This window comes from Cyprinodon tularosa, unplaced genomic scaffold, assembly GCF_016077235.1.
Source record: "Cyprinodon tularosa strain WSP-4 unplaced genomic scaffold, ASM1607723v1 ctg2, whole genome shotgun sequence".
Lineage (NCBI taxonomy): Eukaryota > Metazoa > Chordata > Actinopteri > Cyprinodontiformes > Cyprinodontidae > Cyprinodon > Cyprinodon tularosa.
The window spans coordinates 3,837,001-3,897,948 of NW_024038733.1; the positions used below are offsets into that span (position 1 = coordinate 3,837,001).

A 60,948-nucleotide genomic window follows, 5' to 3' on the forward strand; every position below is an offset into this window, starting at 1 on the left:
AATCCAGCTTCTACAGTGTTTCTTTGTTCAACCCTTGGCTCCCCACCGAGAGGCGCCCTCCTCCCGTCACGTTCCGTGATCTCGCACCCCGCTGTCAGCCGCTAGGATCAGGCAAACGCCTCCAAAGGCCAGGGGTTACATTAACCAACATACAGGTTACAGTTCACACTCCTACTCCTACTAGAAAACACCTCTTTTGAACCGTCTCCCCTTCTCTACGATTACTTGGAGCTTTTTTCTTGTGCAGCGTACTGCCTCTAAGTAGTCCTCCTAGTCAGATCAGGCGTCATGGGTCTGCTGACCTTTGACACCTCACTCACATGAACCACAGGGTCTCACACACTGGTCTGTATCTACTTCTATAAGATTTTAAATGCACAACTAAATTAGTGGCAGAGCACCAGGGAGGCTTCAGGTTCCCATCTCTGTTACGATCTGGAGGAGAATGATGACAGCAGATTTTAGAATTGGCTTTGATGCCTGTTTAAGGACTTTTAAAGACATAAATGGTCTCGCTCCCGTGTGTTTATTAGATCGGCTTTTTATTTTGTAAGCTATTTAGATTGCACAGTCTGTTGAAAAGGAAATGATAAGGAACGCGTACACTGTGGTTTCTGTTTGTTGTAACTGCTTGTTTATTTCTAATCTAAACTGACGTCAAATATGTATTTAATTTTTTGCAATTCATATATTTTACTTCATTTTATGCTGTTTAAATCATTTGTTTAAATGTTGTGTTATTTTTTATTGAATTTTTTTTTATTTCACTCATTCCATCCATCCATCATCCCATCATCCATCCATCCATCCATCCATCCATCCATCCATCCATCCATCCATCCATCCATCCATCCATCCATCCATCCATCCATCCATCCATCCATCCATCCATCCATCCATCCATCCTGGTGACTCTAACCAGGTTGTAAGGTAAGCTAAATCCTGGACATGTAGTATTCATATAGTTGTTCTTATTTTTATTATTGATTTATTCTTATTTTCATAATTTGTGCTCTCCTTCTCATTTTATTTAATCTTATCTTTTTTTTATTGAAGCTTTATAAAAATGTATATTTTTTTTACTTTTTTGCCATGTTGAGTCTTCATTCTTTTTTTGTCCAGTGTCATTGCTGTGGATTTCTAATGCCTTCTGTTTTGTTCTCATTAAAATCTCTCATATGTGAAGCCTCTATGAATCAAATTAATTAATTGACTGATTGATGCTTTTAGCTGTTAAAACTTTCCCCTGTATTGTCGGGGTTACAGTCTTAGATTGTCATTGTCTCATTCATCCTCCTGCGGTTTCAGTTCTAGCATTCTATAAACATCAAACCTCCCTTGCTTCACCAGCAGAGGAAGAAATAACTGACATCCTGAGCTTTTGGTCTGACAGTGGCCTGTTCTAGATAGGGGCCAACAGGGGCCGGTACCTCTGCAGAACTGCTCATGGCCATTGTTATTTAAATCAGTTTTTGCAAAGTAATACTAAATGAAGCCTAGGAAGAAATTCAACTGGATCGCTTACCATCATCCAATCAGAGGCTCATCTGTCTGTGAAGCAGCTAATTAGCATTAAACCACACCTGCTCGCAATCCAATAAGCATCAGTTCAGCTTAAAAGAAGTCAATCAACAGCTCAACCTGCTATAAACATACATTTTAATTTGATCGCATGTAAGACTTTGATTATAATGACCCTTATTCATCCTCCTCCATCTCCTCCTCCACCGTTGCAAGCTCATCTGGCTCCTTCTCCATGCCGCTGCTTGCTCCTAATGAAATAATTCCCTGGACTCATACTGCTTTCACAAGGGATCCTCAGACTCTCCTGCAGCAGACCGCCATGTTGAGCCTGGCTCTGCCAGAGATATCTTCCTCGGGGGAGTTTTTTTCTCTCCACTGTCGCTCCGTGCTGGCTCCTCATGGTTCATCCAAACCTGCTCCTAGTTCCGGATGGCATGCATCTTCATTCTCTATTTTACCACCATATTCTGGGGGCTTCATTCCTGTTCTCATTCAGCAGCTCATGCATGTAACCAAAGTAGAAATTTATTGTTTATGTGTTCATTTAGTTTTTTTTTTTCTGTGCCCCCATTGAAAATGACTAGCCCCTTCGTGATTTGCTGTTTTTTATTTTTCTGAGAATAAACATAAATGAAACCTATCGTTTAGTTTGTACCACGCCACCTTATGATTGTTCCAACATAACCAATTTATGCTGACTGCGGATTCTCTCAAATGACGTTTATTTTCCTTTAAGCAAGTAAAATACATGGACTTTGTCATTTCAAATGACAAATGTTTTACCAAAGTGTTTGGGAATGTGGTTGCCACGTAACCATGCAATGAAAACCACTGAAGTAATTACCTGCCTTTAAAGGGTTGCAAAACATCTACGGCATGTTATGCAACCGGTTATTCCACTTATCTGTCTTTATGCAGACTCAACTTACAGCTTAGGGAGCTGAGTAAGTGACCCAACCCACCAAGTGGTGTCCAAAACAGTGTGGACGTCAACTGGTATTGGCGGTTTTAACAGTTGTTCAAATGAAGCAGATTAATAAACCTGAAAAGTGCTTAATTTGATTGTTATAAAATTGTAATAAAAAATGTGTGCTTTATTTTTAGGGATCTGACTGACAAAAAAAGCTATATAAGAAGCCATTGCTTCGGGGAAAAAAAAAAGATATGTTGTTCTCATGCACATGACAAACTGCTTTCCACAGTCCAGAATGAAAGTAACTATAGCTTGCGTTGTTCGATCATGTCACCCTTCTACACAGCATTAGCACCTTCTAGGAACGCTTGTACATGTCTCTGGACTCCTGGGAAGCCAGCTATCTTAAATCAGTCAGTGTGACCCTGGATAGACTAATAACACCTGCACAGTCTGGACACAGGTATATAAGCTGCAACCTGCAGCTCTGCAGAAAGGGGCGAAATGTTGATAAAAGCAATTTGGCAGTAAAATTAGTTGGACACATTTTTCCATTTATTTCTGTTCTATTTTTAATCTTAAAAAACCCCCAATACTTAAACAGAATCAGGAAACATAATGTGGAAAATTTGTATTTAACATGTTGAAGCAGGCATTAATCTTGTTCAAGAAAAAGGTTTAACCATGCTGTTAAATTAACAAAATTCAAAACCAAATAATAAATCAAATTTATGGCGTTGTGACTACATATTATTCTCAAACAAAATTATTTAATTTATTTTAGCAAATTTACATCAAGTATGAACAATCAATAGTACATGTTTTTAGAGTTTAAGACAAATCTTATATCACAATATAGAAGAAAAATAAATAGTTATGTAGTTTTAGGAATTTAAGGAATAAGCATAGCTGTTAAAATGTGTCTTCATCATAAAACAAGAGTTAAAAGTGATAACTGTTAATGCACTTGGTGTCGAACTTTTAATAAAGTGGTGAAATAATGTAACCTAACAATAGCCAGATGCATGAACTTCGAGAACTTTTAGTTTGTGTTTGGCGCCATCTAGTGGAATTACTTATTAACTACATGGAGCTGACCGGAAGTTTACCGGAGACGGAAACAGTAGCAGAGAGTATCCGCTGCCAGTGAAGCAAGTCGTGCAGAAGTCGAAGGAGATTTGTTTTTTTGCATTGTGCGACTAATTAGGGTTTGACATCACATTAATGTCCTTTTGTGGAACGCAAAATAGTGGGTAGGTGCAAAAGCTTTCAGGTTATATGTATGTGTGTTTAAACAATACATGGGTTTAAAATGCCTTTAGTTAGCTGCGGCTAGCTTGCTATTGTGAGACTTGTAACTTGAGATTTATAATTAAACTAGCATAAGTGTAATTAATTGAAATGTCGTCTCTGAATAGCTTTGCTATCTGTACTGATATCGGTGAGCAGTTTTTAGTTCTCAGAAGTTAAGGCTAGCTTGGAAAAGTAGCAGCTTTTTAAACGGTTTATGTTTTTTCTTTCTCCGTCCCTTTAACTTCTCAGGCGCCGCAGCAAGTGGGACCAGCCCGACCCCGGGCCCAGAGGCTCCGGTGGGATGCTGCAGCGTGATTCGTTTCCCTGCGGGGCTCTGGATGCTGCAGCGGCCGTTGCTGCCAAAATCAACGCTATGTTGGTGGCTAAAGGGAAGCTGAAGCCATCACAGATTAACCCCCCGCTACCATCCGACAGGGTGAGGAAATGATGCCTGTTAGAAGCTAAAAACAACACATGATGCCAGATGAGGATGGGCGCCATATTTTCTGGTACTATGGTGAAGTGAGAATGAAAAGATGATCATGTGTCTTTTCCAGGCTGTATGGCTGTGACTGCGTGCCAAAACAATCATAGCTCCACTAACACTGCAGCTGAAAGCTATGCACATTTACAATGAACACAATTAGATAAAGAACTGTGATTTATAAATATCCTATTTAATCCTATTCTTTGATATTTGTCATTCGCCTCATTGAAAACAGAAGAGAAGGACAAAAGTCCATGAAGTATTTTGACAATCCGTTCATTTCATTTGCGTTTTTAAAACATAATTTATTCTAATTTATCATTTTGAACAGAGGCTCCCAAACATTACAGCTTCTAATCCACAAAATGTTCCCAAAGTCAACTCATGATCCAGATTATTGGGTGAATATACATACTATTCATTGAAATCAATTAATCATGGGTCTAAAGATATTACAAACAGCATCAATAACTGTAGTAACTAGTTTTCTCCACTTCTAAGTGATGCTTTCATATATTTAAGTATTTTAACATTAGGTTATTTTTTTAGTTTAATTTCTCAAGTGGATCTCAAGGACCCCATACTTGTTGATCAAGGACACCAAGACCGTCGGTTGTTCCATCTGTCTACCTGTCATTCCGTCATCTATCCTTACCTCCACCTGTTTGTTCTTTCATTTCTTCATCATTCAAACAATTAACTTTAAACAATGCGTTATCTTCTAGAAGTAAACCCTGATTATTATAGAAATAATCATGCATATCAATCTTTTGTAATGACATGTCAGCCGGTTTGTGTCTGCAAAGATAGGAGGTTTAATGTGAATAAAATGTATAAAACCATTTATGTAAAAGAGAAATGATTAAGACTTCATGTTAGAGAAGATTACATGGCAACTGGCAAGTCTTACATTGAATATATTATTTTGTTTTACCATAGCCCATTCATTCCCTCCCCATAAACCCTTTTACAGGCACATACAGTGAGGAACACCCTGCTAGTTTGCAAGTTCTCCCACTTAGACATCACTGAGGGGCCTAAAATTGTCATAGAAGGTGAATGTTAACTGTGAGAGACATAATCTAAAAAAAAAAAAGTTACCTATTGCTGCAAATAAATATTTGAACATCTGTCTATCGGCTTGAATTCTGACCCGCAAGGACCTGTTAGTCTGCCTTCAAAATGTCCACCTCCACTCCATTTGTCATCCTAAATTAAATGCACCTGTTTGAGGTCGTTAGCTGCATAATTACACCTGTCCACCCCATGCAATCAGTAAGAATCCAACTACCAACATGGCCAAGACCAAAGAGCTGTCCAAAGACATCTGAGATAAAATAACAAGGTTGGAAAGGGCTATGGGGAAATTGCTAAGCAGCTTGGTGAAAAAAGGTCCACTGTCCACTGTGCAATAATTAGAAAATAGAAGGTGCTAAACATGACTGTCAATCTCCCTTGGACTGGGGCTCCATACAAGATCTCACCTTGTGGGGTCTCAATGGTTCTAAGAAAGATGAGAAATCAGCTCAGCACTACACTGGAGGAGCTCATCAATGACCTGAAAAGAGCTGAGACCACCGTTTCCAAGGTTACTGTTGGTAATGCACTAAACCATCATGCATGGCACGGAAGGTTCCCATGCTTAGACCAGCACATGTCAAGACCCATCTTAAGTTTGCCGATGACCATTTGGATGATCCAGAGGAGTCATGGAATAAAGTCATGTGGTCAGATGAGACCAAAATAGAAGTTCTTGGTAAGAATTCCATTAACCGTGTTTGGAGGAAGAAGAATGATGAGGATCATCCCAAAAAGACCATCCCTGCTGTGAAGCATGGGGGTGTTAGCATCATGCTTTGAGGGTGGTTTTCTGCACATGGGACAGGGCGACTGCCCTGTATTAAGGAGACGATGATCAGGGCCATGCATTGTGAGATTTTGGGAAACAACCTCCTTTCCTCAATTAGAGCATTTAAGATGGGTCGAGGCTGGTTCTTTCAACATGACAATGACCTGAAGCAAGCAGCCAGGATAATGAAGGAGTGGTTTTGGAAGAAGCATATCAAGGTTCTGGCGTGGCCTAGTGAGTCTACAGACCTAAACCCAATAGAGAATCTTTAGAGGGAGCTCAAACTCTGTTTCTCAGTGACAGCCCAGAAACCTGACTAGAGAGAAACTGTGTGGAGAAGTGGGCCAAAATCCCTCCAGCAGTGTGTGCAAACCTGGTGGAAAAATACAGGAAACATTTGACTTCTGTAATTGCAAGCAAGGCTACTGTACCAAATATTAGCCTTGATTTTCTCTGGTGCTCAGTACATACTTACTTTCAGCTGTATTATACACATAAATAGTTAAAAGAAAAATCATTTATTATGATTTCTGGATTTTTTTCTTTGTTAATTATGTCTCTCACAGTGGACCTAAACTTACGATGACAATTTCAGACCCCTTCATGATTCCTGATTCCTAAGTGGGAGAACTTGCAAAATAGCAGGGCGTTCAAATACTTATTTTCCTCACTGCATATTGGCAAAGATGAGCATATACATAAATATCCATTTATATATATATATATATATATATATATAAATATATATATATATATATATATACAGAAAAATATATAGATACATAAGCAGGAAAAAAAGGAACTTGCAGCCGGGCAATCAAAGATTCGGTAAGATAATAAATAGGCCTTTTGGAGGACATCTTTGATGCTGATGTGGTAGATTGACATGTAAAGTTAGCTCTTATTTTTATTTTTGTTGTGCTAGTCAGGTTTTTTGTTCTCTCCTTGATGCCTTCCTGTAAGCCATATCTACGTGGCTAATTCTGGCCTCACATTGACTGTTTTGTTTCGACATCCGTGTCAAAGTGTGCCTTGTGCCAATCCCCACAGAATGGATGTAGGAGTCCCTAATGTATTTGAGTAGCTGTCCGTTTGAAATGTACCAGATATGTTTTACTTTTCCCCTTTGTAACTTCCTGTCTGAGTATTTTGGTCTTCAGAATTTTACTCCCTTTACTCCATTATCTATCAAAAATAGACTTAAACTGTATCTCTGACAGACAAATAAGGGTCAAAAAGCCATTGGGACTGTGACTCATCTACTCAGTCTGAATTAGAATAACAGTCTAAATTAGAAAAACACTTTTTTTTTTTTATGATAGAGTAGGATTTAGGCATATTTACTACTAGCTGCCCTCGGCCTAATTTTAGTGATTGCAAATATGTAGAAAATCTGTTGAAGGCTGCAGAGTAGCATCTTTATCAAAGCTTCTCGCTTCTTTTAGATTTTGTCACCTGCTTCCTCTAAATTGGGGCTAAAACGATTCATTGTGATAAATCGATTATTAAAATTATTGTTAACTAATTAGATAATCTAAATGAATTGTTACCTAAAGTAATGGTACACAGACTTAAAACATTTTCTGAAAGAATAACATGCTTACAGCGTGACAAAACTGCAAAAAAATCAGATTAAAAATCTTTACATTAGATTCAAATTTTACGTATATGTTTTTATATGGTATATTTTATACATTTTTGCCATTTACAAGTGATAAAAAAATTAAAATTAGTAAATTTTTTTAAACTGAAAATGTTATTTATTTAGAAATGTTGATACACTGAAAGTAGCAGGTCAATCAAATAATAAAAAAACAAAACAATGATTAGTTGAATCGATAGCTGCAGTCCTTCTCTGAACAGTAGGATGTTGATGTAAACATATTAAGTATTTACAATATATCTTCAATTTTGTGTTTTGTCAGACTGTCGGTACTGTGAAGCCTCCTGCACCCACCAAAGCAACTGACCTGGTGATCGCTGAAGTTGAGATCAACGACGTCCCTTTGCCCTGTCGAAATCTCCTAACCCGTGGACAGACTCAGGAAGAGGTCAGCAAAAAATCAGATGAACATTTTTTATTATTTTTAAAACATATATGGATTAAGATAAATTTCTCTCTGACTTCTGTGGTGCCAACCTTATGCCTCGTTTGTAGATCAGTAAAGTGAGCGGAGCTGCAGTTTCAACCAGAGGGCGGTACATGACAACGGAGGAAAAAGGCAAAGCGTTGCCAGGGTAACTCCTTAAACCATATGTTTTCACTGCTGCTTAACGCTTTATTCATGCTTATTGACTCCGTTTTTTTCCTCTCCACATTCCTTGCAGGGATCGACCCTTGTATCTGCATGTTCTAGGAAAGACAAGAGAGCATGTGGACAGTTAGTACTCCTACAAATATATCCTGACCTATTTAGTGAATGTATGTCAGATTCAGGTGCTAATATAACCCCCCCCCTCCATGTTCCAGGAGCGGTTAATGGAATCAAGGCAATCATCGCCAGTGGTGTTGTAAAAGCTGCAACAGCTTCTTCAGCCACTTCCTCTTTCTCCCCCAGTGGCGCTTCAGTCACTGTCTACCAACAGCAGAACCCACCTGCTCCCACGCTGCCCCCTGTGACGAACCACAAACCTCACTTTCAGTCAGGGGTGAGTTGGCTTATCACTAGATGACTGTTTTCTGTACAACTTCCCAGCACTTATTAATAACCCAGTCATATATAAGAAGTTACTTTAATTTCAGATACTTTGCATTTTTTTAATCATTTTTTTTTTTTTTTTTTGGGGGGACGGGTTAAAGGTTAGATTATAGTTGTAGAGGCATTTATCTAAAATGCTTGGTTTATAGCAATGTGAGATGAGCTTTTTAGCTTTTGAATTCATATGAATTAGTTGCTTTAGCAATCTTGAATTTGTGGTTTGTATTCTGTTTATTTCCAAGAGTTTGGTTAATGTAAGCTAGACATCGAGTCGACCCATTCAGTTTTTTAATTTTTACATTTTTTTTTTTTATTTAAATGCAGATCCCGATTACACTGACATCAGTCTAACCAAATTTTATTTTTCCCCCCAGCGGAGGGGAACTGATTCTTATAGCAAACATTGCTTTTTTTCCCTTCTCCATTAACATGAGAAAAATTCTGCCATGATTTTAAACAAGTTTTAATTCAAACAAAAATAACATGGATAGAAAATGGAGGAAGCAGCACTGGATGCGCCTCACATGATCTCAAGGGATGCTCTAATGAATCGACGAACGCATGCATGTGTCGGCCAATACCAATGCAAGAAATAAACTAAATATCGGCCCACCGGTGTTTTATACTTTTGGGAAAATGGCACCACAGCATCTTTTCTTGTTAATAATCATTTATTGTCAATAATTATTCCTGGTATTCCTTTTGTCCTTTCTTCTTTGCAGATGCATTATGTTCAGGACAAGATCTTTGTGGGCCTGGAGCACGCCGTTCCTGGGTTCGTGGTCAAAGAGCGAGTTGAGGGCCCCGCCTGTTCCTATCTGCAGCACATTCAGGCTGAGACCGGAGCCAAAGTCTTCCTACGAGGAAAAGGATCAGGCTGTTTAGAGCCTGCATCTGGACGGGAGGCCTTTGAACCCATGTACATTTACATTAGGTAGGTGCTGCTCTGGCAGCTCTAATACATTTAGGAAAATTAAATCAAATTATATAGTAACCCAAGCTGTTGTAGCCATCTGCGGATTACTGGTATGGAGGTTTGTCAAGGTTTGAACAATATATATCAACATTTTCTTTCAATCTGTTTCTACAATTTTAATCATGGCAGCTTGGACAAACAGAATGCTGGGTCTGGCTGCCTTAAAGTGTCTTTGGAGATGTATTCTACAAAATGGCATCATTTATTATGATGCTGGCTGGTGTTTAATATTACCTGCAAATGATTCAAAATGCTGCTGCATGTCTTCTAACCAACATGCACAGGTTTGAGCATATTTTCTCACTGACCACTAATCCAGTTTAAAATCAATCTTAAGATTAAATGAATAGCCTACTAAAAGCTCTGCATCTCTCAACTTTTCCAGCCTTATCTGCCACTTTGTTGTCTTAGATCAGCTGATCTGTAGCTGTTGTCAGTGCAGAAGTGAAAACAGGACCAGACCTCTGTAGCTCATCCTAGACTGGAATGATCTGCTACTACCCTTGCCATAAAAGTCTCTTTGTAAATCAAATCTTTTCTTTTGGACCTTCAATACTTAGGGCCTGACCTTCAAAGATTCAGAATAAGTGGCTTGGAATTACACGTACATTTTTCTTGTAGTGGGTGCAATAAATGGGCGTGTTGCGGATTGAGCTACAAAGGTTAATGCGCAAATGTTAAGACATACAAACCTATTTGCTTCCACCCATGTAAATAAACAGATTGAATCTTCTGCTTACAGTTTGATGGTGGCTGTTAAAAAGATTAAATCAAAGCTATGGAGATGGAAGAAATAATGATAATTATTTAAAAAATAAATTTGTTAATATTAAAAAATATTTATGTTGCACCTCATAGCATATCTCAACGTTGCTTAGGCATGGTTATGAGCAACCTATGGCTACAGGTCTGGTAGGTCATGAAATCTCAGAAGCTATAAACTATAGAAAGTATTTCCATCAGGATTTCTGATTGTCTCCAAGGAGCTAGAGGGATTATTCAGCTCCTCATGTTGTTTCTTTCTGCATGCTCTGAATTTAAAAAGAGCCTTTAAAGAGTCATCCTAGATTAAAGCTGTATTTATGCATACCCCTCAGTGGTAAGAGTTACCTCTGCGTCCAATACTCTGAAGTAGTAAATATTAAGTTGATTTTAATTGTTATTTGGCTTTACAATGACCATTAAACCAGTAATATTTCACCCCTAAGCAGCGTCCTCATTAAACAGCCCACTGTTGGCTCTGCATGTAATGAACCATCTAATGCGTAAAAAAAGCGACACTATGGAAAATCTTAACTTGAAAATTAATCCAGTGGGAAATATTTCTGTATTTCTGTCCATGTAACAATACTTCTATGATTATAATGTGGTTTTTTAAAAGCAGTAGTACTTCTCTTTTTTCTAAATAAAAGTAGTTAGAACTGTTTAATACTCTGGTCCGTCATACCTCTTCAACCTACCTGTCCTCACCTTGATTATTGGGGAATTCATCCAGTTAGTAGTCGAACCAAATGTTGACTTCTTTTTCCTCCACAGTCATCCTAAACCAGAAGGACTGGCAGCAGCTAAAACCCTGTGTGAGAATCTCCTTCAGACGGTGAGTAGTTACTCTGATGGTCAAATTGTTTTGTTTTTTTCATTATACAGTCATTTCTTATGTCCTTTTTTTTTTATTATTATTATTATACAATCCTAAATATAGGCTTAATTAGGCCTGCTGATTGGATCAGTATATTACATGACTATGTGTGAACTTTTACTAATTAATTTTCCATCGATTTTTTACATTTTTATTTGTACAGCTGTTTTTTTTTTTTTTTTTTTTTTTTTTTATATATCATGAGGCACTCATTTTACTTCCGTTACATTTTACAAAGGAAATGCATGAAATTTCTCCCTTCGAGCCTTTAAGTGCTAATAATATACTGCCACGCAGACAGGAGGAGAGAGTTGCAGCTAGCATGCAGATCCGTGCATCATAATAGAGGCTGATGAAAAACTGAAATAACGAGGTGAAATATCTACATGCACGTGCATATTACAACGGGAATTTGCAATAACATCCCCATCACAATATTTGTTGGCAGTAATCACAATTGAGATTTTTGGCCAAATCGTTCAGTCCTATTTTATGCTACAGCTGTTTACCGCCTTAGGATTTGAAGGAGATGGTAATATAGATTTGAAGTGTAACGCACCCATTATAAAAGATTACCCCACTGCAGGCAATGCTGAAAACCAGGGTGTATACAGGACAAAGAACTGACAGCTAGTTTAACTCAGCCTAGCCTTATTGAAGCATTGAAAGTGGGCAGAGGGAGCTGATAGAGGTGCAGGATTTTCACCTCCCCTTCAACCCGGTTTGTGGGCCAGATCCTTATCAGTCAGTTCAAGGTTCTGACTGTAATTCCCATAGCCAGCACTGCAAAGGCAGTGTGGCTCACAGCACTTGTAAAGTGCATTGAGATGACATGTGTTGTGAATTGGCGCTATGTAAATAAACTATATAGAATTTAATTGAATTGCTGAGGTGTATGTCTGAATGGGAAACCAGGGGGATGATGAATAAGACTGGAAAATATGTCCCAAACTTATATCAAGATGTATTTCATAATTTGGGTTGGAACTGTATAATTTTGATTCTAATATAAACAAAATAAAAGCCTGAGTAAAAATACCCACAACAGACGCCTGTACAAACGAATGACAATGTTTATAAAACTCCTCCAATATCACATTTTAGAAATATTTGCCTTTAAAAAAAAAAAAACATTTTAAACAACATAAAAATTATATATTGAAAATTTCACATCTCTATTATTTAATAGAATTACATTACAATATATATTGTTATGGAGTCACTGTCCAGTCCTAAGATCCATCCGTTAGATGGTGTTAAGATAGGAAAAAAAAAAAAAAAACTAAAATAGGCCATAGACCCCGGTTATGCTTTTAATCTGCAAAAATAACCATCATATTTTGGGTTAGTTATACTTAAAAGCAAACTATCACAAGCAAATATGGAAACCTTTCCCTGAATTTTGGACTTTAATTGATCTTTAATGTGAAACTTCCCTTTCAGATGGAAAACGGGACGCTGCGATCAGTAACATTTATGTATTTTAATAAGTATTTGGGGTCAAAAAGCAGACTGTGACATTAACATTCCCTGAAATGATACTAACTAATAAAGTGAACAAAAATGCATTGCTAAGCAATCCTATGGATTTACCAAACATAAATAACCTCAAAGTACATCCCAACAGCCACACTGATATTTCGAACTCTGTTAAACCATTTATTGCTACAGTCAAATGGTAAAAAAAAGAAAAAGATCTTTGTGGCTTCTGCTGATGTTCCACTCAGATAATAATTTGCACAAGTGTTTTTTTTTCCCTCTGCCTGAAACCGCAAGTATTTTCTGCAAACACAGACATCTGCAACTTAAAGCTAGAGCTTCAAAGGAAGTGTATGTTGTTTCAAATAAAAGTTGAATTTAGAGGCAGTCTTTATTTGCAGGTCCATGCAGAATATTCCCGCTACGTCAGTCAGATGAGCTCAGTGATGCCGACGCCACAAGGTACTTGAGCTTCATCGCTCATTCAAGTGAAGTTTTTTGCTTAATTTAATGCCTATTTTGAAAAAGCAGTTATATATTTTTTATTGATTTAGATATTATTTTGTATTGGTTTTGTAGATTAAACCTAAATGTAACATAAGCTTCACTTACATAACATTTCTTTAGTAAGGCCAGTCTGTACAGGGTGATATTTTTCTGCTGTAGTCAGTGCATCGTGTACAACCTGATGCGTTCTGCTCCTCTTCCTCCGCCAGGTTTTCCACAGCCTCCAGTAGTAAACGGGATCCCTCCTCAGCCCCCTTACTTCCCTCCAGCTGGAATCCAGCCAAGCTACAGCGTGCCCGTACCGCCGCCAGCGCCCCAACCTGTCCCACCTCCTTTCAATGTACCACCTCCAGTCCTGCCTGCAGGCGGGCCTTCTCAGTACTCTGTACGGCCACCCCCTGCCCCTCTTCCATTTCCGGTTGGTCTTTCTATTCCTGCTCCACCCCCTCCTCCTGTTCTGCCTCCAGTTCCCAATCCAACTCCAGATGTTCTGCAACAGGTAGGAATGGATTTAAACTGCACCTTGAAAACTCAGGTTTTCTTCAGTAAAAACAGTAAGATAAACTCATGCACAGTTTACCTGTTTGTCCGTAGCTGTTCAAACTATTCCCAAGTTCTGGGGGGGGAACAAAACAAAAGTAGTTCCCAAAATTTATTGGTTTTCTGGATGCAGGTGAAGATTAATCAAACAATATCAGTTTAGTAGAGGTTTATTTCCCTTTAATTAAAAAAGAAACTGGAAAAAAAGGACAACAAAATGCAGACTTTGGATTTAATTTAAAAAAGAAAAGAAACGGAAAAATGTTTTAGGGTTGTAATAAAAAAAAAAAAACATGGTTTTAGTTAAAATGGTTTATAAACTATTGGGAGAAAAATGGTGTGCTTGCTGTGAGGAGATGATGTTACACAGCAGGCAGTGCTAATCAGGTTTTGTCAGACAATCACTTTTTGGCAAATGATGGAATATGTTCCAACTGAGAAAATCAGGGATTCCTTCAGATACACTATTTATAGCTTAACTCTAACCCCTGTTCTGTGCTGAGATTGGAAATACATACTCTGATATCAGCAATGCCTTAAAGGAGAAAAGAGCAGCCTTGGTAGTTTTAGATTTTTTTTATTATTTGGTTTTGAAACAAAAACAACCTATTATTATTATTATTATTTTCTTTTGATAAAAGCAAAGAACAATCCATCCACAGATTTCTCAATCTGGAAAGGTTTTAACACCATTTCTAAGTCCTTTGGACATCGGGGGGAAAAAGAGAGAATATGAATCTGTAACTTGAGGAAACAGAGGCTGGTTATCATATCATTGTTGTACATCAACAAGTCAACCAGGAGGTCATAACACAAATGTCCCACTTTTGGAAGGGGTGGGGTCATGTGACCTAAAACTAACCCAGCATGTCAGAAACAGACCATAACGGCTATAGTCCAATATGGTGGTGGTACTCTGATATTGCAATAATTGATGTGATCATGACTTTTGCTGTCTACTACAAGGTAGACCTTGAGAATAACGTATCTGTGAAGATTCTCAGTCCCCAGGTCATGGTCAAGCTTGGAAAAGTTCAGTTTAGGCAACTGGATGTGAAATTTTCTGAAAGACATTTCACCTCTCATCCAAGAGGCTTCCTCAGTTCTACACCTGAAGGCTAAAGGAAACTCGTTTGAGGACAACAACGTCCATATTCTTGCAAAGGAAGATGGTTTGAGCGAGGGGTTAAGGAAGCCATCTTTGTTAACCTGGAAAAAAAACATCTCTCAACAGAGGAGGTGATCTTAGACATAACCTTTCACCTACTAACAGAGTACTTTGAGGAACATTACCCAGAATACTCAGCTCCCACCCACATTCACCTGACGCACACTGCAATGAGGCATGTAACCAAAACCACTGTGACGAAGGAGTTGAATACCCATCAGAACCCCGCTATTGACCTTTTTCCAGCTTTTATTGTACTCTGTCACAAGTACAGAGAAACAAAATGAACTCTCTGCATTTAACCAATCCCCTTGGGGAGCAGTGGGCTGCCATTGTGCAGCATCCGGGGAGCAGTGTGGGGTTTAGGGTCTCCTGCTCAGGGACCCAGAGTGGCAGTCCGTGAGAGAGGGGCTCAAACTCAGAACCTCAGGATTCCAAGCTCTATGCACTAACCACTAGACCGCCATGGACACCCCCCATGTGACCTACATGGCCAATCCAGAAAGAGGGATCAGAGCCACCTTTTGTCCCCTCTAATTCTTTGTTGCACCTAAAGTATATTAATCTAGGTGCTCCCTACCACCACTTAGAACTGAAGAAGCCTCTTGGATGATGGAAAACTTCACATCCAGTTGTCTAAACTGAACCTTTTCCAGCTTGAGAGTAACCAACCTTAAGTACAGGATAACAATTAAAGATTGTAGATGAAGTGAGCCAATAAACAGTTGTTTTCTCTCTCTCTGCAGACCCTTCCTCCTCTACATTCCACATCAACGCCTCAAAAACTTCCGCCTCAGGCCGCCCCGTCCAACCCGCCTCAGAAGAGACGATTCACAGAGGAGGTACCAGACGAGAGGGATAGCGGCCTGCTTGGGTACCAGGTATTAAAATATTTGACTATATTTCATCAGTATTAACAGCTCTCTACTTTGCTCCTCTCTGCAGTCCTGTTACAACAGAGCCCCTTCCACCAGCCGGTCATATTTAGACTCCTTCTAAACGCCTTGTTTATTCACTGTGGAAAGACTTCAAGTTAACATTTCAATTATTCCTTCTTTTCTCTGTTTTAATGTAGCTTGATTAAAATGGTATGGGATGCTGCGTTCCTTATATACAGGTTATTCCTCAGTTTCTGCTTATATGGATTATCAAAGAAAGGTATAAGTGTGCTTAGGAATAACGTAAGCAGGCTCTGGGAAATCTCCTGATGGTTGGAATAATGTGAGACAGAGCTTAGAGGAGGATGTGTGCTAATCGTGGCTGTGTGTTTTTCTGCTCATAGCATGGACCCATTCATATGACTAATTTAGGTGCAGGCTTCTCAGTGGGCAGCACAGAGACTTCAGGAGCCGCACAGCAGAGTTCCTCTGGCCCGGCGAGTGAGAGGGACAGGTAGACCTGCTGTATTAGTTAGATCTGAGCATGTCTCCTAGTCAAACAGGGAATATAATTGACACCAGCTGTTTGTGTTTTTAGTAGGCACCTAATGCCTCCACCAACATCGCTGGGCGTGAACGGAGTCAGACACCAGATGGACGGGAGGAGAATACAGCAAGCCTTCGTGGGTAAGGATGTCATCCTGTGGATTGAAAAACCTCTGCCCCAAACCAGGACTGGGGACTGTAAACTGATTTATTCTCTTTCTTTTAGAGGTATCAGGGGCGCGCTGCGGCTTTCTCTAAACTTTAGTGTCTAGATTTCTGTGGTTTTATTAGAGATTGTTGAGTAGATGGGTTAAAATAAGTAAGCGAATGCATTAAACAAAAAGTTCCAGATATGTAGAAAAAAGCTGCTGCTTGACATGCCAGAGGATGTACAAATCAGAACTTTATTTCTAACCTATGGCTGAACCAGTGATACTGATTTTGAGCTGTTTGGGAATTTTAGTCAGAAATTACAATGAAAGAAGATATTGTCAAGTATGTTTTCTTTTAGTCTCGTTGCCTGGGCGGATTATTGATTCATACACAGGGATTTACAACCATGTTAAAACTAAAATGAGCTTTTTAAAATGTATTTAGCATCACTAGCGATTTCCAAGGTCAGCATTATAACTGTAAACATCACTCTCTGTATTTCTATAGCGGGGATTCTCAAAGTGAGAGTTTCTTGTGACCCACTGGTGGGTCACAGGAAACCAAGTGTGATGAGGAGGTCCAATATATTTAATAATCTAAAGAAATTATTTAAACATTAAATATAGCATCCAATTGTAAAATGCTAACATAGTTAAATTGTGCTATAAGACAAACATTTAAAATGTAGAATTAGAAATCAAATGTAATTTAATGCATTTTTGGAAAAAAAATGAATACATGTACTCTGCTTTATAGGTGTAATAAATAGAAATAAATAGAAATAAAATCAATTATGTGTATTTGTAATTTGCTGACTGCAAAAAGGATCTAAAAATAAATTCAAAAAATTCTTAAACAAGTGAGTTTGTCCTTAAGCTGAGCAGGTAAATAAGACGATTTACCAATAGGACTGGTATTAAAATAAGATAAGATATACACTTGAAATAAGACAGTTAAGTTTTTTTTTCTTGTTTTAAATGTGAATTGTCTTATTTAATTGGCAAAGTGTCTGCCTTATCTGCTAAATTCAAGAAAAATGTACTTGGTTATAATTTTTTGCAATGTGTTGTTATTTTTGGAGACACAAGTTGAAATGTTTTGGAACAGAAATACTTTGCTGTTATACGTCCAGCCCTCCTGTTATTGGCTTAAACCTGTCGTTCAACCTAAATAACAAAGATGATAGGAAATAACACCCTACAGCTGGGTGCTTCCTCTGACGTTTTTAAATGCCTCCCTCATAGTTTGAATCGCTTAACTTTGAGTCTTACTGACTCCGTAAAAATGAGAAACTGAGAAAAAAGATAAACATTTTATTCTAAATTAACCCTTTAAAGTTTGATAAAAGAAATAAATTTTCTATTTTTTTTAATTAATGTATACAAACATTGATTCTGTTACATTATAGCATTAATAGAGAACTTTAGATAAAAAAAAAACATTAAATTCTGATCATGATATACTTTTCAACAAAGTTAATAGTTTATGGCAACATATTTAAGCTTTGTTTGATGTATTCTTTAGAGATTGCTCTAATCTGTTTTTGATTTGGCTTTCTGTAACCCTTCAAAATAAAGGCTTTTCTTACCATAAAAGCAGCAATACAGACAGAGCTTTTAAATAAAGTTGAGTGTACAGAGAGGTTATGAGGTTTGATGCTGCTAATGGAATATACTTATCAACGAGCAGTCAGTTTCTCTGTGCACCTCTGCTTTTTGGCATGCCCCAGTCGTTTGTTCAAAATCCAGCCCACAGTATTGTTGCGTTGTGATGACATCATCAGTCTGGACTGTTTTGTTTCCGTCCTTGCTAACAAGAGTCTCTCCTGTTTTTGTGCTCTTTTCTTTTTCTCTGTGTTTTTCTTCTCTTCCATGTGTCTCTGTGGTGATGCTGGACACTGATTGGGGGTGGGGCACGCCTTGACCTGCAATGCCGCCCCGCCACTCCAATGGATGGGGGCCCCCCTCCTCTTCCCTGCTGACATAAACATTAACTTCTCTGTTGTTTCTCCAAAAAATGTGTTTGAAATGATTAACTTGTCACATTTTAAATCTGTTGTTGTTGCTCTGTGTTGTTTTTTTTCTCCCCCTCTGCTCCAAACGTGCTGCTTGTGTCTTTTCTCGCTGCTCTCCTCCTTCTTACAGAGCCTTCAGTGAAACGACTCAGAACTGGTTTGGTAGCTTACACCGGCGACTCTTCTGATGAAGAGGAAGAGCACCCTTCTTCCAAAGCCTCATGGCTAGGTAACCGTCCACCCACTTCTGCTGCTACAACCTGGGCTCAGAGCTATCGCTGCCCCCCGCCACAGCAAACTCGTGCCAAAAACCAACCACAGCAACAATCCATTCCTTTCTGGATGGCACCATGAAAAGGAAACGTTTCTAAGTTCTCTTAAATCCTACAGGACCTCATTTTTTCCCTTCCACTTGGATCATGTGGAGGACAGCTTCTTCACAGCTGTGCCTCTGTTTGAACAATGAACTCAGATCCAAGTAGATGTACAAAATGTTTTGTATACATTATAGTTTGGAAGTGAACACTTGCACGGCTTTCTTTCTTTTCTTTATTGATCTGTAGGTCCAATCAGTGGTGGTCTGCACCACACTTTACAACAGATTTAAAAATGATCTAAATCTATTAGAATATCATGTTGATGTTATACATCAACGGCCATTTTATTTTAGTTCTTTCCTACTGTTTGGCCCTTTTTCTGTCTCCCCCTGTTTGTCAGTTTTCTGTCCTAATTACTCTTTTGTACAGGTCATACAGGAATTTCATGTGGTTCATCTACTAAATTTCATCCTTTTAATAAACCTAATTTATTGGGGTGATTGAGTCTGTTTTTATTTGATCTGTATGGACCTCATTGTACATATTTAAGATGGTTACAAATGAGTTATTCAAATATTACAAAGATTTAATGATTTAGTACAACAGAATAAATTCTGTTTGTCCATTCTGCAGGCAATGGCTGAATTCAGTAGTTTTGCTATGCTTTAACTTCTAAATATCTGCCAAAATTTTAATTCTTACTATAGTTTAGCTAAATGAGGTTTATTTTTGTAGGAAATGAAATGAAGGAACTTTTCCTGTTCAGATCATCGTGATGTCCTGCTTCCTTGGAAGATTTTTCTTTTCATACTGAGCAATGCGGCTCTCCATGTCCGACCGGAAGTGACGTATAAGACCCTAAAGATGTTTGGGAGATAATAAATCTAAAAAATTGTGCCATGATGAATTACCTTGTTTATTGTTAGCATTTAATGGTGTTACCTGAACAGGCCAAGCCGCTCCGTCCCCCAGAGCGCAAATAGTGTGGCCCTCAATCTGTTTACTGAGCTCCCAGATCATGTCGATTTCTGAAAGGGCTGCATCTCCTCGCACAAACCTCCACATCATTTTATCCATCCAGTCCACTCCTGAGGGGGAAAAAAAAGTTAAGCATACAGAAACCAAGTCAACATGTATTGCATAGTTCTGCCTCATCAAATCTTTCTTAAGAGGCCACACATCAGTGATGAAACTCCAAAATGAGTCATCGTATATCCGTTATGTAATCTTCTGATCTACAGAAATTACCGTTATTAATCTAGTTAATTACTTGATTTGTTATGTACACCCTCCAGTACCAACTTTGAATGATTTTAGTTCCTAACATTGTGTGCTGTCCTTTTGGAATTAGCCATTGTTGTAATAAAGTAAAATCCCGATTAGGAAGATTATTCTGGGAGGATTGAAAGAATCCTGTGTAGAGAACATATACCCCACACCATTACACCATTATCATCAGCCTTAATCATGGATACAGGGCAGGAGGATGCATGCTTACCCAGATTCTGACCATGACCATCTTAATGATGTGGAAATGGAGACTTGTTTAACCAGGGAGAAGTGTTTTCATCAGTTGTCTTTTTGGTGAAGCTAGATTGTAGCCTTAGTTTCCTGATTTTAGGCAGTAAGAGTGGGACCTGGTTTGGTCTGCTGCTATTTAAACTGCTGTTTATATCTCTCCATCATCCTCTGTGTTCAAAAGGGCACTCTTATCAACCCCAACAGCCATTTGTGAGATGTTTTACTTTTTTCAAAATCATTCTTTTTAAACCCGATAGACATTGTGGCTGAAACCTGCAGGTGATCTATTTAGAGCAGCCCATTTAGCACCAGCAATCATTAGTATGCTTCACCTAATGCCTATTTTCTTTTTCCCCATTATGACCGTTTGTTTAAACTTCTGAACGTTGACCGTTCCTTATTTCAATGCTTAAATGCCTGCAGTTTCTGCCATATGAATCAGGGGGAATAGTCCAGTCGGGTGAAATATAATTCCTTTATAGGCTATGGACATGTAGATGTCATTTTCAGAGCTGGCATGTTTACAGACACTGGAGGGTTTCCGTTTTTATTGCATCACTGTATTATCAGACACTTGCAAACCAGCAATCAGGAGAGGTCAGTTGTCATGAGGGAGATTTTAAATAGAAACATTTAGTGGTCCTATCATACAGGTACATGTACTTATACATGTACATATACTTTTACAGCAGCCCAATCTGTGAACCTGGGGTGACAAAAACTCATATCAAATCCCACAGTGTCAAAGGGTAGCTACACCTCTTGGTGACACTTTTCAGAGGAATTCTTTAGTTTTGATGACCTTCATTCCCAGTTTTTTCCAGTCCGATACCTGGGCTGAGCGCATCCGATCTGATTCGACTGTTGAATTAATTATTTTAACATTTAACCTATCTTGCCATGTGAGTGAAGACTTAAAGCTTCACCTTTGAACTTGTTAAAAAGGGTAACAAATGAACAGGGACAATAATGTATGTTATATTTATTTACAAATTTTCAGCAAAAAGAAAGAATTAGCAGTTCCATGTAAAGTGAATTAGATCTCTGATATCAAATGATGTATTTATGCTCCAGCTATCGGATCAGGAGTCAGTTTTTACTGAATCATCATGAATCCATCCCTGATCTGTATTTCTTAAAATATTTTTCATTAGTACAGATCTTTTTTTTTTTTTTTTTTTTCAGAAAAACGAACCATATGCATATTCTATATTCTATCGATAAGTATATCCATAATATAAGCTCTCAATAATATACACGTGAACAAAATTGTTGGTACCCCTCATTTAATGAAATAAAAACCTATATATAATCAATGTAATTTATCCTATGATCTATAAAAATGAAATGAAAGTCAGACATTGCGTGTCAACCCTGCTTCAGTGGAAGGATTTTAAAAAATTTGATTTGTTTTTTTGTTATTTGTAGTTGTTTAAAAAAAAAAAAAAATATCAAGAGATCCTCAATACTGGTAGTATTCACACTCATCATGCTTTAGCACAGTTTGTCATTTATAAACAACAAGCTCCATGTATTTTTTTTCTATGTTGACTTCATGAAATGGTGTAAACAAAAAAAAACAAACTAACAGGAAGTTGCTTTGCTGGAGTGTTAGCTACCATTCAAAGAGGCAGGAGGAAGTTCATGTTACAATCCATACTGAATCAACATAATCCCTCATCCGAACTCCTACTGAGTGAGGATATCAATTTATTTTGAAATTTCTCATCATATTTTTGGAGATTTGGACATGTAAGCACTGGGCCTAACACCAGGTGATGCAACACCTCCCTTGTGCATTGGATTTGGATTACTATTTACATGTGGACAGCAAAATGCCTCCAAAGATGAAAAATGAGGAGGACTGCATCACTGCTGCTCCAGTATGTTATCTACTGTAGCAGCAGAAGTCTGTTTATATGGAGTTGTTAAAACAGTTTTGTGCAAATGCTCATTCAATAAAAGACTAAATGGATTCACAAAGATGCAGAAAAGTTGCCCCAAAATTGTTTTTTGTTGTTCAATGATGTCAACATGCTCAATTCAAAGCTGAACACTATGAATGTGAAAGTTGACTAAGTGGAAAAATTGTCTCTGCATAAAAACCTGGTTTTTGAAGGAATCCCTCAGTCTGTATATGAAAATGGAGTGATTCAGAGGTTAAAATTAATAAGATCCTGAGTCAAAAACACATTGAGCGAGAGCATCTCCATCACTCTGGAAAGCTACCTGCCAGAGATTAAACACCTAGACCAATTGTGGTGAGGTTTGTGTGTTTCAAAGACAGAAACACTGTTTTGGAGAAGGCAAGATACCTCAAAGGATCAAACATCTTGAGGATTACTCTGAGACTGTAAGACAAAAGCGCAAAAAATATATTCCTGCCATGAAAGAAGCCAGACAGTGAGGGGATATAGCTTATCTGAGATTTGATAAGCTTATAACACCCCGTCCAAAAAAACCAAGCAAAAAAATTAGGGCTGACACACTTATTCAGATGAATTGATTATTGAAACAGTGGTCAGCTAATTTAGTAATCGATTAATCGTTAACTGGAGTACAGAGACTAAGACATGCCTTTAGCTAACAGAGCAAAGTCGATCAGCAACACTGATCGACAATATGCTGTTTAAACACTTTGGAATATAATACAACATCTGGACTATTATTAACAGACATAACTGATCATTTACCAGTTTTTCATTTTACAAAATTTAATAAAAAGGAGAAGACGAGTTAAAACTCAATAATACTATAGAAATTTGTGTCAATCAAATAAGATCAAATTCCAAAAAATGAATCAAGAAGTTTCTTTATAGGTAGTTTATTATGAAAATGAACCAAATTCTCCCTGTAAAGTGTTGGTAAAACTGTGTAATTCTTGTTTTGATAAATATTTTCCATAAATATCTAGAGTTGTGAGAAAAAACTGGAGAGAACAAACCAGTACAGACTGCAAAAAAGTCCTTAAATCTCTTTCTATCTATTTTGAGAAGGATTACAAATTTGGTTAACATTAAAGTGAGGTTAACTTTACATTATTCATTATCCATACCCTGTTGTTTGGGGAAGTACATTTCTTAGTTATCTTAAAAAACTCCCACTTCAACAAAAAAGCTTTTGTTCGCTTGGCAACGTTTTCCAAAGTTGATTCAGCTAATGTTCCCCTTTTCTCCAAATGACAGCTGTTGAATATTTATGAAATTAATATTTATCAAATATGCAACTTTGTTTTTATGATAGAACAAGGTCAGTTTCTTGATAGTTTCGAGAATTATTTTGTAAAAAACTGCCGACGTCCTTTTTATTTATCATTAAGTACTAAAACTCTCAACCTTCTTTTTTGGCATCATGGTGCAAAATGATATAATGGATATGGAAAATATATGTAATCTTTAGAGATGTATGGCATTTGAAAAAAATACTTTTAGTGATGTATGATACAGATATTGACACCCTGAAATCTGAAAGCTAACATGTAAAAATAATTTTACACTGTACATGTCTTTTCTGTTTTCTGTCTCTACTGAAATGTTTTTCATAATATGAGCTGCCTGATGGTTCGTTGTTTTAGGGATGTAGCCTTTGGTATAATATCTAAGGGGTTTCTGTCACACTCCATCACATTTCTTATCTTATTGATGTATTCTGAGCTTCTATTTGTGAAAATAAATAAATCTAACAAAATTAATAAATCTAAGCAGGCCTGGACAAAAACATCCGAAAGGCCCTAGAAAAGACTGAAACTATTGTAATCAAAGGGACGTGTTAACCCTTTATAGGGCACTCAGTTAAAAAGACTTTAAATATCTAACTTGAAATCTAAGTACTTCAATTTTTCTTAAAATAAGTGCATTTTTTTTCTTGAATTGAGCAGGTAAGTGAGACACTTTGCAAATGGGATGAGAAAATTCACATTTAAAATAAGGAAAAAATACAGTCTCCTATTTCAAGTGTATAATATCAAATAATCTGATTTTATGGATAAAAATGCTCCTTCCACTGGGAGATTTTCTTATTTACCTACTCAAATTAAGGATAAATACACTTATTTTAAGACATTTTCACAAATGTTTAGATCATTACCTTATTACCTTTGTAACATAAATAATATGGATATTTTAAAGGCAAAAATGAATGTCAATGTAACAACAACAAACTCCAACTTGCCCAAATATATTAAGAAATTTAACTAAAGTGGGGGACTCCATTTCTAAGGAAATGCAAGTGATCAAAAATGGTAACTTGCCCTATAAAGGGTTAAATCAAGGTGTGTCCACTAATTAACGTCACAGGTGTCTACACTTTTCTAATCAGTCAGTGGGCCTATATGGCTACAGGTGGTCACTGCGTAAAAGCTTTTCTAAATTTCCCTTCAGCTCACAAAAGTAGCTATTTCATTTAATCTAATTGCAAAAGTTTATTTGTATTTAAGTAAAGGTGTGCGTTTGTTTTTTTTAAGCAATTTTATTGGTTTTCATTCTTATCTAGAAATAACTAAATACACAATGTTGTAATAAAGCAGTCAGATTTTTGAAAATCTTTTATATTTTGAATGTTTTAAAAAGGACATTTAAACAGGATATCAATTATTCGTCTTCATGCATAATCTTTATGTTGTATTATCAGCTGGGTGGGTGGGCAAAAGTCTGCTGTGGAGTAAAAGTCACTGCCTAGCTGTTTTTCTTATGAACTATAAGGTTTAAAGTTGAACCAGCTTGATAAATAAAATACAAATTGTTACAGCTTTCTATTTTAGGAATATTTGAAATTGTCTAAGTTTTGATAGCATTGCAAAGTTATTCTAAGGCAATTTTCCTTAGTTTTAAAAACTAGTCTATACCCTTGCAAAAGAAAAATAAGGATCAATTTTCAGTGCTTTACCTTCCCTGCAGGGGGTGCACTGGCCACAGCTCTCATGCTTATAAAACTCAACCAAACGTGCAATAGCTCGAATCACATCAGTCTGCAGGAAGGAACAAAATAGTCTTATCAGACTGTCTCTCAGCACTGAAAGTGTTTTCAGAACATTGTTTTGCTTACTGATTTATCCATGACTATAACTGCAGCAGTTCCCAGAGCCATCTGCACGCGGACCAGGTCATCAAAATCCATCAAAACCTCGTTACATACATGCTGAGGGATGATGGGAGTAGATGAACCTCCTGGGATTACTCCTAATAGATTGTCCCAACCTCCTCTTACTCCTCCTGCAGCAAATGTACACAAGCACAAAGTCATTTGGAAGTTTAGTGAAGCAGACATATCTGGAATGTGCAAAAAAAGACCTGCATGTCTCTCTATGAGCTCTCTCAGAGGAATAGACATTTCTTCCTCCACTGTGCATGGGAAGTTCACGTGACCAGAGATGTTGAACAGCTTTGTCCCAGAGTTCCGCTCCCTCCCAAAGCTGGCAAACCAAGCACCACCACGACGACAGATTGCCGGTGCCACAGCAACTGTCTCCACGTTGGCCACTGTCGTTGGGCACCCAAAGACTCCTTCAACACATACAAGAGAGAATCGTGATAGCATTGGTTTATAATTTCTTGTTATTTGCTGTTTCTTCAACCGTAAATGAATAAATGAAATCGATTGGAGGCTGTGGAGCATTTACCTCACCTATATCTGCAGGGAAAGGGGGTTTGAGACGAGGTTTCCCTTGCTTGCCCTCAAGAGATTCAATGAGCGCCGTCTCCTCTCCGCAGATGTAAGCTCCGGCCCCACGCATAACAAACACATCAAAGTCATACCCAGAGCCACAGGCGTTCTTCCCAATCAGATCAGCTTTGTATGCTTCATTTATAGCGACCTTTTGAAAGAAAAAATGGTAACACAGAAGCATAATTCATACACTCCTTTTCAAATCTACCAGATTAGGTTTTTGTAGTTAGTGCTAGTAGGTGATACACTGAAGTACAGGGTCTAAGAAACAGGAGCAAGAGACACCATGTTAAAGTCATCAAATCACTGGAAACCGCTTCTAAACTCAGATGACCTTCCTTAAATCTGGCCTAAAGAAACCTTCTAAAAGCCATTCCTACGTTGATGATCCTTGAGGCCGAAGGTGAAAAAGGCTCTTTGCCCTTGCAATCTGCTATCACTGCTGAGACTGGCTGCAACCCTTATTATCCTAAAATATTCGTTGGATTATGAGACAACAAAGTCATTTGTTGGATACCAAAAATGGATGAACGGATCCCGAACACAAATGAAAGCCTTTCAAAATGTGGTTCGGTAACCATAAGATCGCATCTAAGAGATAAAAAAAAAAACTCCTCATAGGTAACGTCCCTTTCCACACCACAAACCAACAAAAGGGAGCACCAATCATGAGAGAGTAGAAGAAAGTTATATTCTCCACAAAGTCTAAATGTAATCTAGATGGTTTCTATGTCCTCTATGTTTGCCAGCATGATGAGAAGATCTCAGTGGAGACGTTTTTCTTCTCAGCACAGGGGGCTCAGTCATGATCTGGAGAACATTTTCCTTCAATGTAACGGTTGATTTTTTTGAGTGACTTTTCCGCATAGTTACTGGCTATGTGGAGATACTGCCACAGGGTTTTCAAAGGGCAACCTTGCAGAAATCCAAAGAAGAACGACTTTCTTCCTTTGGTCCAATCTGTAGCTTCCCCTGATTATAATCACATCAAAACATTTGGGGATGTATGGGCTTGCTAAAATGAACATTAGTTCTTGACCAAATGGGACATTTCTTACACCCTACTCAGTTTTGACAAATTGCTTACTGCATTTGATTGTCTCTTTCCCTCAGCTTTCTTCTTTATTAATTTGGGTATGACAAGCATTCCAAAATGGGAATCTTTATTCTAATCATGTCTGGGGTGTTTCTACCTGTAGATTTGATGATTCATTGTAAAACTCTCCTCTGATATAGATGTATGCAGCTCGAGCCTCCATGGCTCTTCCAGCTACTAGGCAACCCTCGATCAGCTTATGCGGGTCGTGACGCAGGATCTCTCGGTCTTTACACGTCCCGGGTTCCCCCTCGTCTGCATTCACAACCAGATATTTGGGCCTGGAGAGAGGGAAAAATGAAATGCTTTTGAATCCTTGTTTGGACGTTAAGGTTAGCAAAGTTTATTTTTATAGCACAATTCATTACAAGTTATTTACATAAATTAGACATTAAAATGGAAGGAAAATAAAAGCAGAGTAAAAGCAAATTAAGATAAAAACATGATCAAGCTTGAAAACTTCCAAACAACTGGGCGTGAAGTTTTCTAGAAAGCTTGATATCCAGTTGCCTAATCTAACCTTTTCAAGCTTGACCATGACCTGGATGACTGAGAATCTTCACAGATAAAAACATGGTAAAAGGTAGTAAAACAAAACAGTTGGACCACGACCTTAAATTTATGATACCTCAGCAGTTTAACGATCAAATGCAGTTCTAAACAAATGGATTTTTAACTTTGACTTAAAAGAACTCAGACTTTTATCACTTTTACAGTCTTCTGGGAGTTTGTTCCATATCAGTGGAGCATAGGAACTAAATGCTGCTTCTCCATGTTTGGTTCTAGTTGGTGTACCTGAGTGGTTTGAGATGCTGATACACTGACAACAAATCTTGCATGTGTAGGTGGTGATCTATTCAGTGATTTATAGACTAAAAGGAGGATTTTAAAGTCTACAGGGAGCCAGTGGAAGAACTTCAACACCAGACTGTTTAGCTCTACTTTCTTAGTTCTAGTGAGAACATGGGCAGCAGAGTTTTGGATCAGCTGCAGCTGTCTGATGGACTTTTATGCAAACCTATGAAGAGACTGTTTCAGTGATCAATTCTACTAAAGATTATTGCACAAATGAGTTTTTCTAGATCCTTCTTCAACACTAGTACTTTAATCCTGGAAATGTTCTTCAGATGATAAAGGCTGACTTAGTAACTGCCTTTATGTGCCTCTGATGGTTCAGGTCTGAGTCCATCATGGCACCAAAATCTTGGCCATAATCAGTGGTTTTTAGCTGGATCTCTGTTCCTTTGGTCCAAAGATTACTACCTCAGTTTTGCATTTATTCAGTTGTAGAAAATTATGGTGCATCTACATATTGATAATTTCTAAGCTTCTAGCCAATGCTCTGATGGGTTCATAGTCACCTGGTGACATTGCTATGTGCCATCTGCATAGTAGTCGTAGCTGAGGTTGCTCTTTGCCCTAATCTGAGCTAAGGGGAGCATGTAAATGTTGAATACGAGGGAACCCAGACCAAACACTGGAAAAACGATCTAGAAATAAGTAAAAATGTCTTAAATTAAGTGTATTTCCCCTTAATTTGAGTAGGTAAATGAGATAGTTTGCCAACGGAATGAGTATTTTTAATCTGATAAATAAGATAATTAGATGTCTCTTTTACTACCTTAATCCAAGAGCAAATGCACTTATTTTATTTTAAGAAAAAATGACTCGTCTAGATTTTGATTTTTTCCAATGCAACCTTGAGGAACTCCGCACGGGATTTTTCTGGTTTCTGATTTAAAGTTACCTACTGACACAAAAAAGTGCTTATGCTTCTGGTTGGATTTAAACCAGTTCAGTGCATTACCAGAATGGCTGACCAGTTTTCCAGACACTCTAATAAAATCAAGTGATCAACATTATTAAATGCTGCACTGAGGTCCAATAATACCAACATTGTGGTTCCTGAGTTCATACGGATATTATTGAACAACTTAATGAGGGTCCATTTGGTTAAATATAACCTTTTTATTCTTACCTGCCATCACTAGGTTTGTTCATGAAACTCCATTTCATACCAGTAGGGAATCCTGCACCCCCTCTGCCTCGAAGGCCTGAGGTCTTCACCTCATTCAGAATCCAGTCCGGCCCTTTCAGGACTATCTCTTTGGTCTTATACCAGTCTCCTCTTTTCAGCGCTCCTTTGAGTCTAATAGGAAAAAGCTAAGAGAAATCAACATAGTCCTACTGAGTGGTAGTTCTTTAGAATTAGGATCAATTAGCATTAATGATTGCTCACCTCCAATCATGTCGCCCATAAAGGTTAGTAAAGATCCGGTCCTCGTCACTAAGTGGACCAAACTTTGTCTTTTGGGGTTTCATCTGTAAAAAGAGGGGAAAATTAACTAGGACAGTTTAAGCTAAAATAAATATATGTAAAAATGCATTGGACTCAACTGCAGAGGCTTTGGTCCTCGATGCAATCATAAAAGTTTGAGCCCCAGCCTTTTGATCTTTTCTGCATGTTTTCTCCCCTCTCTCTAATGTATTTCCTGTCTGCGTACTTAAAAAAGACACTAGAGCCTAAAAATATGTATATATGTATGTAAAAAATTTGATAAATCCTTTGTCTGCAGGAAATGGTGTTGGCCAAGAATACTTATTATTATGGACTGCAATGTTGATATATAAGACCTTTATATTTAAGAAGAGTAAAATGGATTATTTAAAAGAGGTGCAGTTTTAGAGGCTTTAAAGTTATAGACATTTACAGCCTCAAGAAAGATTTTCTTCTTTGAAAGAACCACCTCTGGGATAGACTAAATAGACGACTGCAGAGGATGGGTAAAATTATTCTCTCAGACTGTTGGGACATCTTAAAAAAAGACAATCAGTACCGCAACTCATGTCATGGTACATGAAGCTTCCTAATAATCCTAAATTGAGTAGGTTGACTCACAATTTAAACTAAAATACCTCCATGAACACAAAATGGTATCAAAACATCCACTAAGTCTTCTGATATTGTATTAGTATCCAATTTGCTCTAAGAGCTGAAGAATAATTTTGCCAAATAAAACATAAGCAGCGTGGTAATTATTTCCCCAAGATATTGGAAAACAGTGTGATCCGGGAAACATAACATTAACAGTTTAGGCCCTTTGCCAGGATGTTTTCCAGACCCAGTCCCATTGAGGACCTGGCTTTACTCCTCAAAGTGCAAGCAAAGAAAAGTGCAACAAATAAGTGAAAACTTTCAACCAGTAAAAACATGATAAAGTGCCATTACTCTTATTTGAATAAGGTTTCTGGCTACTCCACCCATTCTGAGTAACTTCACTTGGTGAAAATACGCTTGTTTTGAACAAAAATCAACCAGAAAGACACACATCTCCTTCTTTCTTAGGATTCAAAGGTTTTTCATGGGTTTAATGTTATTTTGCCATTATTTTCTCATTTGGAGGTCCAGTTAAAATGAAACAGTTTACTGTAATTTATCCTACTCTAACACACTGTAGCTATTGATTTTTGTACGTTTTTTTTAATCAAATTATGTATTCTTAAAAGTTCCACATAAAATTATTTATTTCATTATTTTAAACATCAATTTGTATATAATTTTAATATTTTGTGTATCAAAGCAGGTGTTATGATAGTGAGTGATAAGTAGATCAGTTACTAAGTACTAGAGTTGCCGTTTAATAGAATACTTTTTTACTCTTGAGCCACTTCTTTAATAGGTACTTCTTACTTTTACTTGAGTAAAAATATGTTGAAGTACTGCTATTCTCACTTAAGTACAATTTTTGGGTACTAAGAAAAACATCTGAACTCTAGATATTAACAGGGATAAACTAGGTGCTTTGTTTTTCACCCAGAATCGGATGTTTTGAGTGGTTTCTGCTTCCTCATTGTCTTCTCAAAGCCTAAATGGTTTGCAGCAGTTTTTGTCTCATAGTGAGCCTGATCCATATACATACAGGTGCTGGTCATAAAATTAGAATATCATGAAAAAGTAGATTGATTTCAGTAATTCCATTTAAAAAGTGAAACTTGTATATTATATTCATACATTACATACAAACTCATATATTTCAGATGTTTATTTTGTTTAATTTTGATGATTACAAATGACAACAAATGAAAATCTCAAATTCATCATATCAGAAAATTAGAATATTACCGAAGACCAATAAAAACAAAGGATTTATAGAAATGTTGGCCAACTGAAAAGTATGAACATGAAAAGTATGAGCATGTACAGCACTCAGTATTTAGTTGGGCCTCCTTTGGCCTGTATTACTGCAGCAATGCGGCGTGGCATGGAGTCGATCAGTCTGTGGCACTGCTCAGGCGTTATGATAGCCCAGGTTGCTCTAATAGTGGCTTTTAGCTCTTCTGAATTGTTGGGTCTGGTGTATTGCATCTTCTTCTTCACAATACCCCATAGATTTTCTATGGGGTTAAGGTCAGGAGAGTTTGCTGGCCAATTAAGAACAGGGATACCATGGTCCTTCAACCAGGTACTGGTAGCTTTGGCACTGTGTGCAGGTGCCAAGTCCTGTTGGAAAATGAAATCTGCATCTCCAAAAAGTTGGTCAGCTGCAGGAAGCATGAAGTGCTCTAAAACTTCCTGGTATGTGGCTGCGTTGACCCTGGACCTCAGAAAACACAATGGACCAACACCAGCAGATGACATGGCACCCCAAACCATCACTGACTGTGGAAACTTTACACTGGACTTCAAGCAACGTGGATGAAGTGCCTCTCTTCTTTTCCTCCAGACTCTGGGACCTTGATTTCCAAAGGAAATGCAAAATTTACTTTCATCAGAGAACATGACTTTGGACCACTCACCAGCAGTCCAGTCCTGTTTCTCTTTAGCCCAGGCAAGACGCTTCTGACGCTGTCTGTGGTTCAAGAGTGGCTTGACACAAGGAATGCGACAGCAGAAACCCATGTCTTTCATACGTCTGTGTGTGGTGGTTCTTGAAGCACTCACTCCAGCTGCAGTCCACTCTTTGTGAATCTCCCCCACATTTTTGAATGGGTTTTGTTTCACAATCCTCTCCAGGGTGCGGTTATCTCTCTTGCTTGTACACTTTTTTCGACCACATCTTTTCCTTCCCTTCGCCTCTCTATTAATGTGCTTGGACACTGAGCTCTGTGAACAGCCAGCCTCTTTAGCGATGACCTTTTGTGTCTTGCCCTCCTTGTGCAAGGTGTCGATGGTCGTCTTTTGGACAACTGTCAAGTCAGCAGTCTTCCCCATGATTGTGTAGCCTATAGAACTAGACTGAAAGACCATTTAAAGGCTTTTGCAGGTGGTTTGAGTTAATTAGCTGATTAGAGTGTGGCACCAGGGGCCATCAATTTTGAACCTTTTCACAATATTCTAATTTTCTGATATGATGAATTTGAGATTTTCATTTGTTGTCATTTGTAATCATCAAAATTAAACAAAATAAACATCTGAAATATATGAGTTTGTATGTAATGTATGAATATAATATACAAGTTTCACTTTTTAAATGGAATTACTGAAATCAATCTACTTTTTCATGATATTCTAATTTTATGACCAGCACCTGTATATATATATATATATATATATATATATATATATATATATATATATATATATATATATATATATATATATATATATATATAACTTATGCAATATGCATGAACACATTACTGCTCTTTTCCCATAAGCAAAACTATATCATATGGATTAATCACTTCTGAAATACTTAGTCTATTGTTCTGTCATACTCTTGCATTGTATGCTATCAACCAGGTTTTATTAAATATATTTTGGATATTCTTTTTTTTCCCTCTTGCTTATAATTTTAAAGGTGAAAATAAACTTACCTAAGGCTGATTTCTCTTTTAAAAAAATAAAGACAATATTGACTTTTTAAATGTATTTTGTTTGGTTGTGTCTTTTTTCTTTATTTAGCAACATCCACATGTTTTCATTATATAAAACATGTTAAGTGTTTGCAAATATTGGTTTTTAAACTAAAACATGAGTGGGAAAACATATTTGTTAAATTAACCCCCTAGATCTAACCTGATCATGTTCTCACTTGCCTTTGCAGCAGTTTTATCAGTAATTGCTGTGGTTTGCTTTTGTAATTATCGTGAACATTGTTCTAGAATTTTATTCTTCAAGACTTCTCTAAGTCAAGACTAAAGGTCAGCCCAGGTCTAAGGTGTTTTGGTGCTCCTCTGCCCTCAGTGAGTGCTTACCTACCTGCACCTGTGCTGCTGAGCTGTATGTGAGCCGTGGAGAGGCCTGCCGCACCGCAGCGCCCTGCAACATCCGTGAAGGGACCAATAGCATCCTGCAGGAGAAGACAGCCACCTTCAGATAACTCCACGGGGCTACTTCTCTCAGGTTCTCAGATCTCTCCCTGTGCACCAAAATTGTCGTTTGAAACTGTCTGCTGTTGTAAGAAGGGACCTTCAGGCCTCCTGTACCAGATTAATTAAAGTAAGAAGATTATGGAACCTTCTACGTCAGATCCTGTTCTAACAGGCAGAGCCAGCCCTTCAAACATACAGTATTTCAGTTTCTTTGTTTCATCACACCTATAATTGTAACTAATGGCTTTTTAACTGGTTTATTATGAGGCACTGCATCAATGTGGAAAATTAAACAGGGCTGAAAAGCCCTTAAAATATTGTTTAAATTATATTTTGGAGAAAATAATGTCTAACTTTTAATAAAAATGACAGTTTTTAGTTTTTTTTTTACTCCTTATTCAAAGTACAGCAGCATATTTAATCAAATGTACATTAATTCTCTTTTTTTCACATTTTTACACTTTACAAATGGAAACATGAATGAATTTTTCTAGGATTATACGTGATAACAACTAAAGTAGTTCAATAAAGGAAAATTTAGGATTCATACTGTTGTCTAAACCATAGTAGCTCTGGCTGTATGTTTATGGTCACTGTTAGTTGGAAAAGGAACCTCTGCCTCAATTTCAAGTCTTTTTCATTCTGTAACAACTTTTTTTTTTTTTTTCAGGATGGGGCTGCATATTTAGCTTCATCATTTAATTAATTTATCAGCCTCCCAGTATTCACCTAAATGAGCGTTCCTCTACCCTGCTGCCATCACCACATTTCACCTTATAGCTGAAGTTTTCAGGTTGATGTAAAAATAAGAACGAGACAGAAATTGGATCCAATACAAATATCTATATCAAAGATATCTACATTTTGACTGCATTGCCATCCTTTGGTCAATGGCAGCATATAATTTCTTGATGGACGAGTTTACTATGGTGGCTACAGTATTATTTGTCAATGCTTAACTAGGAACTACTGAACACACGTAACGGCAAGAAACAGATCCTAAAACTGTCTCCAGTTGACAGAATTTGGTTCAGATTAAGAATGACCTGATCCAATTCCAGGTATTAGTTTGGAGTGTTGTGCAAAGGCCATTTAAGATCACCTGATAAAATCATGTGTAATGCATCATGGTTTACAATCTAAAAATGTTGGGGCAGCCTATTTATATGTGCACTGCTTGTGAAAGTCTAATATAATTTGTGAATTCTATTTTGTTGATAGAATCTAGAATCTTTTTCTATTTAGTATCCGATATTTTTGCATAGATGTTCACAGTGAGAGAAAGAGATGCTGAAGCAGATCCCCATCACTCAGATGGGCTGTTTTACCAGCTTCAGTTCTTGGTTTAGCCGATAGTTCTGCTCAGTTTTACCCGAACACCTCGCTAATACTAACTTCACATTTTGAAAAAATAATCTGAGCAATTAGCTGGGTTTTCACTATGCAGCATTATACAAACTTTACAATGTTCTTTATTCCTGTTCATGCCAGGTTACGTTGCTTAATCCTTTTGCGACCACTAGAAAGATGTAGCTAGTGGTGTTCCCACTAACCTTTACACAGTTAAGATTAACAGGTTGTTAATAACTATGGCATACAGTATAAACCTATTGTCTAAACAAGGGGAAATATAAGAGATTTAGTTGAACACCATGTCATATTTTTTAAGCGAAGGTTCTGGTTCATGCACCACTTACTTGCTTTTTGAATAGTGCGCTTAATTGGAATCAGTTATATTCAACTTAGTGCTCAGATACATCATTAAATGTTACAATGTCCCATAATCTGTCTAAAGTTTCATAATAAAGGATCAAATTAACATCTGGCAGTGAGGTTGTTGCCAGATCATTATCATATTAAACGCGATGCTATTGGTTTTTCCTTGAGTTTCAACCATCCGGTATTCTGAGGTTAATAAAACGTCTTCTTTGCAAATAACACAACTCTGTATCATTATTATTGGGTAATTACTCTGACATTCATTCAGATTTTTGACACATCCCAAATAAATATGTGGTGACCTCTTGTAGTTAGTGATGGATACCATAGTGTCAGATGCACTGTTAGGCATCATGGAAGCATTATATTTTAATACATTTTAAATCAAAGTGCCTGCATTGAGCTTTAGCTGTATAAATGAAAAACGTATCTGTTAAAATAATCAATGTGCTTTTAATGTTTTCTCCTCTGGGATTTCTTGTTGGTTATGAGAAACAAAAATGGGTTGATTTATTATTTCAAAGTAATAGACTAATGAAATATGTAAAGACCCATGTCAAAAGTAATGAAATGGTGTTAAACAGTTGTGGAATTAGTCCACCAGGGGGCGCATTCTTAACTTTTATGAGAGTTTTGAGGAATTACTGAAACCCTGGAGAGTTGTGTTTAAAAACAACAAAGCAGCACACAAAAAAGGCAAGCTTATATATATTTATTTTCTTTACATCATCTGAAACAAATCATGGAAAATTTAATTTATATCTGTGAGAAGAAGTTCTCTACAAACTGAAAGACAACAAAAAGTATCCCTGATAGTGGGGTCTCTATTCAGACCATACCCCTCAAAGTCCCCTCACCGAAGCCAGGAAAAAAAGCAAACAAACAAACAAAAACAAAAAATCGACACAAGCTTCACAGCTGACATCAGTTTAACCGTCATTCATTCACAAAGCTTTTAAAAGGGAGCACCAACACCCTTCATGCACAGGACCAACTGTCATACTGCCATTCCAGTAGGACAGGTTCCAGCAAGGCCAGTAGATTACTTTCATTACTATTATCTGACTATCATCTCCTTCATTATAAAATCTAGAAAATATAATATATCAAACTACTGGTATCCCACCATGCATGAAGCGTATCAATAACCCAACAGCACCGCTTGCTTCCCATTTAACATTTTGTATAATCACTTAGTGCATTGCTCAAGATTTCCTGAGAATAGTTGCAACACATAAAAACCCTAAGGCAACTTCATCCCGATATACATCTATGCCATATATATATATATATATATATATATATATATATATATATATATATATATATATATATATATATATATACAATTTTTTTTTACTATAACTCTAGTAATGCAATGAAGTATGGATGAGGGTTTTACAAAAGTATAGACTACTTAATCAGTAATGATAGTTAAAGGGCAAAATGTTGAATGTTGAACAAGAAAAGCTTGAAGCTCTCCAATCTCATAGTGCAAATAAAATGGAAACAAACGGAGAGTTCCAAAACAGCAAAGACAGGCCAAAACAGCACATATGCTACATTGACTTCGATGTGAATGAGAAGAAAATCAACCCTCTCCCCAGCAAGCAAACGTGACCTGCAGCTAAACAGCCATGGAAAGCATGTAGATTTTGGTCAGAAATGAATAAACTCAACAAAAAAAAAAAACCTAATGGCCCCTTTTAGTCACAGCCAAACTATAAGAACTGCTATGTAATAGTGTGAGATACGTATTGTCCACACTGAGTTCCAGCTTTAGGAGTTTCTTATTACCCCACCCCCCCTCCCCACACTCCCTGATGCCTCTGCTCTAGTCCTTCTGTGTTACCCTCTGAAGGGTGGAATGTGCCTGTATTACTGCAGAACCTGGTGGGTTAAATGTGCAAAGAATGCATTTGAGGAAGAATGGCTTGAAAGAAGACAATCAGCCTTTTTAAAAAACAAGGCGTTTGGGTGTATGGGGTTGTTGAGCAAAAATCATCAGTGCAGGGTTTTGTAGGATTTCACAAAGACTGGGTTTGGGTCTGGATTTGGTCTTAAGATGTTCATAATAAATAGAAATAAATAAATAAATACACAAGAAGGGTGTATATTATCTCAGTAATCCCTACATTTTGCCACACTTTTTTTTTTTAAAGAATGTAAATGAGAGAGCATCGCAGGACTGATAAAAGATGTGTCTTTTACCAGCATTAAAACCACAAATCCAGACTTTGTCTTTTTGGTCAGGCATTTAGCCCAGAGCCCCTTGGCTCTGAAACACTCCAATATTGCAAGTAGAGTCTTTCTCATGGCTTTTCAAAAGAGTTGGGAAGACTCTTCTCTTCAAACCCAACATTGGCTACAGTTCAACCTCTCTCGTCTTCTCCTACACTAGAAAAAAAAAGCAAATCTTTGGTTTAAGCACCAAAATAAAGCAAAGATTATACCACTAACAAAAACAAGATTATTGCTTTTAATCCAAGGAATGAGCTTGATTATATTTCACTGCATTTTCACCGATAGTCACCAGAGGACAGCGGGCACACAAACCTTACTGTGATATTGTAGGCGATATGGATTTCAAACTGCATCTGAATCAGCAAAAATAAATCTTTAGGTATTTCTCTGTTCTGAAGCCCTGGATTTTAGTTTGCATAGTGAAAAGCATCCTGGTGACCATAAATTTAACAAACACCAGCAAGGAAAAAAAAAAACTGAAGAGACAACTTGATATTAAAATACTTAAACAGCAAACATTACTAGACGAGTATGCCAAAAAAGAAAATCCAAAAACAGAGCCCCACATTTAGAATATCTCAGAAAACCCGTCTTTCCTTTTTTTTTTTTTTTTTGTAAGGTCTTTTAAGTGCTCTCTGTATGGGAGAAGCAGGTCATTAGTCCAGCCACCTGAGATTATTATTTTGATTTTTTTACTGTGGATGCTTTACCACATAACAGTCTGAACTATTCCCCCTCTTCTGCTTCTTCGTCTTCTACTTCATCGGCCCATCTATCACGCTGAAGAGCCGGCGAACGCGTTCCTCCAGGACCTTCTCTCTCCATCTCTCTACTGCCTCGCATTTCAAGCCCTCTGAGAAGGAGCTCAGGGTAGTTGGCCAGGCCCTGGGAGTTGAGTTGGGCCAGAGTCTGAAGAGCCAGCGACCGCTCCCTGTCGATGCCACCTGGGAATATCAGCGAAGGGCGACTGGCAGATCCACCTTCCAACACTGAGTGGGGATGAAACATGGTGTGGTGGGCCTGTAGAGACAGAGGGCTGGGATGATCTCCCATGCTGTCTTTCTCACCTGCGTCCTCTGCCAGCTCGGGGACCCGCTTGGGCCGACGAGTGCGCAGCTCCAGGCAGCTGTGGCCCTTGCGGTGGCGCTGGAGATGGTCCTCTCGGGCGAAAGCCTTGTGGCAGAGTGGGCACTCGAAAGGTCGCGCCCCGCTGTGGAGGGAGAGGTGGTTTTTGAGGTCGTATGAATGGAGGAACCGTGCAGGGCAGTGGGAACAGGTGTAGGGGCGCTCTCCTGTGTGCTTCCGCATGTGGATCTTCAACTTATCATTGCTAAATAAAAGGAAATTAAAAATGAGACGGTATACGGACAAGATAAAATGACATAAAACCTTTTTTGAACTTTTTATACCGGGTGAAGCGAACTCCACAGGCAGAGCACTGGAAGGGTTTCTCTCCGGTGTGTGTCCTCATGTGGCGGGGCAGCTTTCCCGCCCCGTGAATAATCTTCTGACATACTGGACACTGCTGAGGGGTCTGAGACTTCCTCTTCCTACCCCCTCCTGCTACTGATGTGGCTGCACCCCGATCTGCTACAGAGGTAGGTATGGAGCTGGATCCCATCACCACGATATCGTCACCTAACGCCTCCATGTCATCATCTTCAGAGAGCTTGTCGCTCTGGATGGGAGGCTGGTGTGCGGTGAGAGGTCGCTCTTGTGCCCAGTGAAGGAGCCCTCCATTTAGTGTGTTTCCTCTCCCAGGCTCTCTGATGGCTCTCAGATCCCCATTTTGCCCAAGTTTGGGATGGATTTCCTCTGATTCAGGACTGGGAGGCTGGGTAGGGGGCAGGGAACGAAAGCTATCAGAGGGAGGTGAAGGGTGGGAGGCAGGAGAGGCGGCCAGTGGGTACAGAGGTGAGAAGTTGTTGGGACGTAAGCCAACTTTTCTCACTTTCTTTCTCTCATTTTTTCTTCTGGATATTTTCTCTACAACGTTTGTTGTCTCTATCGTCCTCTCGATAGTCATCTGTTGGGGTCTCTGCTCCCCCGCAGTTTCCCCCTCTGCCTCCCCCGTCTCTCCAAGGATGTCTCTGCAGGCATCAGCCACGCACTGGATACCCAGCAGCTGAGCACCTCGCAGCACATCTCTCATCCCGGAGCTGGGAATGGTAAGTGTGGCGGTGTAAGCAAATTCCAGCAGGGCATCCAAGGCATCAGGGGCAACACAGTCCAGCTGGCAAACGCTGAATCCCCCACCGCCCTCACCACCCCCTTCCTCCGCTCCAAACAGCCGACGGAAGTAGAGGCTGACGGCTGCCATGACGGAGCGGTGTGTTGGGTAGCGAGCCCCGCGGGAGGTCAGGGTGAGGTCACACAGGAGTCCTGTCCTCCTTTGGTCATTGAGGTGGGACAAGAGCTCGTTGCTGTGCTCCGGGAAGGGGATCCCAATCAGGCCGTCCTCTCCTGGAGACATCGCCACCTACAGCACAGAAGGGGAACATTAAGTTTGTGAAACCACTGAAGACCTTCCATAGGGCTGCAACAAACTATTTCTTTGCCAATTCATTCAACTGCTTTTCTATCTAAAATGCCAAATTTTTAATTAATTTTCACTTTATCCCTTTCCTGAATGGGTTTCCTCTCTCAGCTAATGGCTTGTGTTAGAGTCTATATACCGCAACTAACAATTAATCAATAACTAAATTAGTTAACTGTTATTTCAATTTCCAATTATCACAATTAATCAGATAAATTTCTTCAGCTCTAAAATGACATATTCTTGGTTTAACATACCATTTACTTGTAGACGTGCAGTGCACATTATCCCTACCTCTAGGACTATTATTTGTTTGTTATCTATGACAATAATAAAAAACACTTTGTTCAGTCAGAGGCTTCTCCAGATCCGACATACGGTAAGACAGACCACTACAGGAGATCTTTCCTGCCTCCAGTCATGATCACAGACAACTCATTGAAAAACCCTCTAGAACATGAGTTACAACAATATAAACTTCAGCTTTAGAAAGAATCAAGTAATCCTCAGCTAAATTAAATTTAAATAGGATATATAACAGAAATGTTTAGACCAAAGAGTATTCAACGTCCCAGTCAAAGTCACACCTAAATAGCATTAAGAATATGTCCCAAGCCAAAATATATGCTCTCAGATGCTTTCTCCTGAAAAATAACTAATTATTAAAATGTTTTAACAACCATGTTTTGGTTTCCGTCGTCCTCAAAGCTCTGCATCATTATATGTTGGATTTTCCCCTAAAATCCCCTCAAAATATGTCAGATTAAGTTCGAGGGGGATGTAATGTGACAAAATTTGAACATTTTCAAGGAGACCAAATACTTCCGCAAAGCACTCCAATATCATTATTATGTCCTTGCAGTTTCTAAGAAACAGAGATTACCCAGTCCTCTGCTTAACCGTTCTAAAAGTAAACCTTGGGTAGCGTGACTGACATGAGGAGTCCTCCTTCACGTGAGGGACAATTTAAACAGGGCTTAACAACCACTCACCCCCCATGATCATCCTGTATTTTCCATCCAGATTACTAAATCAGGAGGAGGCGATTTCAACTCATCGGGTGGGGGCTGGTAATAGAAAGAAGAATAGAGACAATGGACTTTATGCTGAGGCAAAATTTTCAAGGAGGAGAGGAAGAAAAGTAGAACTAATCTCTAGACAGAGGGTGATGCAGGGCCAGATGACTGGTGGTGATGAGGAAAGGACAGAGGGTTGTGCAATGCCCTATGGGTGCAGTAGCCAAGGGGCAGTAGGTTAATTCGTGTGTGAAACCTTTATAGCATTAGGCAACTGATTAAAATACCTGGACAAGAACTTACAAAGGGCTATTAGAGAAGTAAGAGAAGAAAAGCAAGCTGGGGTGAGGGAGGAAGTGACAGCGTAGAGTGGGTGAAAGGGGGAGTACCAGTGAAAGAATGAGGAAGGAAAACAGCAACAGGAGGCCTCAAATAAATGTCCGCCACTCAGATGTTCATGAGTGCGATAGGGCCCTATCTGACATTTTTTAATCAAACGAAGACCTTTCAAAAGCCGGTTCTTCAACAAGTGGCATGAGCGATGGGCTGTCGACAAACTCCAGAAGTGAAAGCCAAGCAAGGACAATAAGTTTTTTTTTCTTTTGAAGAGTCCTGCCAGTAATGAGACCCAACTACTCCCTGCTTTGGATCTCTAAGCACGCACTTCGCCCCGTCCGTATTGTACCTGGCCGACAGTGCATCTCTCACGCACCTGAGCAGACCAGATTTTCCACAAACAACTTAACTCCCCCCCTGCCACCATCACCACCCTTCTGCTCCTCGCCTCCCTTCCATAGCAACTGGCAGCCCCCCCCTGTCCATTAACAGCATTTGCAACATACCCAGAGGGCTCTACACAACAACAGCACACCCACCTGAATAACCTGCTCCAAAACACACCTTATTAAAAACACACACACACACACACAAAAACATGTTCGCATAGGCTTCCATGTAAGTCGGTGGCTCCCCCCACCCACTATTGTTCGTCTTAACTGGTGACGAACTTTACAACAGACTGTTTAAGACAAAAAAAAATAAGATACGTAAGCACTCCACCCTTACAATTATAAGAACAATTAAATATATGCACTTAAAATATTCTTTTAAGTTTCAACCTATCCCACCCCTAGGGATATGTCATATCTTTCTTTTCAAAGAAGTAGAGCCGTCCCACCCGTAAGGTTTTAAACATCAGTCCTACCTTGCCCATCTTTATAGGCACAGTCCCTTGGAGACGAGGCAGCCTCTGTCTCGTGGTATCCATTTTTTCCCTCCTCGCTCTTTGCTCGTCTTTTAGCTACCTTGTAAAGCCACCTCTTCGTTCCTATCTTTCTCTCCCCTTCAAATGTGCCAGTTGAAGGTCTGATCTGGTTGTCAAAGGTCGGGGTTAGGCTCCCGTCCTTGGGGATGTCTACGGCTCTCAAACATTCTGTCACTCACTCTCCTTCCTGTTGTATGAAAAGAGGGTGCACGCTGACGAAGACAGATCTAGAGATACCCCTCCCCCCTAAACGATCGTCGCCTACGCGCCCCCTCTCTCCAAAACCCAACGGCCCATTTTCCGAACACTTTCCGATAAACACCATCTCCTTCCCTTCCTCGGAGCAAGGGGGACCCAACAGGTAGATGGAGAGTAGTGTGTCAGAGGTTAAACCAAGTGCTTCGGGTGAAATATCATTGAGGGTTAGGACCCAAACATCAGTCTAAGTAGATTAAAAGAAGGAAAATCTGCAGACGCAATCAAAAGCAGATCAAAAATAAACTGCAATCAGCTCAAACAATGTCAAAGTTATAAAAACTAACTAAGAACAGAAATCATATTGTGATTCTGAGTCATTTTGCACCCCAATCAAACATTCAGGTAGGTGCAATATGAGAGTTAAACCATATTATACCGCATCTCTGAGACAAAGTGGTGCAAAGAGCTCTTCCTTTGAAGGCAAACTAAACCTCTGCTCCTCCGACAATAACATCAAGCCTGTATAGCAAATATTTACAGATATCCGTTAACAGAAAAAGTGTTTTTGAATGTTTTTTTCTCTTCAATCTAATGACAGTGAGCAGACCCAACTTCTGAGACAGAAGAGTGAGGAAGTCCCTTTAATTTGTTGCACATGGTTTCTATAATTCTCAGTAGATTTGGTCAATATTAAATATACTGAAACCAAAGTTTTAGAGAACTAAATGTGAGGATTTGGTCTCATGTGGTGTTATTTCTGGTCTTATGTGAAGGAGTCACACTTTCCTAAACAGCTAAACTTTATCAAGGTGAAAAAAAAATACTTAAATAAAATAAATAAAAAAATCATCAAACATTTAATTGTTATTTGTCCTAGCCTTATAAATTATATGATATACAACTGCAAATAAAGCCAGCACGACTAAATCCAAGAGGCAGATCTCTGTAGGGCAGAGTGCAAATACTTGATCTGACCTTGAACGGGTACAGTGTGTCCCGCATGATAATAGCCAGCCTTTTGAGGACTGCATTTTCCCAAATTCATCTAAATTATCAACATTGATACAAACGGCAGGTGTTATTGAAAGCTTAAAACGAATCACAGATAATGAAAACGAATCAGCAGAGAAGCGAAAGACAGGGGTTTTTAGGAGGAGCAGGCAACAATGCACTTTAAAGTTTCCGGCTCTGGGGAAGAAAAAAATTAAACCACACACACACACACACACACACACACATCATAGGTGGTAGGTGGTTCAAGCTTGTTATTTTAGGCATATTCCTAAGAACCCTGATGGGTTCGGAAAATTGCAAAAATAAAAAAATATCCAACGATTCCCAATAGTTTGCTGACTGTCTGTGAGTCACAAAATACAGTCCGTACCCTCGACTGACTCCTTCCCTCGTCACTTTGTTTCTATTAGTTACCAAGGACATGCCTGCATAAGACGCTGAATATTGCCACACAAAGTTAGAAACAGCCCTCAGAGAAATGTTAAATCGTTTGCTCATAAAGGCAAACAAAATGCCCACATTCTACTACTTTATTCTTGACATGTTTAAAGTCTTTTCCATTCATATTTCAATCAGTCAAAGTGGTTTTAAAAATCCTTCAACTGTTCGGCTTATTAATCAATTCTGTTCTTCAGATGCCATCTTTCCAACAACTATCTGCCTTTGTTTCTTAGCACTCATCCTCCCACTCTTTTTGTCGACAGCGGACAGATTAATCCGCCCTGCACCTTTACGCTGTCCTCATCCCTTGCTTTCGTTATGTGCACCCTCTTCCTTTCTCTCTTGACACTTAAAATTTTGAATCTCTTCGGAAGATCTGACTCTGACGGAGACTGAAAACTACACATTATTTGTTATAACCAACGGTGGAGCTGGTTTCATATTGATAGTAGATAAAAATGTGAAGGTAAAAAAATGTTAACTTGATGGGGAAATGAAAACTCAAAAAAACATTCAACTTAAATGACAGAGTAAAAAAGTGAAAAGTTTTGCATGTAGGCCTGCTTGAAAAAAACAAAAAACAAAAGGAAAAAGTCCAAAAAGCCTGCTGTATAAAACAAAGCTTAACCTCACACACAACTGGGACTGTTATTATTTTTATGGCTCTTATTTTCCATTTAAGGCTGTAAGTTTTCCCAGTCCACCTCAATTATATCAAGCTCCAACTCTAAAGTGGGGAAAATGTGACTTTATGCTTTTCACACAAAACCCAGTCTGAGAGGAAGATGGAGAAAAGCTCTTATAAATTCTGATGTCAGATGTTTTCCAAAAAGGCCGTTTGTATGTGTGTGTGGGTACAGCACATATGGCTGGGTGAATGCTTCCTCATCCAAACCCCACTAACTAAATTAGATGTGTTTAGATTTAAACAAGTGCAAGCTGTCAAAAAAAAAAAAAAAACAGATTTCTAAAATAATGACATTTAAAAACATCCCATACCTCCCAGGCTGCTCTGTATCTGCTATAAAACATATTAAAGGAGACAAGAACAAAGACAGAAAGTTCTCGTTTGCGTCCATTCGTCAATCGAAACGCGCTGTGACTCACATGCTTTTCGTACAGATAAAGAAACATCCGTTATTCCTAACCACACATAACAAATCAGGCTGTTAAGCAGCATCCACTGCCCCCAAAAAACAACAAAAGCAACCGAATGCACGGAAAGTAAAACTCAAGCTCATACCGTTTCTCATCCACACTTTCGTCTTCCTCACACCACTTTCCTTTACTTTAGTGCTTAAGACAAAAAAAGAAAACTTTGCACTTATTTAAAGGTACTGAGTGTAGCAGTAGGACAGCTTCGCTGAGGAAGAGTAGGGGAGGAGGAGGAAACTGGGGGATGAGAGCATGTGCGCTTACAAAACCAAAGCTACTGCTTCATATTTAAAACTACTATTTAACTCAACATCTCTAAATGTTTGGTAGAAACTAAGCTGAAACATGCACCCCATTTCTATAGGATGATGAAACAAAAAGTCCACCTGTCGTGTGTCCCAACAGCTCCCTCCGGACTGCACATTTGCATCCCACCAGCAGATATAAAAACAGACCCGACCAGGCAGAATTTGAATCACCATTTGAATTTGTCAAAGACAAGACTTTAGACACCCTGATAATGACACTGACAGTGCTCTGCAAAGTCAGAGCTGCAAAAGGAGAAGTCTACCAAGCAGATGTTACTCAGCAAATGCTTTTTTGTAGTAATTTTTCTAAGAGCCCCTGTAAGTGAGCCCTCTTTTTTTTCCTTACTGCGACTGGGGCATTATGGTGTCTCTTTCTGTGTGCGTGTGTGAAGTCTGACGCATGCGTGTGGTGTGGTCTTCGTTCCAGAAACACATTACATTATTCATTTGGCTGGCAGAGCAGAGGCCCTTATCCCCTCGCCCTCCCACACCACAGCACTGGGCTGCAGCAGCAGCAGCAGGCAGTTTGCATGCCAGACCTGGACACCATGCGATCTGCAGGAGGATTATCAGCTTATCAGCACATGGGGCAAGACATTTGGGTGCACATATATATATATATGTTCTGTCCTTTAACACCAGCCACCTTCTAACCTGAATGAAAGGTGTAATGATGCTTTCATAACCATATTCCTGAAATACAGAATTCTATACAGCTTAACTGACACTGACCAGACCTTAAATATGTGATAAATATGAATTCAGAAGTATGATTAGTATTTTAAGATGGGGATTATTTTATTCTGTATCAAAAATATGATCCTGATTTTAAATTACTTAACTGCAACCAAGAATTTTGTTTTTCAGTATGGAAATGAGAGTCATCCCACAAAAAAGGATCTCAAGTTTAAATCAATATTTTGGAAATTAAATGTTGACATTATCCAATAATTTTGTGACAACAAGAGGCATGTCTAAATGATTCACCAATGGTGAAGTCTTTGTTGGTATTTAGTAGTATTCAGAAGCTTCTTATAACTGTTAATAGGCTCTTCTCATGTTTTCACAGTAACCTTTACTCCAACATTTTTTGTAATAAACTCCAAGTCTTTGGCACCCTCATTTCCATTATCCTATGCTTTAGCTCCCAAATAATCAACCCAGTAACAAACCCAAATAATTTAAACTTTTCTTAAATACATTTTATAGATTTTTTAAACATCAGCTTTTATTTACAAAAATAATTCAAACAAAGGAAGTAAATTATTTTTTTCATGCCTTAAGGCTCATAATGCAAAATACGTATTTGATTATTTTGTTCTCTTTTTTGTTTTTTGAAATAATAAGCCATCCATTTTTTTTATGTCATTAGTAATCGATAAGGTTGTCAAACGTATTGATACTGAAACTCTGCATCCAGATTGGAATGACAACAATACTAAAAACAAGTGTTGTTTGAATATTTCAGAGCTTAATAATAATATATTCACTGTGTAATTTCAGATTTCTGATTTATTTGTTTTTCACATTTATTTTATTAGCATCCGTAATTCTTTTGAGAAACCATGATCGATTGTGAGAAGAAAAAGGTGAACTTTTCTAGGTGAAAAGTTTTTATTTCACACCTTTAATTACCGAATCATTGAAAATGGTATCGAATGTCAAATATTTTCCTGCGTATCAGTATTGACTTTAAAATTTTAGTACTGTCAATGCATAATGAGGTTTAAAAAGTCATGGTACAAATCGATATTGATTTTTTTTTTTTGTGGTAGTCATTTTAACAAGAATTTTCTCTGGCTGTATGGAGCATAAAACAAACAATACAATTTCCCCAGCAGATGCTGCACACTGCTAGTCAGATGACCGAAAATAGGGAACTACACAACCCCTTAACTGTATTAGTTTTCTTAATTTGTGGAAAAAAATTGGCAACTTAAGCAGCACCATCCATTAAACACCTTATGGTAACACTTTTATAGATATAGTTGAAAGGTATGTAAAGCAGCAAACTGCAGGCTAGCTGCAACAGCAGATAGCACAGCTACTTAAAAAAGAAAAAATCAGCTTGTTGTACTTCTACTGCTACAATTACTGCAAAAAAAAATAAATAAATAGGATTTTCCATAAAAGGTACTAAAACACTTCTACAGAATTTATCAGGTGTTCATTCTGTATAATAAAGTTCATGTTTAAAATAATAAACGAGGCAACAAGATTATGGTTTACGTTTCTGAAATTTTTTTTTTTAATGTTTTATCATCTATTATATAATTCTCTATTCTCTATAGATAACAGTTAACACATTTTAACTTACCTAAATTAGTTTTGTCAGTAGGCCTAAAAGTCTTTCATAAAAAAACTAAAAACTGATGAGAGCAGGTTCTTTGAAACTGAAAGCATATTTTTGCTCTGCTTCTTTTTTAAATTAATGTACACAAACATTTCTGCTCAGCTTCTTACGCTTTGGGAGCAGCAGCAGGAAAGGAAATCAATCTGAGGTTGGAAAGAGGAAAAATGGTCTGAGATTTGAAATGATATGACAGCAGTAACAAAGGAACACGAGGGAGGCACGTCTTCTAAAAACACACATATTCTTAGAAATCACAAAAATAAGGAGGGTACGGGGGAGGAGAAACACATGAGAATGAGTGAGAGAATGGGGAGTGGGTGTAGAGATACTCTAAAAGATAAAGAGGAGGAGAGGGGAGGTTAAGACGGGAAAATCTAGTCCCGGCCTCGAACAATCTGTGTTGGCAACGAAACGTGAAACAAGAGTCGACAGAGTTGAGTTACAAGGGGAGAGGAGAGGGAGACAGAAAGAGAGAGACAGAAGGGAGAGCAGCCGTGACATGACGGCTGGAAGATAAACACAAAGATCGAGCAAGAGGTAAACACATGCACGCAGCCACAGGAAGTAGCAAGACTCCTTGCAGGTGTATACTCAACTGTGGGTGTGTGTGTGTGTGTAGGCAGATGTCTAAGGGAGCGATGTGGTAGCAGCCACCTCTATCATTAGCATCACCAAAAGGGAGTTTCACCATTTGATGGAGAACAAGCACAGATGTGAGAGAGAAAGCCTGCTGACAGCGTGGTTTCACACTTGGCTCTCCCCCCTTTCTTTAGCTCCTTATCTGGTCAGCAGTTTCTACCCCTCAGCTGTGTGAGAACGCTGGAGCACACAGGTGTAAAAGCGACCCACTCACTGTCTCAAACCTGCTTTCTTTTACAACACTGCTAAGAGAATGTGTGAACGCACAAAAAGGAATCGACGAAAGTCGGGTTTTTAAAGCTTCGTTACGGTCAAACATGAGTAATCTATAAGCACAGTTGCAGTAACTGAGCAGGGGTGTTTTAGCATGTCAGTCTGTGGTACAAACAGGGAACTGTGGGGGTGTAACTGTGGACCAAGAAACTCATAATACAAACTTGGTTTATTTTCACACTACTTTGCAGAAAAAAAATAAAGCATGCAGAATAACCTTTCATTTTATTAAGTCGCTGAAATTCTTCATTAGAACGACTTTTGCTTTGTCTTAATAGGCAGTTCAAAAGATGTAGTCCAATTGCATCCCATCGAACAGAGAGATCAGAAACAGTGATCTCGACTGTTATAAGCGGTTCTACCTACGGCGGTTTTTTTCCGCTCTTATCTTCGTCCTTCTCACTGTGGCTGGTCGCAGGACAAACTTCAGGTCTTTTTGTCTCGGCGCCCTTTGTTTAAAACCTCTGCATTGTTTTCTAACTGCAGAAAGACCGCCAGCGTCAGTCGGTTAAATGCATTCCTAAGATCATTATCATTAACATTTACGTAAGACTGACACCTACTTTTAAATATACCACAACAACCGAACAAAACTTGTATTTAATCTATTCAACAGCTTACAGATATATTGTCAGATTAATTTGGTGTGATTAAGCTTTAGTATGACTCAACAACCTCATTGTCTTTCTGCTAAATATTATAACCTTTATAAGTGTTATTGAAATGCAATCTTTTACGAACCTCTTCAGAGGTACGCCTTCCCACAATAAAGGAGGTGGTCAATGCAACATAATATTAAAAACCAGAAGTCAGTCTCAGAAGCAAAATTTTTTACAGGTTTGCAGGAGGCTAAATATCTGATGTATTTTCCATTTGGCTGGGTTTATTGGTTCCCTTATTTAATTTAATCACAGCATAAAAACATCAGAATCCTAAAGTTTGGACAACGAATTGCAAAACCAAATGCCCTTTCTGCCATCAATAAAAAAAAAGAAATTAAGAAATTATTGAAAGTGATAAATTAACGCAGATACAAACAAAAAAAAAATCTGATTTAGTAGTGTTTTAATAATCTAGAATAGAACTGTTGCTTTTTTTTTAAGAGATTATAGTCATGAAAGTAAAAAGATTAAATTAAAAACTTTGCATATATGCATGTCATAAAACAGCCATATATTTATAAAACTTAAAATTTAAGGCCTTTAAAAGCTTTCAATGCACCTTGATTGTGAATACTAGGATATACATTATATATTCAAGTATTCAATATTTACCTTGTGGGAATTGTATTGCTAGTATTTGTTTCTGTAATTTTAAGTTCTGTCTGAGAAATGTTGATGTTACCAAAATGCAAACCCCTAGATGCAAGAAGAAAATAAGTCTTGCTGAAAATAATTCATATGTTCAGCTTTCTACCAGCACACCTGCAAAGAAAATAGGTCCTGGAAATGGTTTACTGAGTTTTTATGCAATTCAAATCAAAATGTTTCTGAAAGTGTTGTGCTTTAAGAGTTTTGGCTCGTAAGCAGGAAATTAAATAGGTTAGCTAAAAACCATCCTCACTAATCTGTAAAGCTTGTATTCTACATGAACAGAGACGTTTGTTTTCTCTCCTCCTCCTGAGTTCGTCTTCTAGCAGAACCTTCTGTTGTGTGGTGTCACAAATATGAAAATGCAGTAGAAGAGGAAGCAAAGCCTCCAAGCAGTTCATGTTAAGTATTAAAATTTGCAGCCAGAAAGAACATTTTTGTGGAGCTTCCGGCTAAAAAGCATCTCTCCTCTTGTGCGTGTTTTATTGGCTTATACTGCATGCGTGTGAATTTTACAGAAGGCGATCAGGCTGTATTCAGTTGATGGACATCAGAATCAGCTTTAAGCATAACAAGGAATTTGACTTCCACTTTGCTACCAGTGAAGAAATGACAGGTGCAATTTCAAAAGAAGATAAGTAGGAACTAATTTTCTTTTAAAAATAAATATGTACATTTTCTCTTGAAGAAGAAGAAATGGCTGTATTGGTAAGAAATAAGATTGACGTTGATCTGGGAACTCTGTTCAAAGGGACATCATGGTGAACAGTTTCAGTAGAAAGAAAACCCACCTGATGGTAAAAGTCTGGACAGTCTATGTCCAGAATGTGTGAGTTCTGCAGAGAAGTTAGCTGCCATTTCTCTCCATTTACAAGCACTGAATGTTGCGAATGGAGGGTTTTTAATTGAAATCACTGGAACAATGATTTTCATACAAACAATTTACTCTCAATATGGGCTCTTATCCTCCTCAGAATAACTTTACTAAAGGTTGAATTTTAAATAAACAAAAAAATATCTGTGAAAGTAAACTACTAATACATTTAATAAACTTGTGATGACATTAAATAAAATTTAATAAAATTAGATTTAAAATAAGATTTAATAAAATCTGGGCTAAAATTAACTTGGAAGCTGTTAGCCGTTTGTAAAAAGGTTTCAAATTTACTAAGCTTGACCCCAATTCCTCTGATGGTGGCTTGAGCACTGCAAACTAAAAAATAATAATAATAAAAAAGAAATTTAAACTGTTAAGACACATTGAGTTTTAGCTAAAATGCTATTGTAAACATCTTAACCAGAGGGTTTGACATAGAGAATTACATTTAGTTCAGGGCCCTGACTTAAAACGTTGCAGTGCAAAAAATTCTGTCTGCAAAATCATTTCCGAGCTGAAGTGAAAACCGTTTCGATGATAAAATTCAGAAAGAAAGCATAAAAGACTATTTTAGTGCCTTTTTCTCAGTACTGAGAGTACAGATGAGTGTCAATACCTGTGTGTGTAAAATTTAGATAGAGTGGGTGTTTAGGAAGATGTGGGGGTTTTTAAGAAGGCAGTGTTTAAGGAAGAACGTGGATTTATGTGCATGCATAAACAATATCTGTATTCATGTAATGAAGTAAAGATGGGATTAATTGTGTGATTTCCTTCCCGTTCCCAGGTTTTCAAAGATGTTTGCATGGATGGTTTGACACTTCTTTTTAGCTTTCATGATTGTCAGCAGGAATAGAAACTGTGAGTGTTTGTGTTTTTAGGGCATTTACTGAGCTAAAGCTACATCGAAGAGGATCAAAACAGCAGCAGTCCTGCACAACCTACATCTATAAAAAGGAACATATTGCAAAAGTACTGGACACATGCAGAAACACACAGCAGTGTCGCAAATCGAACTGATCCTGATCAGTTTCCTCTTCCTGTGCTCAGTGAAGATGGTCGACCACGAAGGCAGATGGAAAGATTAAAGCGAAAGACATGCAGAAACGGCTCGGAGGAAAAAATGGCAAAGCAGAAGAAGAACAATTGCTTCCCAAGGGTAGAATGAGAAAAGGGAAAGACAGGAGTGCAATCAGAGGAGATGAGAGAAAGATGTGTCAACTTCCTGACAGATTAGCTGCAGTGAATGAGAAGTGGAGGAGTGTGTCTGTTTTTGCTTCACTTACAGGGAATTAAATGCATCAAAGCTAATTTAGGAAGGGCTTTCAGTCATGGCGCTTGTAAAACATCAACATTAACCTAAAAGGAGGGTCTGGAAAGTCAAAGTGTTTATCATCCTGTTTATCTCCATCACAACCTTCAAATGCCACATTGGAGGTAACATCTTAACCAGAAGCACACACAGCTGAAACCAGATATTAGATTTAAAAAATATATATTTTTTTATTATTGTCTGACCTAAAATCAAACTTAACATTCAAGTTAATTTGGGTTACCAAAATGATAGCGATTTGCCAAATGCCAGGACAATCAAACACTTTTTTTCAGATCTTCCATTTTATAAGTTTACATGCAATATTGATGTAATTGCTGCCCTAAACTCTATGACTTGGCTCAAACATTGCAGGTTTTCACAATAGCTTGCTGAGGTTTTGGCCCACCTCTGCTGACAGAACTAGTGTAACTGGGTCGCACATTTAGGTCAACCATACTTCTTTTCACTTATCAAAATATTTATATGAGACTGACGTCAGGCTTTGGTGAAGGCTAGTCTAAAAGATGGACTTAAAGCTACGTGGTAACTAATTTGGCAATTACTAATTCGAATTGGCTAATTCACATTTATTCCCCCAAATCTAGCAACGGCCTATATGACTGAACACTTAAATCCCAATGTTATAAGATCACAGGTCACATCTTCAAAATATAAGGCCTTTGTCTTCAGGTAGATTCACAAACTGTGATATGTGTTTTCCATGTTGATTTTGGAGTAAAGATTTCTTCCAGGCTTAGCGGCATTTTAGCCACACCGGTGCAGGACTTGTTCGCCTCTGGATAATGACACGCTTCCAACAGCGCAGTCAGCATCTTTACATCTTCCACTTTTCTTGTGCGGCTGATATGCACATTTCAAACCAAAACACACCCAAGAATGAAACAGACTTGTGAAGGTCCATAGTTCTCTACCTGATATCATGTCAAATTACTAATTTCACTGCTGCTATAAAATAGATCCAACAATTAACAGGGCTTCCCAAGAGAGTTCAAAAGCGTATCAGCCTTGGATTATGTAAACATCTGAAGGTCTTTGTCTACAGAGCATTTATCACTGGCTTCAACCGTATGTCCTTTTACATCCATTATTAATTTGTTTTTAAATAATAACAAAGATAATTTTACTGTTTTTTTTTCCAAAAAGGGATGACACGCAGTCCCTCAGGAATATAGGCCTCCATCTGCTACTGGAGTTCCCCTTTGAGCATAAAAACATGAAAGGGGTCACTTTCAGCAGCTCCAAGTCCCTTTTTGCCTGCTCATGTTTAGGTGTTTGTTCTCACTTTCCCTGAAGTGTTGTCTCACTGTACCTATTTATGATAACCGCCCGCTCAATGTGTACAGAAACAATTGCAGTGTTACTAGAAGAGCTGAATCACTGCCACTCCTTCGGCCGTTTTTTTTCTCTCAAATGTCTCCCTTTCTCTGATGCTTTACAAGAAAAAGACGATGAGGACGATTTAAGGCCACCTGCTAGTTGTCAACTTTAGGGGTGGCGTGGGCTGTGAGGCTGGTGGTCGAGAACATGGGAGGGCTGTCAAATGTTACAGAAACTCATGACTGAAAAGAGGAAATGGCAGATACACAACTTCCTCTATTGACACAGAACGAGTGGGGAAAAGACTTGACTACAACAACAACGGCAGAAGCCTGGATTACAGACAGCATGTAGTCATCCCCGAGCTATTACAGTTTCAGTATGGAGAAACAGCCAACAGAAGTGGTGAAGTTATTCAGAAATCCAGGCCTAGCCTTCTTAAGAAGGGGGTTTAAACAAAGCAGTGAAATAAACAATCTGTGGAGTTCCTGCAGTGGTCTTAAGGAGAAGCTGGCATCTCATTATGACCCTCACACAAACGATGACGCATCAGTTTGAGCGCAGAGGTGTAATTTCTCATTTTCGCATGAACAGAGTTCAGAGTAATACACCAGACGTTCTCAGAATGATAGAAGCAAATATAACACAAGACAATGAGACACCGTTAAAAAATGGGGGGGTAAGAAAAAAACTCCCATCCTGCCTCCTCCTCTCTCTCTTCTCTCCCCACCTTCCTCCTACTCTCTTGGTTCGTATGAAACTGAAAGACCCAGGTCTGAAAAGGGGGAATTTATAAGGGCTCACATGCCCTAATTAAAGCAGTTCCAGGAACCATGTGCATGTATGCAAGTGTGCATGTATGTGCACGGACGCCAGTGTGTTCCTCGCCCGACAGACCACTCGATATGTCACTTCCCTCTCTATCCACCGGTTCATGGACACATGGTTGTCACCAGTGCAGCAAGGCTACGGTCACATGATTCGTCATGCAAGCTTGCCCACAACAGACACAAACATGAAGAAAATTGCACACAAATGAGGATCTTAGAAAACGTTAGGGTTACAAGGCATTAAGCTACTTCGAAATTTAAACTCAGTAAATCCGTGTTGGCCAACTGGAGATGAATCCTAACAGATCAGGTTGACACAACCCCAGTCTGCTGAGGCAGAACAGCTGGATACACAGATAATGTCAAGTTTTTAAGAGATTCCAAGAAAAAAGTTCTCACAATAGGAATAATCATATCAAAAATCGCTGTAATTAAACTATTGCAGCATCAAAAATGTGAAATTGCATAACTTATTGCTTTTTAAAAAGAAAAAGCAAGGTAATATTTTTGCTACTGTTGCCAGGGATGCTATTATGCTTATTACAGTTATATTACACCTTTGCTTATTGTGATTTACATGCATGCAGTGAAATATAAAGTACAAAAATCACTCCCCAATATATGCATTTACTGTTTCTAATGGCACATTGGAAAGAATATTGGTGAATTTATGCCTTTTAAAGAGCAACAAAAGTAGAGCAAGAAGGTATTAGCAAGTTTATAAGTATTCATAAACATGCCAAATTCAGGAGCACATTTTTTTTTAACTACTTCTGTAAAATCTGCTGCATCTTGTGTATAACATTATATTAATCACAGACCTTACACCCTTACATATTAATTAAATATGAATGTGCATCTATAAAGTTTAGAAAAAAACGTTTGTTAAATTGTTACACGTTGGGCTTCTACAAAGTATATGAATATCATTAATGTCCTGAGCATCTTTGCCTTTGATTTGGCTAAAGGGCCACAGACTGTGTTTCCCGACATTCCTGCTAATCAGAGTTATACCCCTGTGGAATCATCTCTTGCTTGAACGCAGTGTTTCCTTTGTTACTTTGAATGTTGGCTAAGAGACATGGAACTCCAACATAACAGAAAAGCTGACTTCTAACTAAAAATTTCTAATATTCTGAACATTTTTAAAAGTAGATTTAAAATGTTTCAATAAAACATATTGTATAGGAATGGAGTTTTGTGTCCACGGCCTTAAAGACCTTCTCTGAGAAAACATAATAATAATAATAATAATAATAATAATAATAATAATAATAATAATAATAATAATAATAATAATAATAATAATAATAATAATAATAATAATAATAATAATAACTGTCAATAAAACAATAAGTTCAAAGACTTTCTAACAAAAAATCTATGTTCAAATATTTTTGAGTCTCTTTACACTGGATTCATGTATTACTTTGTATTATTGCTACACTATAATTGATTAGGTCTCAGGGCTCAACAAAATCTATAATATGAACATTTTCACAAAAGTCCCCTACATATATATGTGACCCTGTTCTTTGCCATTATTCCTGAACCATCTCAAAGGCCCGTTGGAGTTAGAGTGTGACTGCAGCCAGCAAACCACAGAGGAATTAACTTCCAGGTTGCCTATAAAATATTCAACTGCTTGACCACTTTATTCAGCTCATATTTTGTTCCAAGGACGGGGGTGGGAGGGGTGGGGGGTCTCCAAGAGGCTCCTCCGTCCTCCCGTTCACCAAAATTTGACCACCACAAAGTGTTTGTGGTGTAAACTATGTCAGAGAAGCAAAGGATATGCAATGACATAGATGGAGTCAATATCAAGGAAGTTAGTCGAGCTCTCATCTAAGTGCTCCCCCTGAAAAACGAGCGCAAATGGATTTCAGATTATCTCAATCTGTATGCAACCGGTTAGGAACTGACTGAAAGCATGAAAAGTAGTCTGGAAGGAAATAAAGGAGAGGTTAAGGCTGTTTAACTACCTTAACAATTTTATTTTTTAATGAATTGAATTATTTATCCTGAATAATGATGAAACCTGGTGGAATAGCATTGCTATGTGATGTTACTGTAGGACCAACAATCTAAATAATTAGTAAATCTGACTGGAGACAAAGGGTTTGCACATCTACAATCATTTTCTGATTTTCACTTAACAGCAGGTCCACACAGAAGCTTCCGAATATTCACAATTGAAAAAGAAAATATTCTTATACACCACAGCAGCCATAAGTGTGGCTAATGGGCTCCTTGTGGTGCTGAAAACGATTTTGTGAGTATTGTGACCATAGCTCAAGAACGGTTCAACTCTGGCACACCAGCTCAAATGGGTCACCCTGAGAGACACTTTATAAAAACACTATTTAGAGTAAGATTTTTACAGACCAAAAATCTTTTTAAATGTACAAAATATCTGCATTTACAAACTGTTTGCTTTTCTGTTTATAGCATGGTTGAAAATGACCAAATCCCCTCTGACTCAAAAGCAGACTTAATAAGCCTAGTTGATTAAATACAGCTGGAAACTACATTAAATGCATGAAGTAAAACCACACAGGATTTTGTAGCAAACAACAGAAAAGTAAAATAAGTCAATATATCTAATATATATTTTGGCCTCCTGCGTTTTAATGTATCCTTTGCACCTACTTGGTATGCTGAAGTGTTGTCTCTGGATGAGCTTTAGGTGGTAGTCAGCTGAGATGGGTTTCTAATAATCTAGAAGGAGTTCCCCGAGATAGTAATTACATAAAGTTTGGTTGGGCGTGGCTTTTTGGGAAGTGTCAGAACTTAAAACAGTAAAAGCCCAAAGTCAAATTTTGTGGGAATAACCCGCTTCCACATGGCTTCCACGTGGGGCAGCACAATATATCATCACTGCAAGATCAGTTAATGCGACATCTGAATCATAAAGATGTGCTTTTTATGCAATATTTGCCATATGTTCTATCCCATATATGTGATGCAGTATAATATTTTATTATATTATTATATAATCTTTATTATTTAAATTATCTTTTAATATTTTCTTTGGCCATTCTGATGGGCTTGTACCATTCCTAATCTCACATTTGATACGGATCTTGGGACCAAGATGTAGAAGGTCAGGAATTTTATGGAGTGTAGAAAATATGGATAATTTATTTCACAAATCCTGATTGTCAAACATAGTGATACAATGATTTCCTAATGCGATGCATCCAAATATAAAACTATTGAAATCCCTAAAATCCATAATTTCCGACCTAGTTCTGCCTCTATCACCCAAAGCAAATAGTTAACTGTCAGAAAGGTAACCAGGTTTATGAGATAAAACTCAAAACTAGGTTTCTTTTATGGGGGCGGCTGTGTATCAGACGGGAAGAGTCGGTTGTTCAGCTTTAAAATGTCCTTGCCAAAGTGTCTGCTTAACACTTTTCAAGTCGGAAACCAGCAACAAATTGCTGATGTCTAAGTCTACAAGGTAAAGTGTTCAGACAGTGTAGATATAAGTGACACAGATGCTAAAGCTCAGGTCAGGTGTTGAGGACAACGAGAAAAAAAAAAAGAAGAGAGGAGTGGAAGATATGGGCATAATCAATATCCTCATTGCCGATTAAAAAAACTGTGGGTTTGGCTGCTTGATGAGGTCAATCACAGAGTGAACTACAATTATTAATTTAAAAAAAAAGACTTTTTTTTCTCTGGATTCAAGCTTTTTGGCAACCTGTTTACAATCACATGGTAATATGATAAGCTACAAGTAATTGTCAGCAAAAATAGGTGATTGTTGCATGAATATAAGCGCCTTCATGTATAAAATTAGGACAGGTTTTGAAAATGTTTACATTTTTCTGCGACTTAAAGATTTTTTTGTGTACATCTTTGGTACATGGTTTTTATTTTGACAGCTTGTTCATACCGTCCCCAACACCCATGCAGCACAATTTTTGGACAGTTTATATTTCACATTCTAGATGGATGATCTAGCATTATTAAAATAATTAAAAATGTGTGTGCCATTGGAATATAAATAATAAATAATCCCAATGGTTTTCTACATCTTCAGAAGGGGAAAAAAAATACATTTATTTCAACACAATGATTGCAATTCATCCGATGACAAAACTCACACACCTCAAGTATTACCATATCAAACCATGTGAGGGCAGATTATTATTCATCTTTTGAATAGAAACCAATTTCAAAGCTTAAAATAAGGAAAGGGAAATGTCCAGAGTTGGGTATTATTCAAAAAGTCCCACCCCTTTTTTAAAGGTAGTTTGCTTGGGATTTTGCTTTTTGAATTTCTGTGTTTGGGATTTTTTTCCATTCTTATTACAATAAAACAGAATACACCCTCAATAAAACTATCAAGTCTTTTTTTTTATATAAATGGTTGATGGTTGTAAAAATGAATAAAAGGTCAAATAAATGTTGGTGTAGCCCAATAAAAATACATAAATGTTATCACCTGGACAGACAGCAAAGTTTTCTGAAAACCTGCCAAGATTCTTACCTCCAGTCCATACACTCAGGAGACGATGGCTGCCTTCTGTTTGTCTCTCGCACGATTATTCCTTTCTCCTTTTTCACTTAAACACCAGCTATCATAAACCTAAAAGGAAGCAAAGAAATTCTAATGAAGTTCTTCAAATTTGAATGTTGGTTATCCTGAACTGATGGGAACTGATCGTCTTTCCTAACTAAGAGACACTTGTTTCATTTCTAGTTTTGCGAAATATGTGTAAGTCTGCAAAGATGCAAATGGCTCACATGCACACCCACACACGATCATATGATATATCACATTATTCAGGAGTATGAAGGGTGGTGGCGGTGGTGGGGGGCCTGTCAAAGAACAGAAAAAAAAACCTGATAGAAACCAACCACTTCCTGTTTAGACTTCTTTCAAAAAGAAGCCCTCCTGCAGTTGGTTGGGTCAGGAAAGCCCACACAAACATATGTCTCACAGACAGACATGATTATTACATACCCCACAGAGGTGCTGGCATGTGGGAAGTATTTGTATTTCCCTCATGTTTCCAGCTCTTTCGAAAATAAAATTGAAATGAAAGCCTGACTATGCTGATTAATCCCAGAACAGTTACTGGTATCAAGACTTACCAGAAACTGACCTAAACAACTACATAAATGAAAGAAAGTGCCCAAGGTGAGGCTTTCATTGGCACAGCAGAGCATGAAGTAAGCCATATTTTACGCCCCCCGCACCTGTTATTGCCAATTGACCAAGCCAGGTGGGATGCTACATTCGTTTCTATCAAAAAAAGAAAAAAAATGGACAAATTTGGAACATTTCTACTTGTGAAATAGAAAGTAAAGTATTTTTTGTTTGCATAAAAGAAAAACAGTTAGAAAACATAGATTTTTCAATATTCAAAAAGATTCTGTTTTTTTCACCAAAAGACAGGTTCTTTTTTACATACAGTAAAACAAGACATAAATTCTTTAATTCAATTAGAACAGTAACAAACTTCAAAAAAGTGTATATTAGTTATTCTATTAAATGACATATATATAATATATATATATATATATATATATATATATATATATATATATATATATATATATATATATATATATATAGTCATTTAATAGAATATAAGTGGAGGGTCTATAAAGCTAACCTGACTCCGCCAGATGCATATCCATCTGGAAACCTTCCGTAGAAGTAATTTTGGGAAGGGGTGAAAATACTGGTTAGCTAATTGGCCTATGTTGGTGATAGATGGGCCAAATAAACCAATCAGATCAACGAAGCATATGACGTACTAACAGCCAGGCTATTCTTGCCAAAACCAGTCAGGAGAAGAGCAAAAACATCTTTTCCTCTGAGAAAAGCCTCCAGAGCAGTGTTTTGCTCTTCTTTCAGTGAAGAAATACTCTGTAATTCCGATAAAACTTGCTTGATAGCCACGCTAACGCTAATTTCATCGGCTGAAGCTGCCATGTTCTTTAGACTGAACTGTCGCGCTTCTTGTTGCGTCACGCCTCAAAGCCAACGCTGATTGGACGTTCGTTTAGTGAACGGCTCCAAATTTTCTTCAACGGAGAGTCTCCAGACTGATTAGCGAGTGAAATCTTGAAAGCTTGCGAGATCAGGATGGTCTCAGGAGGCTACTATAAAGCAGCCAACTGCCAACTAGAAGTCCAAACTGTATAGCTGGTCTTTTTAAACCAGCTAAAATCAACTTAAGGAATCTGTGAGGGGAATAAAGTCAAATATTCTGCCTAATAACCTCTGATTAATGTCTGCTGAGCTTTATTGATTAATTGTTTTAAATTTCTGATTAGGTCTGTTTCTTAAAACCAGAATAGCAGCAATCTTAATAATTTTAGTTCATATGTTATCATAACCAGACCTGTCCAGAGTGCATTCGCCTAATTACCGTAGAAAGCATGTGCCATCCTAATGAATGTGTTTTTAAAAAACAATTAGGCTATAAACATTAGCTGGAGATATCAGTTATATGCAACATTATTATTGCTTTACTAACACTTTGCCTATGAGGCTCATTTGTGCATTACAATCTAAATTGA

The 60,948-nt window shown here is 38.0% G+C and overlaps 3 protein-coding genes across 5 annotated transcripts; 1 reads left to right on the top strand and 2 right to left on the bottom strand.

Moving 5' to 3' along the window:
- Positions 1-3,553: 3,553 nt before the first annotated feature.
- On the top strand, positions 3,554-19,480 carry khdc4 (KH domain containing 4, pre-mRNA splicing factor). Of its 3 annotated transcripts, none has more exons than XR_005280747.1 (14): positions 3,554-3,690; positions 3,980-4,166; positions 7,992-8,117; positions 8,225-8,304; positions 8,395-8,447; positions 8,537-8,715; positions 9,488-9,699; positions 11,278-11,338; positions 13,261-13,321; positions 13,576-13,865; positions 15,821-15,955; positions 16,385-16,466; positions 16,551-16,639; positions 18,796-18,856. XR_005280747.1 is itself a non-coding variant. In XM_038284374.1 (14 exons), exons 1-14 carry the CDS (start codon positions 3,662-3,664, stop codon positions 19,017-19,019), a joined length of 1,836 nt encoding a protein of 611 aa, XP_038140302.1. In that variant the 5' UTR covers positions 3,554-3,661; the 3' UTR covers positions 19,020-19,480. The 3 variants fall into 3 exon arrangements, 2 of the variants coding, with proteins under 2 accessions (XP_038140302.1, XP_038140303.1); XM_038284374.1 differs by having other exon boundaries at positions 16,357-16,466; positions 18,796-19,480; XM_038284375.1 differs by lacking the exon at positions 18,796-18,856 and having other exon boundaries at positions 16,551-16,694.
- Positions 19,481-19,613: 133 nt separating this feature from the next.
- On the bottom strand, positions 19,614-33,691 carry LOC119783068 (NADH dehydrogenase [ubiquinone] flavoprotein 1, mitochondrial-like). The gene is made up of 10 exons (XM_038284378.1): positions 33,466-33,691; positions 29,503-29,585; positions 29,242-29,412; positions 27,361-27,544; positions 26,126-26,315; positions 25,792-26,004; positions 25,547-25,713; positions 25,388-25,469; positions 19,925-20,070; positions 19,614-19,840 (listed from the first exon to the last, which is right to left on the bottom strand). Exons 1-10 carry the CDS (start codon positions 33,553-33,555, stop codon positions 19,745-19,747), a joined length of 1,422 nt encoding a protein of 473 aa, XP_038140306.1. The 5' UTR covers positions 33,556-33,691; the 3' UTR covers positions 19,614-19,744.
- Positions 33,692-35,993: 2,302 nt separating this feature from the next.
- On the bottom strand, positions 35,994-59,052 carry zbtb7b (zinc finger and BTB domain containing 7B). Its single transcript, XM_038284376.1, has 3 exons — positions 58,904-59,052; positions 38,951-40,020; positions 35,994-38,871 (listed from the first exon to the last, which is right to left on the bottom strand). The coding sequence occupies exons 2-3, from the start codon at positions 40,012-40,014 to the stop codon at positions 38,268-38,270; spliced, it is 1,668 nt and encodes a 555-aa protein (XP_038140304.1). The 5' UTR covers positions 40,015-40,020; positions 58,904-59,052; the 3' UTR covers positions 35,994-38,267.
- Positions 59,053-60,948: the final 1,896 nt, after the last annotated feature.

Coding starts and splice junctions, on each gene's coding strand:
- khdc4 (XM_038284374.1), top strand. CDS start 3,662: ATGTCCTTTTGTGGAACGCAAAATAGTGG. Junction 8,716..9,487: donor AACCTCACTTTCAGTCAGGG/GTGAGTTGGCTT, acceptor TCTTCTTTGCAG/ATGCATTATGTTCAGGACAA. Junction 11,339..13,260: donor GTGAGAATCTCCTTCAGACG/GTGAGTAGTTAC, acceptor CTTTATTTGCAG/GTCCATGCAGAATATTCCCG.
- LOC119783068 (XM_038284378.1), bottom strand. CDS start 33,555: ATGCTATTGGTCCCTTCACGGATGTTGCAGGGCGCTGCGGTGCGGCAG. Junction 25,714..25,791: donor GCTCATAGAGAGACATGCAG/GTCTTTTTTTGC, acceptor CATTTGCTGCAG/GAGGAGTAAGAGGAGGTTGG. Junction 20,071..25,387: donor GTGCACCCCCTGCAGGGAAG/GTAAAGCACTGA, acceptor TTTCCCCCTCAG/GAGTGGACTGGATGGATAAA.
- zbtb7b (XM_038284376.1), bottom strand. CDS start 40,014: ATGTCTCCAGGAGAGGACGGCCTGATTGGGATCCCCTTCCCGGAGCAC. Junction 38,872..38,950: donor TGTGGAGTTCGCTTCACCCG/GTATAAAAAGTT, acceptor CCTTTTATTTAG/CAATGATAAGTTGAAGATCC.